We start from the raw sequence: 59,920 nt of genomic DNA, 5'->3' as shown, positions 1-59,920 counted from the left end.
ACATGAAAACCTAATCCTGATTTGAAGCCCTGCGTCTACTTCAAAACCCTCCTTTGAAACCCTGTCCACCATAAAAACCCTATTTAGGGTTAGGGTTTTCAAAATAGGTTAGATAGTAGGTTTTCTCTTTTAGGCGCATCATTTCAGTGTTATTTGATACTTGCATGAAAATGTTGGCGCTGTCTGTTTTGAACGAACATACTTTCCTGGAGTCGTCTTGTTTTGATATTCAACGGCAGATCTTTTTGAAAGGCCCCGCTCCTCCCCGCCCCCTCCCACTCCACTCCATTTCTTCAAACCACAAAAATGCAGTTGAATGCTTTTTCAAACTGATTACGTTTATCATCCAGTGTGGAAAGAAGTGTTCTCAAAGTGGAGTCGACAAAGGCATGCGCCTCCGCCCCAAAGAGAAAGACTCTGGCATGGCTCCTTGCAGGCAGCGCAGTTAAGGATTGGGTTGTATTTTTGGAATGGTGTGTGTGTGCGTGTGGGTGCGCGTGCGTCCATGTCGCCTTGTTAGGTGTGCTCAAATGTTTCCCAGAGCAAGGCGAGTCAGGAGACACACCGCTGGGTGGCAGGGACAGGGGGACAGGGGCTTTTCTCCGTGGCCAACTGGAAAGCCATGAAAGACCTCCAGCTTGTCGGGAAAGAACCACAAAATTCGCTCAGTACAATTCTGGATCAGCTCTAAATTGAAAACAGTTGAAGTGGAGAAGAACTTTCTTTCCGGATCTTCATGGACACGCGGAGAAATCCAGAAAGACGAAGAGGAGGCCCACTCAAGTTGACCGCCCTGAATATCGCCAAGCAGTTTTAATGTCAGGAGAAGGCCGAGGGGGTCCGAAGGGGGTTTTAATCTTCAGCCAGGCTACAGGCTCCAAAGCGTCCCTCTTCGGCGTGCGTGCGGGGCGACATGAGCGGAGGTCGCTTTGAGTTCGATGACGGCGGCGCATACTGCGGCGGCTGGGAGGGCGGCAAGGCGCACGGCCACGGCATCTGCACCGGCCCCAAAGGCCAGGGCGAGTTCTCGGGATCCTGGAATTACGGCTTCGAGGTGGTGGGGGTCTACACCTGGCCCAGCGGGAACACCTACGAAGGCTACTGGTCACAGGGCAAGCGTCACGGTCTGGGAGTCGAAACCAAAGGTCACTGGATTTACAGAGGGGAATGGACACATGGCTTCAAGGGAAGGTATGGCATCCGCATCAGTGTCGGCAGCGGGGCCAAATACGAGGGAACGTGGAGCAATGGGCTTCAGGACGGCTACGGAACTGAAACCTACGCTGATGGAGGTAAGAGGGGCAGACTGATCGCAACGTTCCAGCGGTTCTCTTGCAGCAAAAGAATCTAGATCAGTGGTTCTTAACCTTGTCAGAAGTACCGAACCCAACCAGTTCATATGCACATTCACCAAACCCTTCGTTAGTGAAAAATAAAAATATGATTTTTTATTTTTTTTACAAATTCAAGACATAACAAAACACATTTATTAAAAACAGAAAAAGTAAACGCAATTAGTATCAGTATAAAGTATACGTTTTTTAATTGTACACAAAATAAACCATCCAGTGATGGCCAAGCGGGCATGTCATCACTAATTGACATGTTGAGTCGGGTGTGTTTTACCCTCCATGGCAGAGGCTCCGTCGAACCCCTGAGACTGATTCACTGAACCCCTAGGGTTCGATCGAACCCACGTTAAGAACCACTCTCATCTAGATCAAGAGTTTCCAAACATGCTGTGGGGGCCACCCGCAGCACAGTGTCTGATTTATTTTACTTTTTTTTTGCGACATATTCAAAAACTACCCATGAACATGATCCATGGCTCTTACTAGTCCTACTAACCATAATAATGAATTAGTTTCATATTATTAACCGAATAGCATAACCGCCTTAGTCAAATTCAACATCAAGCAGAGTCCCATCGCATCGGTCAACCTTTACGTTTTACCACGAGCTGGATGAATTAGAATCGACACACGGAACGGAAACACACACACACACACACACACACACACACACACACACACACACACACACACGCACACCCCCCCCTGTCCACACACACACACACACACACACACATACAATTTGCAAGTTATTTTTATTGTTTTTGCTATAGGAAGCTAAAAATGACTGGGACATTTATGCTTTTAGGCTAACGATAGAGCTTTTCTAGATGTGAAAAACTGTGAAAGATAGTAAATATTAAAACAAAAATCATTTATGACATCATTTATGACACCGCTGTTGCTGTTCCACTTTCTGCTTAGTACAGTTTTCTTTGTTTAAATTGTGAATCTTCAGATGTGATTCCGCTGCGGATCAGTAAAAAATTGGATCTTCCCTTGTGGGCCACCACAAAATCCATAAAAGTCGTTGACTTTTTGTTTCATCACAAAGCTGTTTTTCATATAAGTAATGATACAGTATACAAGCAAAATATAGCAACATTGAACATATCTGTAGTTTCACTAATGGATGACTGTAGCATGGCAGCCAGTTGACGGTGTAGTCAGATGGGATCTCCTCGCTAACCTGAATAAGACTTCCCAAGAATGAATGGATGTACTGTATTCATATGACACGTGCGAAGTAAGCACAATGACACAATTGTCATGCCTTCATACGACCCAGTCTGATGAGATTTTACCGGTCAGATAATATATAATATTTCAAGGGTCTGTAATTCCTTTGAGTGGGTCTTCTTGTGTAACCTGGTAGATGTCAAAACAAAATTAGTATGGCATTGAAATTTTCTACGACACAAGGTTATTTGCCAATGACCGTGGTCGTGGAGGATAAACGGTTGCGACAATCAATGAATGGATGGATGGACAAGGTTCCCTCGTTTGTATTCTGTCTGGTAACTATTGTATCATTTCGCGATTAAGACCATTCAGGAAGTTCTCATTTCCATGACAAGATTTGCACTTAGACAGTCCGCGTCTGTGGGAAATAACAGAAACCAATCAAACAGCAGTGTTTTCCCTCCGTCCACAGCTGACTCATCAGCTGTGGGTGTTGGGGATGGAGAGCACCAAATGTGTGCGTGTAATAATAGCACAAAGCCCCCCCCCCCCCCCCCGCGTACCCTGCTGGCCTCCCAGCTGCCTTGCTATCACGATAATCCACCCATGTCCATTTTAGCATGAGAGCTAACAGCCAGTTGACTTCTCATGGGTTGTCGACAGAAATGAGCCAACATATTTCTACATTGTGAGGCTCAGACAGCTTGAAAAAAAATACAACCAAGGCAATATTGTCAGACGAGACACTTCCAATGGGCCAGAAGTTTAAGGATTGTTCCAGCATACCAATTTGCTGCTTAGAAAGAGAAGTCATCGCTAGCGGCAGCTAATTCACTTCCAGCAGTTGCTACCAGAAGCACAAGAGGCGATCAAAGTAGGCCAACCCGGGTTAGCCCAATGTTAATCGGAGGCTGGGGCTACAGTACTTACTGAGCCCCTTCTGATCAGCAAACATGTTAGAAAATCAATAGCTAACCGTTCAAATTCAGGTGCAAGGTACAGCAATCCCACCTTCATCGCGGGGCTTATATTACCCCTTCCAAAATGTTGTCTATATGAACTACACTTTATAACGTATACTCGAGTATAAGTGTACTTTTTCGCACTAAATTGGAACAAATTAGATTTTAAGTACCTGACTTTATACTTTTCAGTAAAAGCCAAGTATAATGAAGCATACTTCTGTGAAGTTCATAAAATATACTTCCGGTATTTAAAAAGTTCACTTCAAATGTATACTGCAGTCCTCCAATTTAGTGCAACAAATAGTTGACATGTGGTATACTTGAATGAACTACTTTTTGCAAAGGGTAACGGTATTTGTCACATTTAAGCCTACCCATGACATGGTGCCCACCTGGGGAGTGGATCCACATCTCGGGACTCCTGTAAACCAAACATACAATCTGTCTTGGGTTGTGAGAGAAAACCTCAACAGAGAAAGCCCGCACCGGCATAAAACCAACATGCAAACACCATAAAGAAAGGTCACAAACCAGAATCGAAGCAGAAGCATTCTAACTTTTACTCCCATCTGGTGAATGAGGGCTTTGTTTGTTTGTTCGAGCTCGGATGTAATCTCAAGCAACTCATTGTTTCCTGCAATTTATAATGAACAGTTTGAATCCTATGTTTTCAGGCACTTTCCAGGGTCAGTTCACGGGCGGCATGCGGCACGGCTACGGGGTCCGTCAGAGCGTCCCCTACGGCATGGCAGCTGTCATCCGTTCTCCTCTCCGGACTTCCCTGACCTCCTTACGCAGCGAGCACAGCAATGGCACCGTGCTGCAGCAAGACATCCCCATCATCACCACCACAAGTGTGTCCGGAGAAGAGACTCCTGTTGCCAGCCCTGCCCAACTGGGACCATCGCGGGGAGGCTTCGCCCTCACTCTCCAGGTGGACCTAGAGGCAGTGAAACCCAAGAAGAAAGGTCTGTTTCGCAGGAGCGCTCTGCTGGGCAAGTTGAAGAAATCCGACTCGAGCACTTCGCTGTCCAGCCAGAAGAGCAAGATCAGTTTCCTGAGGACGGAATCAGCTTTGAGCTCCAACATCAGCGACACTAACTCCACCATCAGCATGGGGGACGAGAGCCTGGCTGGCGCGGAAGACTTCCCGCCCGTCGAGGCAGACATCGACATCGACGCCACCACCACCGAAGTCTACATGGGCGAATGGAAGAACGACAAGCGCTCAGGATATGGAATAAGCGAAAGGTCCAGTGGCCTCAAGTATGAAGGCGAGTGGCTGAACAACCAAAGACACGGCTATGGTTGCACCACCTTCGCTGAGGGAGGCAGAGAAGAGGGCAAGTACATGAACAACATGCTGGTGAAGGCTGTGAAGAAGAGAATGATCCAACTGAAAGGAACCAAGATCAAGCAGAAGGTGGAGCGGGCCGTGGAGGGAGCTCAGCGGGCCGCTGCCATTGGCAAGCAGAAGGCGGAGATCGCCGCTTCCAGGTAGAAAACAAACCCCTCAAAAGCTATGGCTTTTTTAAGCTATGGAGAAAACATGAACCGGAAGCGAAAGGATGCTGGAGTATTAAAAATACCAATTATCAAGCTGTAATGTACACCTATGTTGTTTTTAATAGCCACTGAGTGGAACAAAAACATAAAAGGTGTGTCGGAAAGGTTCCGGGATTGGTGTCAGACAAGATACATTTCAAAGCCAAAAACAGGCCCTGCAGCGTTTTCTTTGAGGCAATTGCGGTAGCAGAACAACCGGTGGTTGCTTCACCAGGACAACGTGCCTGCTCACAATGCCGCGAGCAGCCGACGCTTCCTGGCCAGGGGAAAAAAAACACTGTGCCAGAGCAATTTGTAAAAAGACCCGTTTCGAATACGGAGACAAAATCCCTGACGAGGGAGCGGGGGAGGATCCCGGTGTGACTGAGGTTGTGGCTGAGAAGGCTGTGAAAGCATGTTAGACTCTAGGAAGATGACTTCCAAGGGGAAAACTTGTAGTTTGGATTCGAAATATACCTTTTGTGACTCCAGCCACGGAACATTTCTGACATACCTCGTGTTACTTATGATGCAGACTAATTTCCAGTCGGCCAAAACATTGCAAAGATCTTAAACAGTGGAAATTAATCACTCCAACGTACAGCAAGGATTAGTTTGCTACTAGCCAGGCCTGGTGGCATATTAAGGCCTTACAGAAAGAGTCCAAAAATATTTTCCAAAGTCGTGCTGATTTATTTTTTCTTATGAAGACTGTCCTTCCACCGAATAGTGCCTGCATACTTGTACTTGAAGTTTTGGTGGTCTCTCATCTCTCATTAGCAGCCCTACAGGGTGTTTAAACACATGAGGCAAACCCATCAATATCCCAACATATAATATCGAACCCATCAATAACCCAACATATCCGAAACATGTAGAGTGCATGTTGTTCACCAAAAGATAGTGTTTTTCAATAGGAGGCAGAGCTCCTTTTGGGACTACATCAGCCTTTGTGAAGAGGTGAAGGGACAATTTGTTAGTCGTGCCAAGTTATGTCCGGAAGGACTACTTGAAGTTTGCGTGGGAAAAAAAAGTGGGATTTCAACAAACGATTTCATGTTTCTTCTTAAAACCACATTCTTGTTGTCCGTAGTCCATCGGTGACCGTACAAGGTGTTCTTATCTTCTGCACCTGAAATGATGCTGTTGTTTACAGCAGCATGACTTCCACTGACAGACTGCAGACTACCGTCCCGGCACAGGGAACTCCAAATATTTCCCTTCAAGTATAAGCACTACACAAGAGTTATGGAAGAGTGTACAGTGGATTGTTGCTTTTAGAAGCCACTTCCAATGTCTGGACACTGCTGACTTAACACGTGAACCTCTTTCACTCCTGAACTAGTGCCAGTGCTGTTTTCGTTATATGGTGTGGCTGCCAGTGCTCAGTTTGGTTCCACGTGCAACTCCAAACACCCTGTTGTCGTCAGACTAGCAGAGCCAACCAAATGCTACATAATGTCACCAACATTACGCCCACACATCAGCACCTTTGTTTACAAACTTCACTTTCCTGGCCTCTGGTCGGAGAATGGCAGTTGACTGTTGGCGCCAGGATAGATACAGTATTTCGTGTTTTATAACAATACTTAACCATATTTATAATTTCATATGTAGCTGTGGGTGAAATAGCCAAGCGTGCAGTCTCTGTGACAAAAATGCACCTACGCGATGTACGTGGGCGCCAGGTACACTGAGTGAACGGGGCGAGGCAGCCTCTTAAAATAGCCCCACTCTCTGCTTTCTTCCCTCCTACTTCCTCTCTTTGTAGCAACCTGCTTATTCCTTGACCATCACACAATGTTTTTTTTTTTGGTTTAAAAAAAAAGAAATATCGATATGCATGTATTGTATGTGGCGTCTCAAAACCCCGTACAGTGTAAGTTGGGATACACAGTAAATCGAGTTGCAAATCAAATATTCACCTTCACACTTATTTTCACTGTATGATTGATAAATACATAAACTTCAATGTTTTGAATTCACTTTTATTCTACAAATGTAAATGTTCATGTTTAGGCCGGCCGGGCCACTATACTCAGCAAATTTCCTGTTCCTTGCATGTTGTGGATACGTACAGCAGAATTTATAGCTCTTTGAATTCGTCTCAGCCAGGCCTCCCGAAAACAGAATTTCCTGCCATTTTTTGCCATGGCCATTTGCTGACAAAACAAGCCTGACTTATTATCAGGTCTCCTCTTTTGTCTGCCACACTTGGTTTATTAGGAAGAATGTAAGCGCAGATACGACTTGGCCGTTGGTCATTGGTTCCAAGAGTTACACGTAACCCGTAGATGTGCGTGATAATCACAAGACCCGCCCGTTTTTACAAATCTGCCTCACAGTGCAGAGGTGTAAGTTTCAATTCCGGTTCCGGCCTTCCTGTGTGGAGTTTGCATGTTCTCCCCATGCTTGCGTGGGTTTTCCCAAGTGTGCGAGTGTGAAAGGTTGTTCGTCTTTGTGTGCCCTGCGATTGGCTAGCGACCAGTTCAGGGCGTACCCCGCCTAGTGCCCGAAGACAGCCGGGATAGGCTCCAGCACGCCCGTGGACCTTTTGGGGATAAGCGAATTAGAAAATGGTTGGATGGATGAAGGAGTGCTATTTTTTTCCTCCTAAAAGTCATTATCATTCATTTCAATAGGGAAAGGTGATTTGCAAGTGTACCTCAGAATCGTTCACTATTTTCTCAATTGTGTGAACCTACAAATGCTTTCGCATCAAAATATGTTGTTGTATAAAAGGGCGGGGGGGGGGGGGGGGGTCATGACACATGTGTTCCAGGTTTCCTCATTCTTTCCTCTAATCTGGTGTCAGTGGAGACGAGTTAAAAATACATGTCCAACATGCTCTCTGCATGGAGAGCCAGACTTGTCCTTCCCAGCTGCGCTACAGCGTCCCTAATGGTCAGACGATGCGCGGACATTGTTCTGTTGTATGTGCTGGCAGACGGCACGTCTGGAGGGGTCTTGTGTGTCAGGACGGGGTGTAAATGACGCACACTCGGGGGCCCTGTTGTTATGGAGGAACCCTGACTAAATAAGGACAGGCACACTCTTGCTGTATCACAATCAGAGGGGAATGCAACAGCTGATTATCCTCCACCCTATTTTGCTGCCTCGTCGCAGATACACACCCAAACTGTTTTCTTAAGCTCAATCGTAGTTGCCCGTTCTTTTTTAGCGCACAACTAAAGCGTCTTCGTGTCCTGGTGGGAAATTCAACTGGCATTTACCGTAGGCGCACAACACCATCTTATTTCATCAGGCGCTGCAAGCTTTGTCCGTTGCTAACAATTACAGGTCGCAGAAGTATGGCCATCTTGCGTCAGTTGTGGTGTCAAATGGTTCTAGGGATATAAATATGACACACCTCATAAGCAAGTGCTCAGGTGACAAATGAGTCGAGTATAAACATACCCCACACAGCCTTACTTGTGCAGCCTGGCTTATGGTGTACTGCTGATGGCTGCAATTTATGCTGGCCGACCATTAGCCCGTGTGAGCTGATTTGAAATTGTCAAAAGAATGCCTGTTTTGGGGAATTTGAATTGAGAATGTTGACACGGGGTAATTAGAGACATGGTAAGCAAACTCAAAGCAACTGTGGAATAATGACAGTTAAATTAACCCTGGATGCAACCACATTTAGTTAGGTTCACAAGCAGGAGAGGGCAATTCATATTGTAAACGAAAACGAAACGAAAAAAAAAGAAAAAAAAATGTAAAAGGGCCACATGAGAAACTGGAACAATTGCTGAGTGGCAAGCTAACATCCGAACCTCAACTTTGGGTATCCAGTGATCCCTCGCTATTTCGCGGTTCATTTGTCGTGGCTTCAGTGCATCACGGATTTTTTCAAACATAATCATAAAAAATAAAAATAAAAATCATATACATGTAGTACAGTACTGTATATGTTGCTCTATGTAACTCACTGTTGTTTTGCTGACATTCGCAGCTTCCTGTGGACTGTTTGCGGACGTTTTGCGGAATGTTTACTGTATTTTGTTATTCATAAACTAACCTAACTTATACATGTTTAAATCTATTAGTATACAGCATTAAGTCATGTTAATTACTTCAAAATTTACTTGCTAAATTTGCTACATGCATGTATACCATTAAATTTGGCCTTATACATATTTATGTACATTTACCTATATGGAGGGGGGGTGGGGGATCACTACTTCGCGGATTTTCGTTTATCGCGTGTGGTTTTGGTCAACATTAACCGCGATAAACGAGGGATTACTGTATTATGTTTTATTAATTTTAGAAAAAGCAATCATTTGCTACATGTGTGGATATAGAAGGTAGTGTTATGATTGGAGCATACACAATTTAAACAACATGTCTCATTTCATGTCGCAGTTATTAAATCATATTATCACACCCTAAAAATTACAACTATTTTGTGCGCCAACTGACAACTCATATTAGCCCTTCCAGGATTCCAAAATAGATAGACAAGTCGAAAATATGATGGTACTATTGACAGCGATGTATAATGATACAGTGACGACTCATGATACACCTAATATGCATAGTATAACTAGATTTGCGTACAGTATTATCAGGCCATTCTCTTGGCCCTCTTCATTACACTGTGCAGGAAATAAGAACGATGTTAACATTACGACAATGCCTCACAACCGTGTGTGCTCACACTGTGACCACTCCACTATGTGTGTTGCTTCGTTGGTCTGTGTGTTGCGATACACCAGCCGGCGAGAAGGCTTTGATGGTGACTGGGTTCTCTTCGGAGAATGTGAATGAGGTGCAGTGGAACTCAGATGCCTTTTGCCACAGGTAGAAAGTAAGCCGCGGGATCTTGAAGTTGTACACAAGAAGCAGAGCTAAAGTCAACTGGAATCTTCCAGTTGTTAGGCGGCAAAATAGTAACGCAATGATAAGAACAATCTAGAATGTTGAATTGGATCCATGAGAATGGGAGCGTTGTTCCCAGACTGTAATCTTTGGGACTTTTCTCATTTGTCATTGGCCTTACTTTGTCATTGCTGAATGTAGGCCTGGAACGATTGGGAGGTTGAATGCTGCGCGGGAGGAGGCCCTCTGTCGCCACCCTTTCTTGGCCGCCATCAAACTGGCAAGGCGCCAGCGCAGACCACTGGCTGTCATTTGGTCCGTTACTAAACACAATCTTCTGTTGGAGGACATCACGAACTAGATACAGTTGATAGAAGGCGGCCAATAAAACTCTGCATTGAGCGTGGCGAGCTTGAACCTGAAAATGTTCTAACATGTGAAACATGAAAGTGGATGTGATCCCCAGCCACTGTGAAACCTGTTTCAGTAACAAGAGATGTGGACACTTTTGACTGAAGTACATGTACATGAAAATATAAATCATTCAGGTTTATGCGATACATCCACTGCTGTTTTATTTTTTATTTTTTAATTGATATAGGAAAAAAATTATAGAATTCACTGTGACCCATAAAAAATGGTTTATTGATTAATGGCCCATTATATTTACTATTATATTTGTTGAACAACTTTCCTTGTGGGGGCCACAGTCAACAATGAAGTCAATGTAATACATACAATATGCGGTGCCTTTATTGTTAAAGTAGTGTTTTTATTTTATGTGCACACCAGTACAAGCAAGGTAGTGAGCAAGAGTTACTACGACTTGTGTCTGCAGTGTTGCAAACGTCGCGACATTTCGGGGCTTTTCAGACCCCTCTAAGCAACTATTCCAAAAAAGAGACAAGCGAAAATGCCAGCAACATTCTTATTTCCTACACGGTCAAGGGAAGAGGGCCAAGAAGTGTGGCCTGATAATAGTGTCGCGAAATCAACAGTTTCATGTTTTCTAGGTATTACATGTATTTTACTGTAAGTCATCACTGTATCAGATATACATATACATCCAGAATGATATCGTCGCTCCTGTGAAAACCACATTTTTGTCATTTATTTATTTATTTTTATGTCAATCATCAATATGATGCACTGTAACGCAGGGGTCACCAACACCAACACAACTGATTCAAATGGCCAGCTCATCAGCAAGCTCTGCAGGTGTGTTGGAGAAAGGCAAACATCAAAAACTTGCAGTTGATGACACCTGCTGTGAAGTATTGATATTGTTCATTGCAGTGCAAAAACACTGAATCACATTACAGTGGACATTTGTTCCAAGCGTTTTTCTTCTCTGTGTTGGATTCTGGATGTCAAAGCTACGAAATTGTCACTACAGTGGATAAATGTGTCATCCAATGCACTGTCACCCACGCGCCGGCTGTTGTACAGTAAATGCGAACCAAAGTCCTCAATTTCGCAGCCCAGCGCAGGGAAGGGAATATCTACTGTATGTTCCAAAACAACAACCAGTATGAATTGTAGTTCAAAAATAGCAAGATGGACATGATGTCCAATTTAGTGGACAATTGCCTCCCAAGGAATCATATGACTCGAAAGGCCTTCTCTTTTGGCCTAAACACTGCCACAAGTGCTGACCTACATTGACAACCCCAGTGCTGACATTTGTTCCATGAAATGGCATTCATTTCTACCCTGTTGTGTGTTCTCTTCATTTGGTCGCATTTCTCTTGGCTACACTGCTTCCAGTATGTGGAGGTTAGATGTATGGATGTATTTATTTATTTATTTTTGTCCTATCAGATTTCAGCCTCTCTGTGTTGCCATATCAATCCAATTGGCCCAGGCCTTTTTGAATGCTGGCCTATGTAACTTCAACTATGTAACTACGTTAGCAGTGGGACTGTTTTTTTCTTCTTTTTTTTCTAATTTGCCTCAAGCTTCAGCACTCTCTGATTGGTTGGACAAGCGTTTCGACGTCGCCAAAGCACATCTGCGCCATGAAACAGGTGTGGGGAGCATCCCCAACATTGATTGTTCATGTGGTGCCCCATCGATGTGGGTGGGGTGGGGCGGAATTTTAAAAAACACAGTAAAATGATTCAGAGCGTTTGATGCCAACTATTCACATATTTATGAATGAAATACATTGTGGAGACCAGGTGTGTACCTTCCGCCGTGACCTAAGGTGTATTCACACCTGCACTCTTTTGGTCGACTTTAAACGGACCAGCATTCATTTCTGACGCTGGTCCAGACCTTTTATGAAGGTGTGAATACACACAAATAAATCCTGGTACAGACCAAACAACAGGATCAAGACCCACTTTTTGAGGTTGTCTTGCTACACTTCCAAAATGACTCGGCGTGCTTCGCTACAGGTTGGCATACAAACCCATGCCGATCCGCACCAACAACAGGATACATGCAGCTTTTCGGGTTTAACAAGCCACTGTAGCCTAGAATTCTGTGAAATTTTAGCCTGTAGTGACTGTTGATCAGGGGTGGAGTGGCCATCACAAAGTTCATGAAAATATATCCATTTCCCCAAATGGCCAGGGTATTTCCGGGTCTGTCCTGGCCATCACAGACGTGAGCAGCCGTCTGCAATTTGTCTACAAATAATAAGCATCTCTGGAGAGTACAATGTGTTTTCTAAAAAAGTTTGATACTCTTCTGACATGTTATTAGATCATGATTGTGTGTTGGTGTGTTATACTGCAGTGAGGAGATATGGAGTTGTCACTGATAATGTAGTGGGACGTTCGCCTAACTTTGTTCATTGAAGGCAGTGTGGGTTCAGTTCTCGCTCAGTGATGGAGTGAAAGTGAGGGCCCTGCACTGACGAGCAACAAGCTCCGGACGTCGTCCTCCTTTCGCCAGAAGTCAGCTGCGATTGACTCCAGCATCTGTGACCCTGAACAGAAGAAGTTGTGCAGCGAATCGATGGATGGATGTTGTCATGGAAGATAAAGAGTTGAGCTATTTTTGTCACCAGGCACTATGGCTACTGATTTCTCAGAGTGACTTGCCACTCACCATTTTGACTAGACAGAATTTCTGATGCAATTCAAGCACTCTTGCCGGAAGGGGTTGCTTAGTGAAGGCCCGCCTCTGAAAGGCATGGCCCGCCACTGGGTTATGGTCATAGATAAGGGTGGCAGTGTTCTCAACATTGAGTCAAAAGAAGATATCCTGACTGCATGTGGACAGGTGGAACGCTCTTGTCTCACGGGGAACCTCAGGAGTGTTTCATTGTTCCAGTGGGAAGCACTAAGCAACCTGCAGCCCAGGAGGCTGCTTGCAGTTCAGAGTGTGATTACATTTTGTCAGCTGAGTCAATCATAACAAACCCCCAGGAGCCTCCAATGTTCACTATCCAGGTGTGAAGCGTCATTTACGTGGCATCGTGGAGCCTTCCTTTTTGTCTGTCTTAGTTCTCAGCAATGATGAACAGTGAATGTCTCTGATGAGTCTGCACTGTGAAATGTGCTTTATGTGTCCTCTTCAGGTCCACCCACGCCAAGGCCAAGTCAGACGGAGCCAACCAGGCTGCTCAAGCCTCCAACAGCGAGTCCAGCATCGCCAGGCTGGTGGCCAAAGAGCTTTCGCCTTCCTTCTACCAGCCAGGTCAGTCGACAGCATCATCGCGCCAACGCTGCTTTTGATGTTGTGGCCCCCATCTTGAAACACTAATTAAATATGGTAACTTTAGACTTGAAGTCATAATCTTGTCTTATACTGTAAAACCCAATTACTTCCATGGATGTTTTTCTATTTTTCAACTGGAGTCCCAGCATTTCCTGCCATCTATAATTAGAATTGCCAAGTACATCCCAAGCATGTCTGTGAAATCAAGTTTTGTGAACGACTGCAATGATTAACAGATGCCTGTAGATGGTGGTGTCGCATCACTTTGTATTTGTGTTCACCACAGCTTCCGAGTCGAAGAAAAAATAAGTGGTGAATCTCGGCCTGTCATGTCAATTATGATGGAAAGCAATGGCAGCATGTTGGAACTCAAAGTTTAGGCAGCTCAAACTCAGACAGGATAAGATAAGATAAGAAATCCTTTATTAGTCTCGCAATGAAGAAATTCCCAATTCACATCAGCAAAGTTATGAAAGGAAGGAGTAGAACAACAAAATATAAGAGCTGCTGGAAAGGCAGCCACTCTCGCGGCGCCATATTGAAGTCAAAATAACATAATAACACAACACAACACATAAGATACAGGATCGAAAGAGTGTGAAAAGTTGATGCAGACATGGAGTAAATGGCAAGCGCCATGTAAAAGTCAACGTTGGTCAGTCGCTTTGCTTTGTTTTTGTTGGCTTACAGTTTTGTGTTCTAGTTTTACGCAAAAGCAAAAAAGATTGCCGTCAAAGTCATTGTTCTGTTTGACACATTTTTTTAAAATTAGTAACGTGTTTTGGTAAAACACCAAACACTGCTTAATACTAAATACAATACATCTTTATTTATACTGCGCTTCCAAGAGAGCTGCAACAAAGCGCTTTACAGAACATTTAACAAAAAAATGGCAAAAAATACAAGGAACAGAAGAATCTAGACGCAAACTGTTTTTTTTTCTGGTGAAAGTAGAGTCTACTCTTTCTTTTGGTAGGTTTGGTGCTTATATTGTCACAGAGCAAAATATTCAGGGGGTCTTGATGAAAGATCACTCAAAATGCTCTAAAGCGGTTGGCAAGAAGGAAAACTCTGCTTTGAAAAACGGTGTCTAGTCAATGAGCTACAAACCATCACCCTACTTTAAAGCCCTCACTTGAAACCCTAACCCTTGAATGAAAGCTTAGCTTGGAACCCTGACCCTGCTTGACATTTTCCCTTTCTGTCCCACTTTGTGACCATATCAATAAATTGCAAAAGGAATGCAAATGTGAGCCCAAATAGGAGTTCATGTGTCATTTGCAGCTGAAAATTGAACTTCTCAGTGCTTTCGCAGCATGTCTCTGTGCTGCAGCTTGACATGGCAGATCCTCTGCTGAGGCTTGCTGCCGAGGTCATCACATTTGAATGTCTAAAAGAAGGAACAGCTTATTTGGACTGAGAGATCAAATCACTTTCACTGCCTGTATGGAAATGCATACAAGTACATCCATACAAAAGTAGCAGTGTCCTTTTTTTTTTGTAATCGGTGTTAGCATCTAACAACCAGCAATTATTTACACAGTATGTGTTTATACATAACATAGCAACTTCACAATAACTGACAGTCACCAGAGCTAGACTCAGTTAGCAACAGCACTATTAGTCATTTTTCAATCATTTAAAAATCAAATATACTGTATATAAAAATATAAATCACCTGTCTACATGTTTATGTGCTCAAACATCTGTAGCTTAAAACACGTAGCACTGCCACACATAGATGTGATTCAGTGGCATGTTGATGGCATCGTTTTAATTACCTACACAGCATGTAATTTTCTTAGTTTGAAGTTTGGTTTGACAGCAAACTGAGACTGGGCACAAACAGATTGACGCCTCTTTTTGGGAGATTTTTTCCCTATGTGTGTGTGGGTGTGTGTGTAAAGAGGCTTTATGGTGAGCCGCGATTATAAACTATTCGAAACACCTTTATCCAACTGCTCCTGCACAGGTCCGGAGTATCTGAAGAAGAGAGTGATGCCGGAAGTCGGGGAGGGAAGTGAGAACACAGATATCGTCATGCATGAGCCACTGTTGGCCGAGGAGGAGCCAGCGCCGACGCCGCCTGAAAGCCCGATAGTGAATGAAATAGACCGCCTCATGCCTGGCTCCTCCCCAGCCCGCACCCCCTCCCCCAGTCCAGGCATCTTCATCAAGGAGGACCCCAAACTCCCGGGTCCTGACAGCTCAAATGACAAAAAAGCTAGTAAAGGTAGCAGTAAACCCAACAGCAGGCCCACCACACCTTCACTCCCTCTTCCTGTTCCCACTGGACTCGAGGGCACCAGCGGTCGCAGCCTCTCTCGAACCCCAAGCCGCCACAGCACCAAGAACGAGCAGGGGTCTGATTTGGAGATCAAACCCTTGCGGAAGTTTGATGCAGAGGTGAATGCTCCAGACACTGCATCCGCACCCCAATCTGCAAGAAACAGCTTCCTCGCCCGGGAGGACGAGGAAAAGCTACGGCCCAGCCCCAAAGTGCCAGCTGCCACTCCAAATTCGAAAGCCAATGACCTCAAGCTCGAAAGAGTTCCGACAGTCCACGATCGAGAGCAGTCGTGGGAGGCGAGCAGGCCTTCCGTCAAGGCGGAAGCCAAACTGCCACCGAAACGACAACCGAGCCCCGCTCCAGCCCCAAAGCCTGCGGCCAACCAGGAACCGAAGACACCAGCCAAGCCTGTGGAAGCCAAAAGCAACAGTGTCAAACCTGCCGTGAAAGCGGATCCTAAAGCAGAAGCCCGACTGAAGGCGCCGATGTTGAATTCAAGTATTGGTGTGACTGCAGAGCCTTTGGAGCAGGAGGTAAGACAGTCCGTGCTCACATAGTTGATGGATCTAGACCTGTTTCACAGCCTTTGGCTTTTGTGATTTGCATCATTTTGGTGGTCAAATCAATTATCCTCAAGCTGGTTGCAGTCTCTCATTCGGCCTTCTTGAAGGCCAATGTCACTCACATACTACATGGCTAAGCCTAGTCCCTCCTGACAAAGTTTGTCTTGAGTTTCTCAGTCAAGTTCCATCACTGTAATATACTTCTTCACACTGATTACTACTTTCCTGTTAACCAGGGCTTCAGGGAATAGTAACAGACAGAAAAATGACTAAACTCTAAAAAGAACTTTAAGATAAGATAAGATAAGATAACCTTTATTCGTCCCACACTGGGGAAATTTGCAGTCTACAGCAGCAAGATGGGGGGTTAAAGTGTTTCATTGCACAAAAATGTTTCAGAAGAACTGTACACAGTTGAAAATAAGTGCAATATAAATAAAGCATTAGCAATATAATATAATTAAAAATACTGTATATATATATATATATATATATATCCATCCATCCATCCATTTTCCGAACCGCTTAATCCTCACTAGGGTCGCGGGGGGTGCTGGAGCCTATCCCAGCTGTCTTCGGGCAGTAGGCGGGGGACACCCTGAATCGGTTGCCAGCCAATCGCAGGGCACACAGAGACAAACAACCATCCACGCTCACATTCACACCTAGGGACAATTTTAGAGAGTTCAATCAGCCTGCCATGCATGTTTTTTGGAATGTGGGAGGAAACCGGAGTACCCGGAGAAAACCCACGCAGGCTCGGGGAGAACATGCAAACTCCACACAGGGAGGCCGGAGCTGGAATCGAACCCGGTACCTCTGCACTGTGAAGTCGACGTGCTAACCACTGGACTACCGGGCCGCCCTATATATATATATATATAAAAATAATAATAAATTCCTCGTCTCACCCCCCCTCGGGTGGTGTCCGTCCCTCATTCAGCTCGGGTCCTCTACCAGAGGCCAGGAAGCTTGAGGGTTCTGCGCAGTATCCTTGCTGTTCCCAGCACTGCACATTTCTGGATTGAGATGTCCGATGTTGTTCCCGGGATCTGTTGCAACCACTCATCTAGTTTGGGGGTCACTGCCCCAAGTGCTCCGACCACCACAGGCACGACTGTCACCTTTACCTTCCAGGCTCTCTCCAGCTCCTCTCTGAGCCCTTGGTATTTCTCGAGTTTCTCGAGACAGAGCGATGGACTGTGGGACTTCCAGATCCAGACTGACAAGATGGTAATGGCGAACCAACCAGATATCGTGATCATAGATAAAGGGCAGAGGAAAGCCGTTGTAGTGGATGTAGCGGTCCCAAGTGATGGAAACATCAGAAAGAAGGAACACGAGAAACTCGAGAAATACCAAGGGCTCAGAGAGGAGCTGGAGAGAGCCTGGAAGGTAAAGGTGACAGTCGTGCCTGTGGTGGTCGGAGCACTTGGGGCAGTGACCCCCAAACTAGATGAGTGGTTGCAACAGATCCTCTACATGGATGACCACTGATAGGACTTCTTGAGATCGGCCACTTCAGTTATGGTCCGGTGGTACATCCCGTGTAGGGGCTTGTCCTCCCATGATGGTCCCTCTTCCAACGCCTCATCTTCTGTTCCCCATTGTCTGAGACATTCTCTGAGTACGTCATCCGTTGGAGCCTTCTCCTTGATGTATTCATGGACAGTGGCTCTCACACTCACTAGTCCCCGGCCTCCTTCCTTTCGGCTTGCGTACAGTCTCAGGGTGCTGGATTTGGGATGGAAACCTCCATGCATGGTTAGGAGCTTTCGGGTCTTAACGTCCGTGGTCTGAATCTCTTCCTTTGGCCACCTTATTATTCCAGCAGGGTACCTGATCACTGGCAGGGCATAGCTGTTTATTGCCCGGGTCTTATTCTTGCCATTGAGCTGGCTTCTTAGGACTTGCCTCACTCGCTGGAGGTATTTGGCCGTAGCCGCTTTCCTTGTTGCCAGTTCGAGGTTGCCATTGGCTTGTGGTATACCGAGGTACTTGTAGCTGTCCTCAATGTCTGCTATTGTTCCTTCAGGGAGTGAGACCCCTTCAGTGCGGACTACCTTTCCTCTCTTAGTCACCATCCGACTACATTTCTCAAGCCCGAATGACATCCCGATGTCGCTGCTGTAGATCCTGATTGTGTGGATCAGGGAGTCTATGTCCCTTTCGCTCGTAGCATACAGCTTTATGTCATCCATGTAGAGGAGGTGACTGATTGTAGCTCCATTTCTGAGGCGGTATCCATAGCCTGTCTTGGTGATTACTTGGCTTAGGGGGTTCAGTCCTATGCAGAACAGCAGTGGGGAGAGTGCATCACCTTGGTATATGCCACATTTGATGGACACTTGGGTAAGTGGCTTGCCATTGGCTTCAAGTGTGCTCATGTATTGATCCATGTGTCCACTTATCTTAGCCGCAATGATGCCTGACATGAGCTTCCATGTTGTGGAGAGACAGGTTATTGGCCGATAGTTGGATGGGACTGCACCCTTTGAGGGATCCTTCATGATCAGGATCGTTCGCCCTTCGGTTAGCCATCCTGGGTGAGTCCCATCCCTCAGCAGCTGGTTCATTTGTGCTGCTAGGCGCTCATGGAGTGCTGTGAGTTTCTTTAGCCAGTAGGTGTGGACCATGTCCGGGCCTGGTGCTGTCCAGTTCTTCATATCTGAGACTCTTTCCTGTATGTCTGCCACTGTTATGGTAACTGGGTTCTGTTCAGGGAGGCTGCTGTGCTCCTCTCTCAGGGTCACCAGCCATTGTGCACTGCTGTTATGTGCAACCTCCTTCTCCCATATGCCTTTCCAGTACCTTTCAGTTTCCAGTCTTGGTGGGTCAGCTCTGTTGTTAGGACCCTGCCACTGAGCGTACACTTTCGCAGGTTGTGTTGCGAACAGCCTGTTTATTCGTCTGGCCTCATTCTCTTTCGTGTATCGCTTTAGGCGGCTGGACAAGGCTTGGAGCCTTTGTTTGGCAGTTTCGAGTGCTTCGGGTATGGTCATCTGGATGTACCTCTCGGGTATCGGCCTTTTCATCACACCTCTCTGGGCCTCAGTCAATTGACTCACATCTTTCCGAGCCGCCTTGATCTTAGCCTCCAACCGTCTTTTCCATGGTGGGTAACGTATCTCATGGCTTCCATGGTTGCTCTTATAGCCAAGCATGTCAAGGATCACTGATGCTGAGGCGTATATCAGCTCATTGGTTTCCGTGATCGTTATGGTAGGGATCGCCCTCAGTGCTGCATTCACACTTTCCATGAGACTTTCAGGTGGTACTTCACATAGCCGTTGTAATCGGTTTCTAGGTTGCCCAGCTTTCATTCTCGCCATGATCTTAGCTTTCAGGTCAGTAGCTGCCTCGCTCAGCATTGTTTGACCTCAGACCTTGTTTGGCCGGGCGACGTCTGAGCCGGCATGTCATTCATTTTATTGTCTCTCATCATTGTATGAGGTAGGCATTAGCGTGAAGGATCTTGCCCAAGGACCCACACTGGATGGTGTTATGTGCTCATTTTTTTGCCCCAAGCGGGATTCGAACCACTGTCTCCCGTATGCCAAACCGATGCCTTACCAACTGAGCTATCCAGCCGCCGCCGCCTCTCTCTCTCTCTCTCTCTCTCTCTCTCTCTCTCTCTCTCTCTCTCTCTCTCTCTCTCTCTCTCTCTCTCTCTCTCTCTCTCTCTCTCTCTCTCTATATATATATATATATATATATATATATATATATATATATAAATTTTTAAAAAATCATATCATTGAAGGTACTTTAAAGTTCCATAAAACTAGGAATGCATTGATGCCGCCAGTGCATACTGTATGTTTGTGAGTTCAACTAAACAAGAGAAGAAAGCCAGGCTTTCATTTCATGAGTGGCGTCCGCTGCATTCTGAGGTCCGGGGGATCCATTTGAATGTACATGTGTGCAGTCAAAGGTGAGTGAGAAATGATGTTCCATTCAAACAATGACTGTATGGCATTTGTGACTAAAACCTGTCTCTTCTGAAATGTCTGCTACATCACTTTTGTGCTGAGTAACAACAAACTCCCTTCTTTTGTAGCGACACAAATGCCCTCCTTTGTTTCCTGTACACTCTTTGGATGGCATCTTTAGGAAAAGAGTAAAAGCTAATCTTGCCCTTGTAGCTTCTCAAGCCGACGTAAAGTGACAGAGCAAAGCTCATTGAGGCCAATCAATGTTTTCGGGGACGATCCCTTTCACTCCATTTACCTGTTTGTTTGGCAGTTAAAGTGCTCGAGATTCTCAATCTGGTCACGTTCCCGGCTGTTTTGAAGGAAGCGGGCAGTGAACCGGAAACTAATTTGCCGCTCATTATCGAGCGTGGAAGCACATCACGGAGCTGTCACTTGTTTTGCAGAGAAGCATTTTGGAAATGTTCTACCAACGTCCCCGGACTCACATGTTCTTTCCTTCTCAAGAGCCCCAACACCATCTTGATCTGCATGGTCATCTTGCTCAACATCGGTCTGGCCATTCTCTTTGTGCACATTTTGTCATGAGGAGTTTGTCGCCGCCTCGGGTAAGCACGTTTCCAGGGAACTGCGAATGGAACAAATCGGGAAGGGCCAAAATATCACTTTTCTTGCCGCAGGTCACCATTGGCGCTATCGCGAGAGGGCCTGCCTCCACCGCAGTTTGGACCAGAGCTCAAAGAGATGTGAAAGGGGACTCAGAAGCCTCGTGTGACCTAGCAGCAGCTCGTCTTCTCGCGGTGTCTGTGTGAGCTTTTGTCAGGCTGCAGACGAGTGAGAAGACGAAAGACAACGAATGATGGAAATGGCTCAGTATGAAGTTTCTGTGCTAAAGTGGGGGAGGGTGGGATGCTTGAGTGTGCCGGTGCTTCCAAATGCACTGAACAAGTCTATATTCAATTTAGAATGCCCAAGTGTGTCACCATTTAACCCTGGAGAACCCAAGAACCTTTTTCTTCTTTGGAAAATGATGAATTATACATTAAATGACCGCTATATGTTCACTGAACACCAAAATATAGTTTTTTTCAAATATTCAATGCTTTAATCCTAATTTAGGATTAGGGCCAAATATGGCCCTTTGAGATTTAAGGGTATCCTTTGAGTAGCAGAATTTATAGGGGCCAAATTTGACCTCGTGGGTTCTCCAGGGTTAAAAAAAAAAAGCTTCAAATGAATACTTAACGACCACCTATGCTTGCTCTCACATCACTTCTGAAATCACATGTTTTGGTGTTTTTGTTTCTGAAGCAACATTACTTCTAATTTGAATATTGCTGTCATTGTATCGACCCACTCACATTTTCCCCTTGCCAAAATGGTCCTAAACAGCAGGTCGACATTTGACCCAACACTTCAGACTGTGATACTTTGCCGAGTACTTGTTCTAATTCGCGGATGCTGCCTTAACCAACACAAAAGAAATCAGTCTTAATGTTGAGAACATTTCAGTAAATCAGTGTTTGGTAAGGTTCGACCATGGCTTCAACAAGAGAAAAACAAGAATCTCAGTACCAGTGGGGTCAGTGTGGACTACAGGCGCATGGATTTTGTTTTATTTTTTTCCATTCACAGAAAAAAGGACGACGAGACTAAACGATTTACGGAAATGTGTTCAGCACTCCATCGCTTATCCTGGAAATTGGCACCTATCAGTAGAAATGCATCTGAATGGCCATTGCCCAAATTTAACTCGCGACCAACGTGACACGATTTGCCAAAATGCTGAGTTGGAATGGACAATTCAACCCGACTACACCGCAACAGAAATTTGGAACATCTGATGAATCAGTCTGCTTTCATGAAGGAATACAGAACTTCGAGAATATTTACGGTTGGGTGAATGAAATCAGAGGATTTGGACAGATCAGTTAACCCTTTCAGGGACAGCGGTTACGACAGTGGACATCTTATCATGTTATCAGGTTACAGGGTGCACGAAAGGGTGAAACAATGGATCCAAACAATTATCCAAAATCGTTGTCAATGGATTTGATGATCGATTAATTGTGACACCTGTACAATACTGACGATTCATGCTCGATTCCAGATTGTCTGTTACCAGTTGGTTGACCTGTTCTTTCTGCTGCATTTGACATCTGGGAATGAACCCGCGCTAGGACAAATGCGGCTCACGCATCGATGTTTTCGAGTAAATGCAATGACTGACACCGTTGTGGTCTGAGCCGTGCTCTGTGTTCCTGTATGTCTGTTTGAAAATAGACTCTTCCAAGTTGCATTTCAGCTTTGGTATTCTGGAAAAGCCGCGTTTTGGCTGTGGTGTTGAACACTGTGAAGTGTGATGTTTTCACTGCGTCTTTGTTGCCGGTCTGCCGCATCGAGAGAGGCTTTGTAAGGCAAACAGAGAATGCCAATAGCGAGCATATCATCAGTGTTTGTGCCCATTATGTTCAGTATGTGCCTGTGGAGTCATGGTCTTTTAGGAGGTTTAAACAGAGTTTTGGGGTGTCTTCCGTGGGAGACAAGAAAGCAGAAAATGGAAATTGCGAGCTGACTGACAACGACTACTGCTTTGCCTGTGGGTATGTAGCAGTCAGTTTCTTAAGTAAAGTACAAAAAAAAAAGGTTTTCCGCAGCAACTCCATCCAAGCGCCTGATGTGCCGTTTGAAGCCAAATGAGTTCATCTTTTGTAAGCATGAAGATACCGTGTGTATGTACCAGAGTGACACAGACTGCATCAGCATTCAGAATAGATCACCTGGTTATTGTGAGCTGAAGAATATTTTCTTCAACTCCGCGTCTTACAATGAGAGTATCTGCCCAGCTATTTAAATTATTATTTGACCCATGTTTATGTGGGATAGCAATGATTTTATTTGACTGTATGGTAAAACTATTCGTTTGTCAAAAGAGGCCAAGCCAAAGTGCTCCGTCATCTTTCAATTGGCACATTTTGTCGATGAGTTGCCAAGTTATACAACACACATCACAGTAGAAAAGATTAAACATGTAACACCAAATACCCAGAGGTCTTTGTATGTAGAAGCCAAATTCAAAGATGTGTAGTTTGTGGATTGAAATCTGGCACAAAACAACTTAACCTCAATGATTTAAAAAAAGTTAAACAATCAGGTGTCTTTTTTGTGTGTGCATTCTCACTTGTACCGGTCAGCGCAATTCCAATAAAGTTGGGACGTTGTGTTGAAAAAAAAAAATTACAGCTAATGATCAATCTGTGTTCAACAATATGAAATAGAAAAGTCAAGTGGAAACTAAATTATGAGGCCAAAAAAAAAAATCATCAAATACAATCATGTGAGAGTTTTGCCTACCTTAGGAAATTTGGATTTCAAAATGATGCTGAAAAAAATTGTCTCAACGATAACTATCTACCCATCCATCCATTTTCAACCCCGCCTATCCTGAACAGGGTCGCAGGGAATTGCCGGAGCCTAAACCAGGTAACTTCAGGCGGAAGGCAGACTCGACCCTAAACTGGTTGCCAGTCACTGGCAGGGCACATATAGAGACAAATGAACACTCACATCTACTTTCACACCGTCACTGAGTGGGAACTGAGCCCGTGCTGCCTGCACGTGTACCACGACACCATCAGTGACTGACTATAACCAGTCAACTTCAATCATTACATCAGCGTGTGCTTTCAATTTGAAACACCAATCATGGTTGAATACAGGTGACACCCCATTTCAACAACATATCAGTGTTAACGACACAGGCTATTTCATTAACAACTGGTGTTGATGCAAGACCGACATTCGGTTTTTAATACTGTCCCCAAACTTTCAGCACTGGTATATTTGCAGTGCAGTGTACTGCAATTGATGGCCCATTCAGTCAAATCATAACTAAAAAGTATAAGTATATATGACACAAAACCCATCCATCCACCCATTTTCTGAACATTTTATGTCAATACTTCCCAATTCTCAACATTGCTTTATACTTACTTTTGTTCTTGCATGCATTATGAAGGTGTTGGGCAAGATTGCTACATGGGTGCAATTTTATTTCATGAACCCATGACTGTGGATGGACTTCGCAGTCATGTTGTCTCCTAATAAAGTAGCAATTTTGATTGACATTGACTCTAAGAATCTAATATTCCTCACAAAAGACAGATTTTTTTAAAGGGGTTGCATTCAGATCAATTGTTAACTTGTTCTATAAATATACCGGTACATGGAATATAAACGAATTGTGGCAGAGTATCAAGAGATTTAATAATACCGCATCCTTGTGAAAATGGCAGGAAAGTCAAGGGCATCAATTTTTTCCCCCGACATGTGGGGTGAAGAGTGACCAGCGGAACATCAGTTCTACAGTACAGTACTGACAGGAGTATTTTTAAGCAGCACCTGTTTGAGGCAACCTCCATAACGTTACCTGTGGGCCACTCACCACCATATCCACTTTAAACTGGATCACTCAAACTTCACTTCTTCGAATATTTAAGAAAATAAGGCGTGAACATCTTTCACATCCCCAAAGGTGAACATGCTATTTCTGCATACATCCATCAAGTTGCTCGGCGGCTCAACTCTTGGAAGTGCGAAGCAGGCTCGGCACTGCCCCTATGTGGCGAAAGCCGACTCCATCCATCCATCCATTTTCCGAACCGCTTGATCCTCACCAGGGTCGCGGGGGCCGCTGGAGCCTACCCCAGCCGTCTCCGGGCAGTAGGCGGGGGACACCCTGAACCGGTTGCCAGCCAATCGCAGGAAAGCCGACTCCGTTACTTTCAATATCCAGTGTAAATCAAGTACAAACACGAACAAAGTGGCAAAAGTACTCACACTGCACAGAATCCGGTTTCCCGTGGCATGAACGAATCACCCCCGTCTCCCCTCTATGGTGCTTTATTAATTAGCACATGCACAACATCTGTGCAAGGCGGTCATAAAGTGGTCGGTGGGAGAAACGCTGCTCGGGTTGGTGGAACTGCCTGAGCACCGTCTGAGATGGTTGGCTGCAGCGTACCAGTTACACACTAGTTTGTGTTTCTTGTCCGGATTGGAAGATCTCGGAGGCCTTTGCTAATTTGCAACCCTTGTGACGATGAAGCAGATCAGAAAATGGAGAGAGAGAGAGAGAGAGAGAGAGAGAGAGAGAGAGAGAGAGAGAGAGATCTCCTTTCTGCCAAACCTACTTGTACCATTAAAAGAAGAAGGGGAAAAGCAAAGGGGCCCTTGTCTCCACTTGGTTACAAAAGACTGATTGACAAACACGATGCAACGGATTCCGGGAAGCAAGCTACAGTATTCCCCTTCCATGGCCTTGTTGAAGAGACTTTTTCGACAACAGGGACGATTTGAGGCATCTTGTGCCACACTAAAACCCAGAAACATCTGGTGTACAACAATTTGGATCTGAAAAAGCACATGCGGGTAATATCTATCTACTTGTGGCCAGTATTTATTTTTATTCTGCTTTTAGTTATTAAGTAAAGGGGTTGAATCAGTATTTTTTAATGCAATTGCTGTAACCTAACCAAATGTTAGCAAACACTTCCCCACACCCACAAGGAGCGTCTTCGTCTCGTTCTCTTGGAGTTTGATCACGGTTCGCAAGTAGTGTTTCAGTCAGTGCCAACCTCTGGTATGGAGTGTGTAGACCTGGTCATACAAACCTATTTCAGCCCACCAGTCACAATATTGAGTGGAAACAAATGACCATCGTTTGAATGAAATTTTCTTACACCCCCACATTTTTACCACTGGAATTTAATATGCAATTCCTTTATTCAAGACTTTCTGTATTATGTATTTTTGCAAAAACAAGCAATAAATCTGGACGACAATCGATGTGGTATGTTTTTATTTCTGATACACAAATGTTTTGGTATTTTGTGTACAAATAAAGAGAGTCATGAATTCATATGAAATGCAGTTTATTTACCTACTTCAGTTAGTTAACAACTCTGTGGGCTTTTGAATGAAGCCCTCCCTTTGAGATTTGTTTGTGATGTAGTAGTGTACAAAAAAAAAAAAAAAAGACCAAACACTTTGACTTACACTTCTGCTTACAGTATGGCAAAAGAGGAGCAAGCAAAGGCGAATACAAAGTGACAAATTCATAGTCCGCATCCTCCAAAGGTCGAATTTGAAGGCCAGAAGACGTAACTTCCGGTGCGCCTCGACATCACGCCAGTGTCCACATTCACGCAGCCTTTGAATCGAGTCTTTAAATCTTGCCTCCATTTCTATGGACACAGGCCCTGAGGGAAGAATGCTTCAGAAGAGCACTTTCATAGCCAACGTTGCTCAGCTCTTTGTTTTATACCGTTCCGAGTCTACATCCAGCCGAGAGCATAACTGCCATTTTCCGTCAAATGAGAGTCACTATGCCTGCCCAAATTTGTCATGGTTTAAAGTGGTCACCTGAGGCTAGATAAGATGACGCCTTCAAAGGGCCTAGCCTGAGGAAGGTCCTCCATGAAGCAGCCTAGGAATTTGGACGACTGACTTGGAAATGATCGGACTAACAACTGAACCCAACAACTGAAGCCAAAGGTCAGCCATCTTATTTGATGAAATGCTTTGAAGATAAGACGTTCGTTTCTTTATATAACATGATTATTCTAACATAATATTGCGACAGAAAGCTGAACGTGAACGATCACAAGTGAAAACTTGTGATCATTGTGATTTGCTAATTTTGTGTGTAGGCGGCAAGCATTCCCGGCCTGATCTCATCTGCATGCACCAACATGCTGCTCTGTAAACGAATGTTCTTTCCTGCTTTTTTTTTTTCACGCCCACCTTCTAATCTGTTAATTAATGTTCCTCCATGTGATGTCATGTATCTATTGTCATGGAAAACATGGAATGACCTCCCACTGAACATTCGGCAAGCCTCCTCGCTCCCCATCTTCAAAACCCTCCTCAAAACTCACTTGTATTCTTTGGCATTTGACTCAGCAGGACTTAGATTTGTTCTTGGTTTTGCTGTTCGGTGCTTTCTACCGTCTTTATTACCAATTTGCTTTACTGTTTGTTGTATATGTTAAATTGCTCCATGTACAGCACTTTGTATGCAGCGATGGCTGTTTGAAAGTGCTCTATAAATACAGTTGACTTGAGTTGAGTATAATTTTGTAGGATTATGCCTTTTTTCCTCTTGAAAATGCACAACTCTAATCGCGTAAGATTTGTTCTTTTTACTTGAAAGTACAATTAACGTTTTCATTTTATGAATTCTCAACATATTTCACTTGGTTTTCTAAATAAACATGTGACAATAGTCTCAAAATTACCAATCTTTTCCCCATAATGTATGACAACACAAATTGTATGACTATTTTTCTTCAAAATGTATATTTTCAGTTGAAAAAAAAGCATGACTCATCCTCTTAGAAATACATTTTCTTCAAAAATAAACAACTATATCTGCAGAAAATAAAACATGACAATAACACTCTTAGATGTCAACATTCATTCATTCATTTTCCGCTTTATCCTCACAAGTGTGGCGCGGGTGCTGGAGCCTATCCCAGCTGTCTTCGGGCAGTAGGCGGGGGACACCCTGAACTGGTTGCCAGCCTATCGCAGGGGCACACAGAGATGAACAACCATCTGCGCTCACAATTACACCTAGGGACAATTTAGAGTGTTCAATCAGCCTGCCATGCGTGGTTTTTTTTGGAATGTGGGAGGAAACAGGAGTACCCGGAGAAAACCCACGCAGGCCCGAGGAGAACATGCATACCCCGCACAGGGAGGTTGGAGCTGGAATTGAACCTGATACCTCTGCACTGTGAGGTCGGCACGCGAACCACTGGAGCACCGGGCCAGCCAGATGTCAACATTTTTCTCAAAACAATAGACTTCTTGTAAAACTATAACCTTTCTCTCATAAATAAATGTAGATGACAATATGCTGGACAGATTCACTTGTTCCCCCAAAATATATGATATCTCACAGAGTTACAAGTTTTTTTCCGCCAAATGTAATCTTGTAAGGTTATGAACTTTCTCAAAAAAATATCACCAAAATATTTTCAGACCGCAACTTTTCTCTTCTCAAAATACAGTATGAAGGTCGTTCAATAAATGAGGTGAATTTTTCGGTATACGGTCTTCTAATACACATAGAAGCTTCCATACTCCCTCGCTCACAACACTTTTAACTTCATCGTCACTTTCAAACTTTGTGCAAACTCTTGTGAACTGCTGAGGCAGGTCAAGAAAGACATAAAGGGGTCATCGGTCAGAGGGGTCATCTTGTATCATGCTCCCGCATCCCCCTTACAGCCCAGACCTTGCCCCTTTGGACTTTCACCTGTTTGGTCCCCTCAAAGCATTCATGAGAGGCACCGATTTTGAAAGTGATGATGAAGTCAAATGCGGTGTTAGACATCAGTCCAAAGATTGTGATGCTGAGGGAATATGGAAGCTTGTGCACAGATGAGTAAAGTGTGTGACAGTGCTGGGAGACCACGTTGCAAAAAAAAAAAAAAAAAAAGTAAGCTTCTATCTGTATTTGAAGTCCTTATTCCGAAAAATTCACCTTTTTTATTGAATGACTTTCGTATATGACTATTTTCTCATAAAATTAAAAACATTTTCCTCTTAAATGTGCATCAATATTCTTGTAGGATTGCCAGTGTTTTCCATATGACATCGAATGATATTTTTACAAGAATATGACCTTTTCCTGAAAATATATGACTGTATTCTTGTGAAAGAGAAACTTTTCTCAAAAATACAACAACATTGTCCCAAGATTAATACTTTTTCCTCCACAGATTCAACTATAATCTCGTGTGTGTCTGTTACATTTCGTTGCTCCTTGTGGAACAATGACAAAAAAAGTTAGTTTGATCCTGATTCTGAAGATTACAAATGTTTTCCGTGAAAATATGTCACGACTGTATATATCGTAATGTGCACCTTTTCTCCAAATTTATGACTTTATTCTCTTCAGATGATGATTTTTGTGGAAAAAAAAAGATTATGGTAAAAATACAACACAAAATTACCTCCTCAATATATGACTGACTTGTATGATTATATTTTTTCCCCTCCAAATTTAGGATGAAATTCTAGGATTAAGATTTTAATAATAAAAATAAGACTATATTTTGATTAGATTATCTATTCTTGAAAGGCGCTTATAAATAAAATGTATTATTATTATTATTATTATTATTATTATTATTATTATCCATCCATCCATTTTCTAATCTGTGTATCCTCATGAGGGCCGTGAGTATGTTGGAGCCTATCCCAGCTGTCTTCAGGCAGTAGGCGGGGGGACACCCCGAACTGGTTGCCAGCCAATCACAGGGCACTATTCACGCTCACAATCACACCTCGGGGCAATTTCGAGTGTTACATTCACCTGCCAAGCATGTTTTTGGAATGGGGGAGGAAACTCTTACAGGCACGGGGAGAACATGCAAGCTCCGCATTGGAAGGCCGGAGCCGGAATTGAACCCCGCACTTCTGCTCCTGTACCACCCTTAATAAATACGTACAGTCACAATAACAATAATGATTATTATTTATATTATCTACACCAATTATCCTCACAAGTTTGGAATGTTGGGATTGTGAAATTTCAGGATCAACCGATATAAAATCCGCGAATAATTGACACCATTATAAATGCCCCCCCACCCCCCAAAAAATTATTGAATAAGCAGAGCTATACTGCCATAAATTAACGTCTCCCACAAATAACGGGTCGAGATCATTATTGTTATCATTTCAAAACTCCTGAATACTAATGTGTTTGCTTTTTTGTGCGGTGTAAATATCGTGGGTAAACAGGCCCCTCTGATCATGGGTTTATGCTGATGCCCCTCCTTTTCTTCTGCTATTCAGATGCCAGAGAATAAAGACAACCAAATATAGTGCTACAGAGAAAACCATACAGTACGCTTTCGATTTCCTGTTTTTTTCTTCTTCTTTTAACTATCTGTGGCGTCAAGAGACACAGTGTGGGTGTGTGGGTGTCTTCCTGCTCTAAATATAGAATCTTCATCACTATCACGCTTTCATCATCACTGTGTGTGCGTGAACGAGTGTGTGCTGCGTGTGCCTGGGATAATGCTGCGGTTGTTCTATGCGCGCGTCAACGGAATCCCGTAGTGCGTCATTTGCACGTCAGGTCGACAAAAAATGCTCTGTGATTGGCCCGAGGCCAGACGTCCCGCCCACCGTTCTGCCAAGAATGGAAACGTGCCTCTGACGTCACGGTTACTCGCGTGTTCCCCCGGAATAAAACCTGCCAGGGTGAGTTGAGGGGTTATTCTTCAGGGGAAGACGCGGACGAAAACATAGAGTTGTTGGTGCTGCTGTTGCGGTTCCGGTAAGTGATCTTTTTAAATTGTTTATCAGCACAGTTGGCAATGTACCCGCATTAGCTACCGAAGCGGATGTACATGCACCTAGTCTACTTAAAGAGACTCCAGTAAAAGTAGCGATTCGACCGTTTTCAGTAAAAATAAAAAGTACATTCTCTGAAACTTGCTTCCAAGTAAAAAGTTCAAATGAATTGTTACCGTCATTACATACAAAATCCGTTCTGCTAACTTGACAATAGAAAGAGTCGGAACTCAACAGTTTCCCTGTTTTATTAAGTTGCGTGGTGCTCTATTGACAAGATGCATTTTATTTATTTAGTTGTGCTCTAACACTCACACACACACACACACACACAAACAGATTAGACTGACAATATTTGCGAATCTGAATCTGGTTCAAACATTGTAACATTGTGAACTCACCCCACCATAAATGCTAAATTAGCGATTTTTTTTCCACGAGTCTGACAATTAGCACCCCTCCCCTCCACCGCCTTTTCACTCTGTTGGTTGCTCATATTTGTGAATACTGATGCTGTGACACTCTGATTTTTAATTAATAATCAAAATATCTAAAAAATAATGAATGAACAAAAAAGTACATCTTCTGTTTGTAGGTTTTTGGTTTGTTTTTTTTTACACCTGAAGCTGTGTTTTTTTAGGCTAACACACGCAACAACATATGCGGCACCAATTCTGGATGGGGAATATCTTGCTCTCCAAGTCTGTTGTATTGTCATCATTAATGCTTGCTGGTTCACTTGCACCTCTGTGCCACTCTTTTGTTTGTTTTCTCCCACCTTACTTTACCTCTATTGACTAGTCGTTCTTAGTTTTTAGTTATTAGTGTTCTACCGTACTACTTGAAGTGCTCCTCCTAGAGGCAAGAAAGAAGACCAATGAACGATTCTGTATTTGCATAAGGAGAAAACAATGTAAACCTGCCTTGAATGGAAACGCGCGTGAGTGAAAGTAGCTCATTTCGAACTGCGTTGCCAAAGAGAGTGCCTTGATGATAACAATAATCATAACATGATAATGATGATGATGCTGGATCAATTTCACTGAGGGGGCCGGGCTGGGGCCAGGGGTTTTGATGGGGGGGCACATTCAACCCAGGGCTAAAAAGACAGATTCGAAATCTTATTTGACTTTTTATTTCTTCAGACTTTGAAATTGTAGTCATAACATTACAGTGATGAGAAAAAAACAGTATTAGGAGGGCTAAAATGTCTGCAAGCGTAACAATACGTCTGTTGAGAATATTCAAGCCAGGGGATGATATGGTACCAGCCTGCCGGGGACAAAAATTGCAAATACACTGAAGCTAGATGTTTTACATGCATATAATTATCCAAATTTTAAAAGGCAATGTCTTATATATTGATCCTGTTAAATAAAAATTAAAATAAAAAGGGAGACTAAAAAAGTTACACACACGCGCGTGCACACACACGCACACTCACACACAACCGCACGCACACTCACACACACACACACACACAAACACGCGCACACACACACACACACACTCACACACACACATACACGCGCGCGCACACACGCACACACACACACATGCAAATAGCACTCGTGTCGTGGTAATTTCCTTCTCTGCGGACTGCTTCTCATTTTCCCGCTCATTTTTAAATGGCGCAGCGCACTAAAGGGTCCGACTAGAATGTTAAATCACGCACTTTGGTTCCACCTTTCGCGTCGGCGACTCGGCACGACTGCGTAATCTGCGCTCGGAGGGGGGGCCACAGGGGGGGCCAGAATCGGTGCTACAGGGGCACTGGCCCCCGTTGCCCCCCCCCCCAGAACCGCCACTGGATGTAGCATTATTATGTATTTAAACATGTGATGAATTGTTATTAGCAATATCATTATTATAATTGTCATGAACTGGCCCATGGGGTATGGTGAGCGACTGGTCTGATCAGCCAAGACCGTCTCCATGAGATGACCTTGACGTAGCAGCTAAGGCTCTCACACCCACACACAACCAGACGATAACACGCGTGTAAGTTGAGGGGTTCGTAGGTTTTAGATGGATTGCTCTACGTTTAGAATGGGCAAAAAGGAGAGGACGACTTCGTTTGAACACAGCTCTTTCTTTTTTCTTTATTTTCCAACGGCTGCCTCCTAACTCTCGAACGAACACTCCCCCCTCCGGTAATGACCCACCTTCCTGCTTTTCTTCCCCAATCACATGTAAGCGACATAAGAATATTTCAGGACGTATTAAACAGAGTATAATTAAGGTAACTAACATAAAAGAATATAATGCTTAAATATAAAATGATAATAATTAACAATTTAACAAAAGCTTACACGCGCATACACTCCCTTGTATCACTGCCCTCATTGTTCATGTCTTGTGACCTGTTGTAATTGTCATATGCTTCTGCAGGAGTTTTTTTGCCTAACTCAAACTATCCTCAAAATGACGATAGTTTGTGCGGGGGTTTTTTTCTCCCCCTCTCCCTCCCTTGTGGTTTCTTCCGACTTTCGGGGTTGAGTGAACGCTGCCGCGTCTGGCTGCCGCTGCTCAACCTGTTCTGTGTTTTATTGTTTTTGTCTGATTGTAAAGTGTCCTTGGGTGTCTTGAAAGGCGCTTGTAAATAAAATGTATTATACATATATATATTAATATGTTTGAAAAAATCTGTGATGCACTGACGGTTTCCTAACAGTTGTCTTTGTCCTTTGCCAGTTTTGCAGCCATGACTTGCATCCACCCCCTGCAGCACGGTTCCCAGCCCTACGACAACAACCTGGGCAGCTTGGAGCCTCACAGCCCGGACTTGTACTCCAGGCTGTTGGTGGATCCAGCCGCCCCGTGGAACCACCCATGCACCCCGTGCCTGCCCAGCGTCGGCACTCAGGCGGGCACATTTGATGCCTACACGTGCCCGACGAGCGCAGGCCAGGAGAGCCCGTTCAGGCTGGATGAGCTCCAGGTTTACGGCTGCTACCCTGGCGCCCTCATGTTCACTTTCCCGGATGAGACCGTCTCGTCTTGTGGCTCAAATGATTTCGCTGAATCCATCCCCAGCTTCCAAAATCAGCATACGCCCGCCTGGAACTCTTACTCACCTAGTCCAGGATACTGGGCGGCTGAGGACATCCCAGCACCGCATGTGCCGTCCATCTTCACGTTTGCTGCGGGGACTGCAGACGATGTATCTCCTCTGAGGCAACCCCACCTAGACGCTCTCACTGAAGCGTCCTCACTCGCCTTCCCTGCACTGCCCATGGAGCGGACGTGCGGCCCGGATGAAGCTGACCACTCGGAAGGGAGTTTGCCGCTGAAACTAAAAAGCCTGCGAGGCAACGAGGGCTGCTGCGCCGTCTGCGGGGACAGCGCCTCCTGCCAACACTACGGCGTTCGCACCTGTGAGGGATGCAAAGGCTTTTTCAAGGTAATCATATATGCACCGGGTCTCATAAAGCCGATGGGCCAATGTTAGACTTTTGAGGGTCATTTTTAGATACAACCATTCCATGGTGGCAGCAAACTCAACTCACTTCAAAATAAGCAGCAGTTTGGCAAATAGCAAACAATTGATCAAAAAGAGGCTTCAACCTCCGCCACTAGCTTAATGCGAAAAATTAATGGGAAATTCATTGACTCGCTAACGAATACCATTGCAAGCCTTTAAGCAACAGGTATTTGAACAGACAGTGGGGCAACATATGTCGAAGTAAAATATATCAGTACTCACTGGCATACATTTTTTATCCTCTGCCTAAAAACACTACTCTCATCCATCCATCCATTGTCTGATACGCTTCTCCTCACTAGGGTCACGGGCATCCTGGAGCCTTTCCCAGCTGTCTTCGGGCGGTGTGCCATGACATTTTGCTAAGATAAAATATGTGCTTCGGCTCAATAAAAGTCGGGAAACATGGCACAAGAATGGGGTGGCTTGGTGGTCGACTGGTTAGCGCGTCGACCTCACAGTGCAGAGGTGCAGGGTTTATGTGAAGTTTGCATGTTCTCCCGTGCCTGCGTGGGTTTACTCCGGTTTCCTCCCGCATTCCAAAAACGTGCATGGCAGGTTCATGGAACACTCGAAATTGTCCCTTGGTGTGAGTGTGAGCGCGGATGGTTGTTCGTCTCTGTGTGCCATACGATTGGCTGGCAACTCGTTCAGGGTGTTCCTCGCCCACTGCCCGAAGACGGCTGGGATAGGCTCGAGCACGCCCGCAGCCACTGTGAGGACACTGTAAGTGGATTAGAAAATGGATGTATGGGTAGCATGAGAAAGACGTGTGTCACTAAGTTGTGAACATTTTTAGTTTTCGTTACTGCACACCTGCAGTCAGAAACTGCCAGAGAGTAGCAGCCCGTTGATCGCTGCTCACTTTAACGAGACAAATGTTTCTTTTGATTGGCTAGCGGACGGTACAAAAGAATTCCAAGTATGTTTGCCTGGCCAACAAGGACTGTCCCGTGGACAAGAGGAGGAGGAACCGCTGCCAGTTCTGCCGATTCCAAAAGTGTCTGGCTGTAGGAATGGTCAAGGAAGGTGAGTTCGGACCTCAGGACAGGAAGTGCGCTAAACTTGAGAGTAAAAATCTTTAACGCAATACGTTTGTTGACAGAGAAACCCCTGCCCTCACTCATACATTCAAGTTGGCGATCTTAAACTCAAGCACTTTGCTTTACTTTCAAATACATTCCAGAACAGTGGAAACTCTCAAATATCACTGGCCAAAAGTAAACAGGCTGGCACTTTCATCGTGCCATTTCTGCCATGTAAACATTTGAGAGAGAGACAGAGAGAGCGAGCGAGCAGTTTTGCGAGGTCTAAAGAAAGTGTAGCTTTTTGTGAAAACAATCTAGTTAGAGAAAAACACAATCAGCGACGCTGGACTGTAGAAATTCCGTTTTTCCTCCAAGTCGGCAAACCATTTTCTGTATCTGTTTTCATCATGGTCTTGGGCCTAAATATTAAATATTCATCAAAGCTTTATTCTCTAACTCTTGCAGGGACCTTTCTGTGCTGTTTGAAAACATAAGGCACCCAGGTGCTTCCAGATGGCACAAACTGAACTGAAAAGGAGTTCAATGAGTCGTGTTTCGGGTTGCAGCGCCAGATTGCGACAATTTTATACAATAACTAAACAATTGGCGACGGGCGATTTCAAGTGGTGGAACTCCAGTGATGCCCGCAACATGTTCTTTCATAATGTATTCCTCGAATATTACCAAGGAGGATTGTAAATTGAGTGTATTTTTTTAAAAAGGTGCACACAGAAGAAGGCAAAACATACTAGCCACTTCCACGGGGCCAGACCGGCAACCAAATCTGTGTCGGTCTTTTCTCACACATATGTTGGAAACGTTTGCTCGGTTCATCTTTGACTACCTCATGGTTAGCCTTCAAGTACACTGCAGCGTGCCATCCATTTCAGTGTCAAAAGAGCGTGTCAATTTACTAGCCGAACCCGCAGTAATCAAGTTACTGCGTCTGAGTTTCCACCACGTCTATTTTTAAATCACTTTACCTGTCGCCCTCATTTAAAATCTTCTGCTCGACTGACCCCTCCATGAGTCGTCACCTTACCGTGGTGGAGGGGTTTGTGTGTCCCAATGATCCTAGGAGCTAAGTTGTCTGGGGCTTTATGCCCCTGGCAGGGTCACCCATGGCAAACAGGTTCTAGGTGAGGGGCCAGACAAAGCACGGCTCAAAGACCCCTTATGATGACAAAAATATATGGACCAAGGTTTCCCTTGCCCGGACGCGGGTCACCGGGGCCCCCCTCTGGAGCCAGGCCTGGAGGTGGGGCTCGTTGGCAAGCGCCTGGTGGCCGGGCCTACACCCATGGGGCCCGGCCGGGCACAGCCCGAAGAGGCAACGTGGGTCCCCCTTCCCATGGGCTCACCACCCATGAGAGGGGCCAAAGGGGTCGGGTGCAATGTGAGCTGGGCGGCAGCCAAAGGCGGGGACCCTGGCGGTCCGATCCTCGGCTGCAGAAGCTAGCTCTTGGGACATGGAATGTCACCTCTCTGGCAGGGAAGGAGCCCGAGCTGGTGTGTGAGGCAGAGAATTTCCGACTGGATATAGTCGGACTTGCCTCCACACACAGCCTGGGTTCTGGTACCAGTTCTCTCGAGAGGGGTTGGACTCTCTTCCACTCTGGAGTTGCTCAAGGTGAGAGGCGCAGAGCAGGTGTGGGCATACTCATTGCCCCCCGGCTCAGTGCCTGTACATTGGGGTTCACACCGGTAGACGAGAGGGTTGCCTCCCTCCGCCTTCGGGTGGGTGGACGGGTCCTGACTGTTTTTTGTGCATATGCACCAAACAGCAGCTCAGCATACCCACCCTTTTTGGAGTCCTTGGAGGGTGTGCAGGAGAGTACTCCTGCTGGGGACTCCCTTGTTCTGCTGGGGGACTTCAATGCTCACGTGGGCAATGACAGTGAGACCTGGAGGGGCGTGATTGGGAGGAACGGCCCCCCCGATCAGAACTCGAGTGGTGTTTTGTTATTGGACTTCTGTGCTCGCCACGGATTGTCCATAACGAACACCTTGTTCAAGCATAAGGGTGTCCATATGTGCACTTGGCACCAGGACACCCTAGGCCGCAGTTGGATGATCGACTTTGTAGTTGTATCATCGGATTTGCGGCCGCATGTTCTGGACACTCGGGTGAAGAGAGGGGCGGAGCTGTCAACTGATCACCACCTGGTGGTGAGTGGGCTCCGATGGTGGGGGAAGATGCCGGTCCGTCCTGGCAGACCCAAACGTATTGTGAGGGTTTGTTGGGAGCGTCTGGCGGAATCCCCTGTCAGAAGGAGTTTCAACTCCCACCTCCGACAGAGCTTTTCCCATGTTCCGGGGGAGGCGGGGGACATTGAGCCCGAGTGGACCATGTTCCGTGCCTCTATTGTTGAGGCGGCCAATCTGAGTTGTGGCCGTAAGGTGGTTGGTGCCTGTCGTGGCGGCAACCCCCGTACTCGCTGGTGGACACCAGCAGTAAGGGATGCCGTCAAGCTGAAGAAGGAGTCCTATCGAGCCTTTATGGCCTGTGGGACCCCAGAGGCAGCTGACGGGTATCGACTGGCCAAGCGGAAGGCGGCTTCGGCGGTCGCCGAGGCAAAAACCCAAGCGTGGGAAGAGTTCGGTGAGGCCATGGAAGCCGACTTCCGGACGGCTTCGAGGAAATTCTGGTCCACCATCCGACGTCTCAGGAGGGGGAAGCAGTGCACCACTAACACTGTGTACAGTGGGGATGGGGCGCTGCTGACTTCGACTCGGGACGTTGTGAATCGGTGGGCAGAGTACTTCGAAGACCTCCTCAACTCCACCAACACGCCTTCCTTGGAGGAAGCAGAGCCTGGGGACTCTGAGGTGGGCTCTCCTATCTCTGTGGTTGAAGTCACCGATGTGGTTAAAAAGCTCCTCGGTGGCAAGGCCCCGGGGGTGGATCAGATCCGCCCGGAGTTCCTCAAGGCTCTGGATGTTGTGGGGCTGTCCTGGTTGACACGCCTCTGCAACATCGCGTGGTCAACAGGGAGAGTGCCTCTGGATTGGCAGACCGGGGTGGTAGTCCCTCTTTTTAAAAAGGGGGACCGGAGGGTGTGTTCCAACTACAGAGGGATCACACTCCTCAGCCTCTCTGGTAAGGTCTATTCAGGGGTGCTGGAGAGGAGGGTCCGTCAGGAAGTCGAGCCTCAGAGTGAGGAGGAGCAGTGTGGTTTTCGTCTCGGCCGTGGAACAGTGGACCAGCTCTACACCCTTAGCAGGGTCCTCGAGGGTATGTGGGAATTCGCCCAACCAGTCTACATGTGTTTTGTGGACTTGGAGAAGGCGTTTGACCGTGTCCCTCGGGGAGTTCTGTGGGGGGTGCTTCGTGGGTATGGGGTACCGAACCCCCTGATACGGGCTGTTCGGTCACTATACCACCGATGTCAGAGTTTGGTTCGCATTGCCGGCAGTAAGTCGGAATCGTTTGCAGTGGGGGTAGGACTCTGCCAAGGCTGCCCTTTGTCGCCGATTCTGTTCATAACCTTTATGGACAGAATTTCTAGGCGCAGCCGAAGCATTGAGGGAGTCCGTTTTGGGGGCCTCAGTATTGCATCCCTGCTTTTTGCAGATGATGTGGTGCTGTTGGCTCCTTCAAACAGGGCTCTCCAACTCTCACTGGAGCGTTTCGCAGCCGAGTGTGAAGCGGTTGGGATGAAGATCAGCACCTCCAAATCTGAAACCATGGTCCTCAGTCGGAAAAGGGTGGAGTGTCCCCTCCGGGTCGGGGAGGACATCTTGCCCCAAGTGGAGGAGTTCAAGTATCTTGGGGTCTTGTTCACGAGTGGGGGCAGGAGGGAGCGGGAGATCGACAGGCGGATCGGTGCAGCGTCTGCTGTGATGCGGACGTTGTATCGGTCTGTCGTGGTGAAGAAGGAGCTGAATTTACCGGTCGATCTACGTTCCAACTCTCATCTATGGTCACGAGCTATGGGTCGTGACCGAAAGAACAAGATCCCGGTTACAAGCGGCCGAAATGAGTTTTCTCCGCAGGGTGTGCGGGCTCTCCCTTAGAGATAAGATGAGAAGCTCGGTCATCCGGGAGGGGCTCAGAGTCGAGCCGCTTCTCCTCCACATCGAGAGGAGCCAGATGAGGTGGCTTGGGCATCTGATTCGGATGCCCCCTGAGCGCCTCCCTGGTGAGGTGTTCCGGGCATGTCCCACCGGGAGGAGACCCCGAGGAAGACCCAGGACACGCTGGAGAGACTATGTCACCCAGCTGGCCTGGGAACGTCTCGGGATCCCCCGGGGAGAGCTGGAAGAAGTAGCTAGGGAGAGGGAAGTCTGGGCTTCCCTGCTAAAGCTGTTGCCCCCGCGACCCGGCCCCGGATAAGCGGTAGATGATGGATGGATGGATGGATGGATGCTCGACTGAGACTTTCCGCTTCCAAGCTACGACAGTAGAGAAGAAGGCTGAAATGATCATTCTAGCCATTTCGCATGTTTTCTCAATGGCTCGGCCATGTCAAATGGGACGTTTGCTCACAATTAGAAGCATTCCTCTTTTGCCATCAGCAAGTGCGCGTGACGTCATGCTGAAAAAGTCTGTTGGATCGAGATTACTTTGTGATGGGGTGCCTCATGTTTTAACACGAAACATTTTCCTCCTATTTCCAGTTGTGAGGACCGACAGCCTGAAGGGTCGCAGAGGTCGCCTGCCCTCCAAGCCAAAAGTAGTCCAGGAAGCGTCGCCCGCAGTGTCTCCAGTCAGCATCATCGCGTCTCTCGTGAGGGCTCAGATCGATTCCAATCCCAACGCAGAACACCTGAATTATTCCAAAGTAATAAAACAATGTTTGCTTTCTTCCACTCGCACGGGTGACCCATCTTTTTAAACATATCCATCATGTATTATTCTAGTCCGAAGCAATAGACATTGGCGCAAACCAGAAAGAGGAGGCGAGTGACGTCAAAGAGTTCTACGACCTGCTGACAGGCTCCATGGAGGTGATCAGGAAGTGGGCCAAGAGCATTCCGGGTTTCTCGGATTTCTGCTCGCCAGATCAAGAGCTGCTCCTGGAGTCAGCCTTTGTTGAACTCTTCATCCTTCGTCTCGCGTACCGGTGAGCCGTCCACCTTCTGATTCTGTTAAGTGAATTCAGAGATCCGTTTCTAAATACATCCGACATGTTTGAAGATAATTGCCGAAAACATGCAAAGACTGAGAACATTGTGGTACTTTTTCGCTGAAATCAAACTTACATTTGATGAACATTGACGATGACACTTCTCGTACTTCACTGTCGGTCACTATGGTGGTACATAATGCGGAGAGCCAAATCTATTTCCAGGTGCTACTTGGTGGGAAAACCACTGTTTGACACACCGAAATGTTTTTTCCAAGGTCAAACCCCGAAACGAACAAGTTGGTCTTCTGCAACGGCAAAGTGCTTCACAAAACGCAGTGCGTCAGAGGCTTCGGTGACTGGATTGACTCCATCTTGGAGTTTTCCCGAGGCCTCCATCGCATGAAACTTGACATCTCCTCCTTCTCGTGCCTCACGGCACTGGTCATCATCACAGGTAGGCGCTTCTAACACACTGAAAACTTTTTGCAATGGTTTTTATGAGGTCTCGGGTTTCACCAACAGGACAGTTATGCAACACGAGGATTGACACAACAGATGCGTGACAAAATTGAACACGAGCTCATTCAGAGCACACACTAGACGTGCAAACATTCGCTTTTGACGCCGGACTAAACCCAACCACAAAGGAGGTTTACTTTTTGTAAGAACCTTTCTGTCATGGGTTACTTGTTCAAACGAGGATATGGCCAAACCGTGAATAGGCCAAAATCTAATCGATGCTCACTATACTATACTGTACTGTTTTTCTCGAATAATAGGCCCCCTAACCCCTCCTCACCCCCCACCCAAAAAGAATCGGTGAATAAGAGAATCCACGAATGCCAAACCACAAATACGTTGGAGTCCACTGTACTATGAAATGCAATTTGGGGGGATGATTTCTAAAGCTGTCTTATGCTAGCTACCTGAGTCTCAGTCAATGCAGGAACCTCGAGCTTGTCATTCCATACACGCCTTCCTAAGTGCAGAAAGGTCTCAAGCCAAGGTAACAGAAGGTCACAAGATAGTACAGTTCACTCCATTTCTATTCTTGTTGTTATCCTCTGATAACGTCAAATGATTGGCAGCCCCAAACGCTCCTGAAAAAGTTTTTTTTTTTTTTAAACAACAAAATCAGCCGTTAAAATATTACTGATGGCGCATTTTGTCCAATTTCGTCATTGGAATTTCCTCCATTCATCCCATCAATACTTGGAAATGATAAAAAAAATTCTCCAACTTCTAAGCTACATGAAAACTTGAGCGCCTTCTTTCATATCAGCAGTTGCAATGTGCAGTTAGCTAGCGGGCTATGCTTACACCTCAAAAGTACATCCTCCGTTTGGATAGTCCGCACGGAGTGCGCGCATGTCATGCAGAGAAAGGCAAATGAGCACGGTCAAATATATTTTTTAAAGTCTGATGTGACAGCCAGCACTTGGGCCACTTTAGAGTGCCTCATTGTCACAATGTGGACAAGCTCTGTGACAACGCAGTGGGAGATATTGCATACATCAAAGGCTTTCCTGCAACCTGTAAACTGTTAACATGCTAAGCTGTCCACTGTTGTGACCACTGTCCCTGAAAGGGTTAAATGGAGAGATTTTCATGGCTTAAACAGTGTAGCTATGTGTCGGCGTAAGAAAGATGCATGAATCCAATCATCAAGGTTGTAGAAGTGGGATTTAATTTTGTATAATTCAAATTTGGCAGGGTTATTAACAACACTCAAAAAGAACATGACATATTTATGTTCACCTCACCGGGACTCATATAGATGTTTTTGGGTTTGTTTGTTTTGTTTTTTTGGCAGAGCGACATGGTCTCAAGGAACCAAAACGCGTGGAGGACTTGCAGAATCAGCTGGTTAACAGTCTTAAAGATCACGTGTCGGACTGCCCGTCGTCGCGGCCTAACTATTTGTCCAGACTGCTCGGGAAGCTGCCTGAACTCAGGACGCTGTGCACTGAAGGCCTCCAGCGCATCTTCTACCTTAAATTGGAAGGTCTGTTCCCGCCGCCACCTATTGTGGACACCATTCTGATGGATTCCTTCCCATTTTAAATGGAAGGACTGAGACAGCACATGTGGAGTCAAAGACAAAGTGCGACCCTAATTTGAGGGTTCTTTCTGAATCATGTTATGTGATGAGGGACAATAAACAAAGCAGCTCACAGACCAAAGTGCTGACAGTTTTCCACTCAAGGTGCAATGAATGGAATATCTGATGGAGGCAAGATGGAAGGATTGTCCGAACACTGACAAACCACACATTGGGTTGCAAAAATTCTGTGAATTTTTCTAGTGGGAAACGTTCTATGGAAACAAACAGGAATTTATGAGGAAAATGGGAACAAAGCAGGAATGAAAACAAATTGAAGGATAGTTCTCAATGGGGAATTTAATTAGAGTTGGGGAAAATATCTTCTGAGTATAATCCTATTTTAGGCCCGGTTCGCACATAAAGATCATTTCTGTTAGATGTGTGATTTTCTCCGGTTAATTTGGTCCGAAAGGGGTCTGACCAACAATCTTAAATATAAAACGTGTTCAATATTTACGACCAAAAACCTTCACGTGTGTGCGGAACATCGGCAAGCATAGCACCTTGCTGGATGAACAAGCAAGTGGCAAAATAAAATTTATAAATTATAAATAAAACAAAATATGTCCTACCCATGTAGGCAACAAGAATTTTCCAAAGCAAGATCTTTGTTGATGACCGCACCTTTTTTTTCAATGCTCCCGCCTACCGTCCTTTTAGCAAAAAACTTGGGGAACATCGGTGCATCAGCAGAACTGTCTGTTCTTTTTCATTTTTGTAAGATAACATGTGATCACACAAGATTTCTGCCTCCGCCTGCTCGGAGTTTAGATTATTGGAACACAAATACGACCCTAATTGTTAAATGTCCGATTTTTTTTTTTTTTTAACCTTCATGTGATCTTTTAAGATTTGAAAAATCCTTCTGTGACGACCAGGCCTAAAAAACCCCCAACAGATTTCATGCTGATGGCACCCTGATTTATGAGTGCCCCAATTCTTGAGTATTTCCAGTTGCTTTCTTGAATTTGTGCTTTGTGTTGTGAGCCAAAATTTGAGGTATGATTGTGCTTGGGAACTAAATTGGAGCGGTGAAGGTACTACAATGCCCTCGCATGTGGGCAAGGAGAGCTTGCTCTGTTTTGCATGAGTGTCTGCTTTTGATAAAATGTTTCCGCCCCCAAACCAAAACAACAACGGCACGTTTGTTGAACATTGACAATCAAATCGCATTCAAAGACAGCGGGCCTTTTTCAATTCTTTACATTGGTCAATAATTTGTCAATTAAATAAATAAATAAACAGTTAATAAAAAAGAGTTAAGACACTGAGGAGTTACCAATGGTATAGATTTTTGAACAAATATGAAATTTGCCAAATTTGGACATGGGAGATTTTCGGCTCATCACCCTCAATTCCTAGTTACTTCCCATAATTTCCACAGAAAGTTTCCACTATTGCCAAAAATCCTTACATTAAGTTCTCATGAATATGTACTGAAAATGTGCTGGAAATTTTCCAGCCCTCTGCAACCTTGTGTTGACCTGTTTTTATTTTATTTTTTTTATGTAGCTTTTGTTGTTGGGACAAGTGACGTAACCACTGGCAATTGTTTGACGTCAACTCACATCATAAGGCATCAATCAGTCTTGGTGAGGTCCAAGTGGTCCCCGCCATAATTATTCATATCATTCATGTATCATGAATGGACTTGGAGCAGCTAACATATTGTATCTTATGCATTATTTTGCAAATGTTTCTGTAATTTTCTGGACTTCAGCTTGGAATAAAATGTTCCATTTTCTAATCAAGATTCTTTGTTGATTTCAAATGAAATATTTTGAATTACATTAGTCGCCTTCCGGGTGAAATTTGCGGATTAACCTTAAATGTTCTAGAGCAGTGATTCTCAACTAGTGGGCCGACATGCAAAAGTGGGTCGTGGGCAGCTAGTAAAAAAATGACATGCATTCTTATTTAGATTTTTCTGTTACAGTACAGGACCAAGTTCCCACATCACTTTTTGTAATTGTACAAGTATTGTACATGTACTCAGTGGTCGGCATGTGTTATATCCTCCTGAGTAAGCGAATTGTCTCTTCTTCTGTGGTTGCTTGGAGACGCTGAATCCCACTACCCAGCCTGTAAATTCACCTTTCAGCACATCAGAAAACAGAACTGAAAAAATTGGAGCTCTATCCGTCTCCCTGCCAGTTATGTACTGCTCTCTTTTTAGAGGCAGATGAAATTCCCCACAGGGTATCAAGTGACCCACGATACCAGACTGTCATGCAGGAGCGTGTCCATGTGTCACAACATCATCATCTTTGCAACCAAAAAAGAGTGGATGAAGTTCATAATTATTAATGAATTATCAATTATTAACTTGGATGAGATAACAATTGGAAACACGTACGGTGGCACCTTGAGATACGGGAGACCAACTGACAATTTTTGGGGCGATACGACCTGTCATCCAGACCATTTTTGCTTTTGACTTGAATGTTAAAAAAAAGGGGCCAATTAACCGAGCTCAACTCACTTCAACAGTGAGCAGCAATTTGGCAGATGGCGAAAAATTCATGAAAAAAAAACAGGCTTCAACATGAAACTAACTGTTAGGGATTTGAAACAAACACACAACTTTGTCTTCCGCTTAATGCTAACACACGATGTTAACGGCATTGGCAGGCCAACAAAATGCATTAAGGACCATGGTGCTATTATAACCCTTTAAGCAACAGGTATTTGAACACAAATGGTGCGTCAACACATGTAGAGAGCCAATACAACACAATTCACAAGCGTGTTTTCTACTCGGTGAAAACCAACTCATATTACTGCAGCTTACTGAGTCACACTGATGTGAAAATCTATGATTGTGTCTTCATGAATCTATTGTAATGCCTCCCGGTGGCCGGGTCGCACGTACCAGAAAACCTAAAACCGGAGAAAGAAATAATCCAATCAGACATGGCCAAGGTCGTCATGAAAATATAGCACAATAATGAAACATGTTAATTAAATAATCAGCATCTCTTATGAATATGATGTATTTATCCATCCATCCATCCATTTTCCGAACCGCTTGATCCTCACTAGGGTCGCGGGGGGTGCTGGAGCCTATCCCAGCCGTCTTCGGGCAGTAGGCGGGGGACACCCTGAATCAGTTGCCAGCCAATCGCAGGGCACACAGAGACGAACAACCATCCACGCCCACACTCACACCTAGGGACAATTTAGAGCGTCCAATCAGCCTGCCATGCATGTTTTTGGAATGTGGGAGGAAACCGGAGCACCCGGAGAAAACCCACGCAGGCCCGGGGAGAACATGCAAACTCCACACAGGGAGGCCGAAGCTGGAATCGAACCCGGTACCTCTGCACTGTGAAGCCGACGTGCTAACCACTGGACCACCGGGCCGCCCATGATGTATTTAGTTGAAGTGTTTTATGTTTTTTTGACATTATTACTTTGGTCGTGCAGTCAAGTCAGCGTTTATATTTTGCAAGGTGTTTGTTATCAGAAATAACTGCTGAGATGGGCAGTCACAACCACAAACGTAAATCTATTATGGCATGAATACTTCTCAAATAGTGTCAGTCAGCACGGAACGTTATTACCTTGAATTGAATTTCATTATCATGTGCAAGTGGTCAAAATGTTGTTATGTATATTTAATACTGACACTGACAGTGAGAGGTGGCAAAATGACTCACACCCTGTGATACAAGGACTCTGGTGAAGGAAAAAAGAACTGATTCTACTATTGCACTGTTAAAGTAAAAGGTACCCATTCTGAAATGTACTGAAGCTTCAAAGGAAAAATGAATGTTGACTGTCAATTGTACACAATAGGCTTAACATATTTCAGTAGAAAACAAAATAGAGTTGAACCTCGTTGCAGCGTACCTCGAGGGACACAACAACTCTGTTCGTTATAACGGTAGTTCGTCGTAACCATTTCCAATAAAATGGCAGCCAACTACAATGTATAACACAGTATGAACATTGATAGAAGTTAAAAACATGAACATGTAATGCAGTATGAACATGTCAATTACAAATACATGTATTCAAGAAGAAAACATGATTTTAGAAGACATGATACAAACAACTGTCGTGTTCCTACTCAATCTCTCAAAACATTCAGTCAGCAAATGTTACCCGCCATAGGCAACTGCCCGTACTGCCGATGTATGGGAGGCTCCCTTTCGAAAGGGAGAGACCATTTCAGCCTTCACAGACAGTGAGATTTGCTTCCGTTGACCAGACATGTTTCCAGACAATGTTCTCAGGACCGCGCCGTGCCTCCGCAAGTTACGGCAAGAAGGACAACGGTGTACCGAATCGATCAGTCACGTTGCTAAGCAACGGAGGGGAATCTCGCGCTGCACATTGTGTTCATAAGCAAGGTCGCGGCGGCAGTTAGCTTCTCGTGGTTCGTCGTAACAAAGGCCTTTTCAATATTTTCTGATCACTACAATGAAGTTTACGTTATGAAGGTGTTCGTCGTCAGCAAAATCGGCAAATGGAAAATGAATTATGTGAAATCGCGACTTTGAAATCTGAACATTGCAGGGGTGAAAACGTTGTAAATGGGGTACGTTGAAATGAGGTTTGACTGTATTTGTAATTTGTGACTTCACATCCATCCATTTTTTAAATCGCTTATCCTCACAAGGGTCACGGGCGTGCTGGAGCCTATCCCAGCTGTCTTCGGGCAGGAGGCGGGGCACACCCTGAACTAGTTGCCAGCCAATCGCAGGTCACACAGAGACACAACAATCATTCGCCCTCACAGTCACACCTAGGGACAATTTGGAGTACCCAATCAACCTGCCGTGTATGTTTTTGGAATGTGGGGCGGGGGGAACCGAAGTACCCGGAGAAAACCCACACAGCCATGAGGAGGAGGAAGTGTGAAGAGGCTGCAGGGAGAAGAGATAGCAAGGGTGGAGGACTTGAAGTTCTTTGGGTCAGCAGTTAAGAGCAATGGTGAGCATGATAAGGCGGTGAAGAAATGTATCCTGGTGCCTTTCAGGTTTGAATGGGTAAAGGAACGTGCCCGGTGTGTTATGTGATAGAAAAGTCTCTGCTAGGAGGAAGGGAAAAGTTTCAGGTATCAGACAGTAGTGAGGTCTGCCATGATGTACGGATTGGCGACAGTGGCACTGAAGAGAAAAGCAGAACAAGAGAGGCGGAAATGTAGATGTTGAGGTTTTCTTGCTCGAGGTTGAAAGAGATCAGAAATTAGCTCATCCGAGGGACAGATCAGTTTAGACGTTGAAGAGAGAAATTTACAGAGAGCAGATTTGGATGGTTTGGACACATCCAGGGGGCAGACAGTGAGTCAATTAGTAGAAGGGTTTTGAGGCTGGATCTGCCAGGAAAGAGTGCAAGAGGAAGACCAAAGAAGATCCTGAAAGATGTCATGAGGGCAGTTGTTATTAGAACAAACGATCCAGAAGATATAGACTTAGATGGAAAAGGATGTGGTGGCCGCTCACGGGACAAACCCAAAGAGGAAAAAAAAAGAAGAAGATCAAATGGAAGGGCCCATTTCTTGGATGGCTTGAATGTGAGCTCACAAACACCTCGAGCCACAGCTGCGTACGCTGCAACGCAGACTCACCAGTCGCTGTCGTCAAAATTCCTGGAGCTTCCTTGCACTTGACTCGCCTGTCCCAATTCCCATCCAAGGTCATTTTTCGAACAGACCTTTGGGAGGTGCAAGTCCATCTCAATTTTCCAAAGCAGCAACAGTTGATCTCCTACCTCGCTTGAGTTTCACATGCTGGTGTTGTATGGTGACCTAGCAAGTCTGAGAACTTGATAACCCGGCCAACGTCGGACTCGCCCAACAAGTAGATAAAGTTGACTTTTCGGGAACAGAAATGACATTATAAATCTGTCATGATGTGCCCATGATCGGGATTTGACTTGATTGAAGACCGGAGGGCTTTCATAAGCCTGGCACCGATACCCCAAACTTGTTTGTGATGAATTTCATCAAGGTCACATTTGGCCAGCCATAAATTTAAGGCACGACAACTAAAGACTCCCATATGATATAAATCAGCAGGGCTCCAAGTAATTGAAGCCTAAATGTGAGAGCGGACGTTTGAATTATTTCACTATCAGCTGAAACGAATATGAGAGGCAAAAATCTTTTGGTTCCATCTAATTGAATTATGCACGACACAGTCTGTCTTTTTTCTGGCTCATGCTTTTGTGGAGTGGGCGGGGCTGCCACTGCCACATCTCACGCAATCGATGGAGAAATGTTTCTCTTTTAATGTCTGTACTCGGTCAGCTTTAGATAAAAGCTTGAGCATGCCCGCTCAGTTTAGAACTCAAGCTACCGACCCTATTTTGATAACATTTTATATTGCTGGCGGGCAAGGATGCAAATAGGAACAGCGGCGCCTCCTCAGTTGAACAAAATCCGCTCCATTATGCTGGTTCAATTCCAAATTGTTGTCATTTCAAAACAAATTTCTCCCCCATGTCAAATCATGTGAATGTGTTTGTCCCTGGCTGGCGACCAGTCCAGGGCAAAGACCTCTTCAATCATTTTTTCCATTTCTTGAGGCAATGAATTGGTGTTGTTTTTGGGGGGGCTCTGATCATCACATTTAACTCGTTCACTCTGTGGTTAGTGAATCTGCAAGATTCGTGTTTTGAATTTAAAAACGGATTTTTTTTTTCCAGCCACAGTTGAGTGATGCAAAAATGTTTCTCGATGTGCATTGTGTGTATTGTTGATAGAGAGCGCGCCAAAATTCACTCTTGTTTCTATTTTGTCAGGTGTGATTGAGACAGATGTGAGGCCGTCAGCATTTGACATCTTAGACTTTGCACTTTTTGGTAAGCATATCATCAATGCGCGCGTGGCTCGTCAACTGAGCAGCATCTCAAAGTTGCCACCCGGCAAGACGTTGTTCTGCCCCTGAATGCATTTCCAGCGCCAGTTTGAGAAGCCTTATAGCCATCATACTGCTATCACACAGAGTACAAATGACCCAAACCATGTCATGCTACTCGAAAACTGATTTGCTCTTGACAAACCGATGTAGTGGTTGGCCTGTTACTACCACCATTGATCCAAAATATGAACTCCGAGAGCAGACGTTCATGCAAAGCCAGTGGAAAAAAATCTATCCAGAGGGACTGATCGGGGAATGAGCAGCAGATGGGAGACAAAAAATAAATAAATAAATAAACATCTTGCCAGGTGGTGCTCCAATGTCATTGGGCAAAAAAGACACAGTTACATGAGTTATAAGTCTAAACTGTCAAATGCTGATGGGGTCACGTCTGTCCGGATGATACCTGAAAAGAAAAAAAAAAGGAAGTATATCACAACTTTTGGGACAACCTGATTATTTGTTTTGCACATGAAAGCGTTAGCTTGTGTCACATCAGGAGCCTCGGTCCTTCCAGTCTACCGAGTGAGGCAAGGCCAAGGAGGGGGTTCGGTTTCACTCAGAGTAACACTGCACTCTCTTACGAGGAGTCGGAGCTCATCGTGACACAGCAGCCCTCCTTCTGACTGAACACTCCCAGTAATAGACGGGACAAAAATAGATGGTCAGCATATGAAATCGATAATGTCAATTACATGTGACAAAGGGGGCCGGCGGGCTGCCCTCGCTCGCTCACAGATTACACAAGTCATCAGCACTGGAATTCGCATCTCTGCAAGAGAAAGGCGTGCTCATGTTGCAGGCAACATTTTGAACAGGAGGAGAGATTCTAGGTTCAAGTGCATCACTAAAACACGGCCAAATTGAAGCAACGCCAATTTAAATGGAGTAAGGAAGGTCGTGCTCATTTGGGTCCTCTTCCATTTATGGATTTTTGCACCTCGTGCTTCATTTTGCATTTGAGTCAACGTACAGAAGGATGTAGGGGCCTCCAACTAAATGCAGCACAGACTCAGTGCCCTCGTTGACCTGATGGAACGTCACTTCTTAGTGCCATCTAGTGGACATTTAACGACACAGAAAACGCGGAGAGTTGATTTCCTTCAGTGACCCATACTCAGTGTTCATTCAGTGACAAATGTTTGTCTTTTTCTTTTAAAGAGGCCAACAGCACAATCCCTTTTCTTTCCACCAACCATACCTACCAATTTGTTTACTTAATTTAAAATAAAGTGACATCACAAATACCAAAATCCAACTCACGCATTTGCTTTTTATCAATGGTGGGCGGTGCATTTGTCACCTGCAATTTACCCAACTTAATTCATCTCCTAATACCAAAACTATCACGTCACATTTAGAAAAAACGGATCAACACCAGATGTACTATAGTCGATCAAATGCAAAATAACAACCCACAAATATGCCATGTACATCAACTGAAGCAGTTTACAATCCGTATTTTGCCGGGGAGGGGGGGGGGGGGGGGGGGGCAAAAAGAGAAACGTGAATTCAATACATTATACTCACAAGAGATGCCGCTTATTAAAAGTATTTATGTGTGCAGGTGTGTTTTGCTGTTCGAAATTGGCTTGCTCTCACCAATCCAAAAATAAAAAAATTGTGACGTGATGGGATTAAAAATGTGGTCTTTTGAGGCAAATTTGATTTTGATTGGATTAAGAAACAGTCAATGCTTTCCAATTTCAATTCAAATTCAAAGAGAAAAAAAATACCACTTGAATGTAGCTCCAAATTTTGTTGTCATTTGTGGGAGTGCTGTACTTCCTTGTCTTCAATAAGATGGTCCCATCTTGGCATAGTCTTTGTTTTTGTTCAAAAACTTTGAAAGCCTTGTCTTTTAATGCCGTGTGCCAAAGGATTGTTGGTGCATTTGTGAGCCTTCAAGTAAGTACAAAGAAGCTCTCCAAACACTTGTGCTTTCTTTTTTTGTTTTTGCATTTTTGCTTGCTTGTGGGCTTACTTTTCCCCATATCACGAGTCTGTGATGAGAGTTTTGACAGAGCTACAGGCAGATGCACCTGATTTTTAAAATAAAACTCTGACCTCTCACCATCATAAAAAAATTGAAGTGAGGGGGGAAAAAAATGGACGGAATGTGTATGCAAGTCCCTGCATAGTGAAAGCACGCTGAATGCCCGTGTTGCTTGCTGCAAGTCTGTTTCGTACATTCTTCATTGTGAGCCCACTTACAGGACTGTCAAATTAAAAACACAACAAAAAGAATTACACACCTTGCATATACAAATACAACACAACGTGACGTGAACCGATCTGCGGAGCGCTCGAATGGACTGAGCAGCTGGTCGGACGGGCCGCGTCGCGTTCCCCCCTTCCCATCCGTCCGCCCCCTCATTACATGTGATGTCTTGTGACTTGTTGTAACCGTCATACGTTTGTTTACGTGCTGGGGTCTTTTTTCTCCTAGACTTAAATTATCCTCAGAAGAGGATAGTTCGAGCATGTTTTATTTTTTTCCCCCTCTCCCTTCCTAGTGGTTTCCTTTCTGAACTAAGATCTCGGGGCGCTTCACACAGCGAGTACCGACAGGCCCTTTGCACTGTATCCCATGTTCGTCATTGTTTTTCATGTTTCTTGTGCAGAGCGTGCCTGTTAAGTGAAATTTCGTTGCGCGAATGTGTAATGACAATAAAGGCAATTCAATTCAACATACTTTGTTTTAGCGATATGGCCAACTTATCGCTAGCAGTCAATGGGAAACTATTGACGGGCGAGTATGAATTTTCATCAGAACTCACTGCAGGCATTTACCTCAATAACGAAGATTCACACACAAAGCATGTAGTACAGAATTGAGGTTTTAAATACAGGTCAGTGCTTCTGATCAAGTTTAAGCCAGCAGAGATGGTTGCTTGCTGGTGCTAATGCCCCCTTGTCAAATATTTTTGAAAGGGCCACTTTCTCGTCATTGACTGCTTTAAAACCCACCGAGCAATAATATGCCCATATCGAACAAATTTTGTCATGTATTTCTTTGATAGGCATTCCAATGTCTGTTTTGCCAGCAAGGGCTCCATCTTGTTGAAAAGGATTAGTATGCGTTTAAATGTTTTCCGTCTAGTGTGAAACATAAATCACTGGCCTTTATTTTTTCTCCCGTGCTCGCCGTCACTGTGGTTTCACTGTTGCATGTCAACAGATTGCACCTCATCCATCTGCTCCCTCTGACCAAGATCTACCATCTGTTAACGGCAAAGGTGGACGATTGCCTTCAATGTCTCCTGAAACCTCAGTCTCATTTAGCCTTTGTACTTGGTGAACGGCTCGTCAAAGCAGTCGCCCCATACAGTAGATGCTAATCATCAAAGGGGAACTCGGGGAAAAAATGTTCAATGTGCCCCCACTTGTCCAAACATGTCAACTCGTCTTCTGATCAATATTGCGTTTGTGGCCTAAGAACCAGATGAATCCATAACTTTTCATCATTCTCACAGTGCTGCCATTTTCTCCTATCTACTGAAAGTGTCGTCAAAGTGCCCTCGGGCTCGCATTATGAACACCCATTTCTGGGTTTGGTCACGTGAAGTGGCTTAAGAACAATAGTGCTTCTTTGTACCATGGCTGTCATTTGAAGATGGCTGATCTTCACCCAGTCTTTCTGCCAAGTCATGCAATCTGAGTGGGGACGGTTCAGATGTAAATGAAGCACAATGATCCGCAGAGGTGGACATTCCGTCAGTACCGATCAAAGTTTTCGCTGGCCATCGCTGACGGACTCCCGTTTTGCTGGTGAACGACAAACGACAGAAACTTTGAAACACTTTGAAACTAATCATTACTAACCCCAGTGGTGGGCATTCAGTACCAATGCAAGGTCTGTCAGGGACGGACTTCCATTTCGATGATAACTGATGGAAACACGCGCCGCGTATCTTGGGTGTGTTTGTTCGCGGGGTGACTACTCCGTGGTTGCTTCAAGCAGAGGAGAGGCTCCCCATCCTGAAACATTAAAAGAAAAATTCAAATCCACTAGTCAATGTGGTGACCTGTGGTTTTGTTGTTTGCTAAATTTTGGGTACCATTCTCCAAGGCTGCTCCTTTTTTAGGTTGTCCCGGCCAGTTATGGAGGTTGGCTATATTGTCTACCTTTTGGTCCCGCAGGCCGCAATGACATCATGCCACATTGTTTTTATTTCACTAATTACCACACTTTGTGCGTGTGTGTGTGTGTGTGTGTGTTTTATTTTATTACAACTTTATTTGGCAGGATGTTTGCTTGTGCGGCGTCTGGGTGTGACCGAGTACGTGCATTCTTGACGCCAATTGGCTGTGACTGCCACGGCGTCACCAAATGTTCACTTCACGGACTGATGGACTGGGCTGAAATAATGAGAGATGATTAATGACAGACTGACCCCTGATGGAGGACAAATGACGGACCGGTGAAATTTACTGACACGTCCGTTACTGCTGTTATCTTTGTAAAATAAATACATAAATAAATAAATACAATTCTGATGGTCCTAAAATAACAGTGAAGAACTGTAAATTAGCAGTGACAGAAGGCTGGTTAAAATGACAATGATGGAGTGATGGCTGACGGACTTGGTGGGCTTGAAATAATGACAGATTGACAATGAGTTACGGGTGGGCCGGCCGCTGGCGAATGACGAATGACGGACTTTATTCTCAAAATTCCTGGAAAAAATACAACTATTGTTTTCTAAAATGGCTCAAGTACACATTTTGGAAGTGATAGATGTTTTTTCAGTGGCTTCGAGGTCTAAACAATTCTGTTCCTTCCATTCTCTGAGGGGAACATTTTCCTGACAGCACAGAGCAGGAGCCTTTCAGGGAGTCTGGCAGCATTAAAGTTACATTGGTGCTTTTAGCTAGCGGCCTCGAGAGAGCATTCCGCTTTTCTTGATGTGCAAATAGACAACAACATGCATGTGAGGCTCATGTGTCTCTCTGAAGCTGTGGTGTCATAACAGCACACTCATCGTTTAATCGGACAAAGCTCCCCAGATGACATATATGACACTATCAAGGTGACGAAATCGGAACTGCACCAATGTTAATCTTTAGTAACCGTTTACACGGCCCTTTTATATGTGCAATAGATATTAAAGTTCAACTAAATCTACTTAAACTCCGGTCCAACTAGTCCAAATGATGATTTCTGGCAAATGTATTATGTGCGGGCGCACAAGGTGCCACAAAATGCATTTAGGGGGTGCACAGGATTCTAGCACGGACCGCCATTGCTAATCATTTGTTTTGCCAACACACAGGCGAATGACTGGTCACGGTGTGGAGTAGTCGTTCAAAAGCCACCCCAGACAGTAACAACAAAAATCTTATTGTGACCACCCTCAGGGGTAGATGTGGACGGTAACTCGGGCTGCACAATTAATTGAATATTTATCATGATCACTATTTTTGCCACCACGAATAAATCAACCGGATAGATGGCAATAGTCCCATATAACATTCAGGCTCTTCTGCATATCGAATCAAGCACTTTTTCAACCAGGAGTCAGCCAACCACCAGGGGGCAAAGACATGGCTGTGGCCTCCTTAAGATGCCTAAATAACAAGTGAGAGCACCCCAAAGAGAGAGCCTAAAGTCACTTGGTAGACTGATATGAACAGGCATGTCAAAAGAGCAGAGCACAGCAAAAAATGGAGATGGGGAGCATCACGGTGAGGAGCGAGCTGCTTCAAAAAAGAATCAACATCTGTTGTCTGGACATTGTTTCAGATTAAAGTGGCGTTAAACAAATTAATAGCATATTTATTTAGTTAGCCCAGGGTGCATTTTAAATTCTTGGGTGTATGTCATTTTTTTCATCATTTAGCATCCATTCTTATTTCAAGTTGTACTATACATTGAAAAACGGTATACTGTAAAAATAAAAATAATAATAATAAAAATACCGATTTTAAATCACGTACATGATGAATAATTGCGATTAATAATCATTTTCATTATTGATCAAAATAATCATGAATACAATGTATTCCAAAAGCATCGACTAAAATTGAGATCAACGTGACCTCTAGCTTGTATTGTGAACGTCACGGCTCACCTCTTTTGTTGGTTTGGTCACGTGACGTTCACAATGCAAACCCTAGGGCACTTTGTCACACACAGATGTGCCTCCACGTGCCCACTTCACCAGGCCAACTTTACGTAATACGCAAGTGGCAATCGTCTTGCAGTTCCTTATAAACATACTTTGTGCGTGTCAGTGTCCACTGGCAAATCAACTGTGTTCATTCCCACACCGGCGCAAATGCCCATCTTTAACTGCGCTCATCTACAAAAATACCAAATAAACAAAAATCCACCCCATTGCACAGTTAGTCTACACTTACGCTATGAACGAAAATAGGGCTCTGTCTCTCAACATTTCCGTACGAAATCGTTCTCCGTGTTTGTACACGGTTTCAGCACTTATATTCAATAATGTTTCATATATTTATCTTACAATGTAATCTGTCTTTCAGACAGTTCAGATACTTTGCCCCAAAAATCCGCGAATATGCCACTGGTGAATAGGCAGGTATGAGCTGGGTGTGTGGCCACAGCAGCCAGCTCATCCGTTCGCTTCCCCTCCCCCTCCCCTCCTGGTCTCTCCGATCTCCGAATAGAACCGAGTGATTCCGCAAATGTCCGAGCCGCGTCTGAGCGAGCAGCCATAATTGGGATTATTCAGGAATAATTCGCCCAATCTAGCTGCTTTTTCCTCTTCCTCTTCTTCTTCTCCTACACCCCCCCCCCCCGACCAATGTTTTTTATTTGTTTGTTTTTTTTGCCCCCACCGGCAAGCTTCGTCATTTCGACATCGCCGGCGCTGTGAATCTGGTTGCTTTTGACGGTGTCATGGAGGATTTTCTTTTTTATTCCAATCGGACTCTTCCCTCGCAGCCGTCCACCTTCGCTGGACAGCAAGACAAAGGCTGCATTTGAACTGTTGCGAGGAAACCCATCGTTCTTTTTTTCCCCCTTCATCCCCCACTGAAAGATGGAGAAAGAGATTTATGGAGGCGCTCGAATGTGTGGACTGATTGTTAAAGTGCCAGTCGCCGAAATCCACGTCGAGACCATTCCGAGGGGCCCCGCGGCCGTTTTCCGCCTTCTGTGGGTGGCTTTTTTATCCTAAGCATTGAAAATCTGACATCATTTGGACAAATGAACGCAACAAGATCTTTTTTTTCCCCCTCCCGGTTCGTCCTCTGGAGAGCCACCTTCGACGTGATGCAGCACGGACTCTGTTTACACGACTGATGCTCAAAACCAAACGCGTGGATATACTGTATGTCTGGTTTTTATTTTTATTTTTGGGTTTGTTTTTGTTCTTTGCCATCGCGTTAAATGAGGGCTCAGCATCTTCATCATCTTCGGCTTGTCTGATCAGATGCTCAGTCTTCCGTTGGGTGGAGTGGAGTGTCTCGTGTTGATCATATGTTCCCCGATTGTCCCTTTGGATGGATTTATGCATAACAGGTGTTGTGCACAACACGATCATGAGGCTTCATTGTGTGCTCTTCTTTTTCTCTCCGTACAAGCGACGGTGAGACAAAGCGACGGCTTGTTTTTTTTTCTCCAGGTTTTTTTTTGTTTGTTTTTCAAAAGGAAGTAATGAAAGGTAGGTTGGAATTGATTGATTCCGCGCGCGCGCACACACACACACACACACACGCACACACACACAGAGGGGACTGTGACACCTGTTTGTGTGTTTTCGAGCCCATCCACAGGGCCTGGGCAGGCCTTCCGCTCCTGTAATATATTAGTCAAGGTGGGCTGTTTGTGTGATCAACATGAGTTTACTGCTTGTGTGCGTGGCCTAAATTGACAAGGAAGGCCCACCATGGCCCTCAGGACATTTGATGAAAATGTCTCCCCGCTGTGATGATTCCACTCAATGTGCACATTTACGTGTGGTGCAGGAAGGGGTGCGGTGGTGGTGGTGGGGGGTGTCCTCCACTGACACACAAAGCATACAGTTTGGTTTGTTGGACATGCCCAGTCTCTTCTAGACCAACCCCACCCCCCCCCCCCCCGACCCCCATCACACACACACCCGTGCATTCACTCAAACACCCACACTTGTATGCGAGCTGTTGTATCTTAGCAACGGGATAGGTAATTACTGAGAGAGCCGAGGAGCTGGCATGCTGTCGAGCCGCTGATCTGATCCCAGCCTTAAGAGGAACGGGGAAGATTTCCATGGCGGTCCGTCTCTTGCCGAGGGAGGAGGAAGGGGCTGGGGGGGATGGGGAAGGAGCGCAGGCAGCCCTTCATGAAAATGTGCATCTGCGTGTTCACAGGTGGCGATCTTGTGGACAAACGAGGCGGGATGACGTGTAGAAAAGGCCGCTCCTTGTAAAGCAGACGACGGCTGGAAGAGGATCAGTGGAGCTTATAGGCAGGCAGGCAGGAAGGCACGCCCGTGCGCAGGCAGGAGGCCCACAGAATGGCCAACCAGAGCTTCGCCATGGACGGGCCCGGCCGCTTGCTGGCCGGGCTGGCCTCGCAAAGTGGCCTGGCCCGAGGCGGGAGCAGCAGCGCAGGCGGCGGCGGCGGCGCCGGAGGAGGAGCACTGTCGGCCGCAGACGTGTCGGCGTACTTCAAGCTGGTCTTCTTGGGCTTGATCATCTGCATCAGTCTGGCGGGCAACCTCTTGGTGTCTCTGCTGGTCCTCCGAGACCGGACGCTTCACAAGGCGCCGTACTTCTTCTTGCTGGATCTGTGCCTGGCCGACGCAGTGCGCTCGGCCGCCTGCTTCCCCTTCGTGCTGGTGTCGGTGCACAACAGCTCGGCGTGGACTTACAGCGCCTTGAGCTGCAAAGTGGTGGCGTTCATGGCCGTGCTCTTTTGTTTCCACGCTGCCTTCATGCTCTTCTGCGTGGCCGTCACCCGCTACCTTGCCATCGCCCACCATAGGTTCTACGCCAAGCGCATGACGATCTGGACCTGCGCCGCCATCATTTGCATGGTGTGGACCTTGGCGGTGGCCATGGCCTTCCCGCCCGTCTTCGACGTGGGCACCTACAAGTTCATCCGGGACGAGGATCAATGCATTTTTGAACACCGCTACCTGAAGACCAACGACACCCTGGGCTTCATGCTCATGCTGGCCGTGGTGGTCTTGGCCACGCACGGCTTCTACGCCAAATTGCTGCTGTTCGAGTACAGGCACCGCAAGATGAAGCCGGTCCAGCTGGTGCCAGCCATCAGCCAGAACTGGACCTTTCACGGTCCCGGCGCCACCGGTCAAGCGGCGGCGAACTGGATCGCGGGCTTTGGCCGGGGCCCCATGCCGCCCACTCTGCTGGGAATCAGGCAAAATCTCCACAATCAACACCGGCGGCTGCTGGGGATGGACGAGGTGAGGTCTGAGAGGAGGCTCGGTCGCATGTTCTACACCATCACCTTGCTCTTCCTGGTGCTTTGGGCTCCCTACATTGTCGCGTGCTTCTGGAGGGTGTTCGTCAAGTCGTGCAGCATCCCTCACAAGTACCTCTCCGTCACCGTGTGGATGAGCTTCGCCCAGGCCGGAGTCAACCCCATCTTCTGTCTGCTGCTCAACGAAGATCTGAGAAAAGTGCTGCGGGCCCATCTGCCCACCTACTGGAGGACTAAACAACACCTGCCCCAGGATGAGGCCTACTGCATCATGTGAGAGGAGGCTTGAGAGGGACCCTCGCCTGGAGAGCCAACCAGTGCGGGCGCAGTGCCATTTCAAAAAAGAATGTCGGTATTTATGCCAGAGGTTTTTGGATGAGCGCGAGAAACCAGCTCACCCACACTCGAATGGTTTGTATTCCTCGTGATGGATTCATAGGTAAACTCGGCCCGGAAAAGTGAGACGGGTGCCATTTCTTTTAAGATCATGTTGCCTTATATCAGAGCGACACACATCAGCGTCTGTGCCGCTCGAGGCACAAAACTGAGCATTAGAATGACACGATAAAATGTTATGATCGGAAAGTTACAGACTTGAAAGGCATCAGAAAGAAGTGGACGAGTTTGAAGGATGGAGCGACCACCCGGGACTCCGTTTCGTGCTCATCGAAGGAGACTATTTGATATTGAAGAGACCCTTTTCATAGCGGTGAAGAACCCGAACATGCTCGAATTATTTGGACTTCATTTAGGGTACGTTACGTTTCTTTATATCATCGGGGGGGGGGGGGGGGCCTGTTTTTCTTTATTTGTAAACAAGACATGTTAAGCAGATGAGCCTATTTTGAAATATGACTTGATTTCATATAGTATAGACTGCACAGGAACGCGAATTCCTGCTTGTGTGTGTTTTTTATATCGCATTTGTGCGTAGGTGTGTGAGGGTCAGCCTGCTCTGTTGCTATGTTGGTACTCTCCCTGTGTCATACTTTGGACCGGTACACACATAAAGATTTGTTTTTTTACTCTTGAGAGATTGTTTGTGACAGAAACATAGCAACAACCAGGAAACAAAAGACACACAATGGAAATGCACACATGAAGGGGGGGGGGGGGGGATGATGGTGGTCTTGGGCCTATTTTTCATGGAAAAAAAAACAATGAACTTAGAAAAAAAGAAAAGACTGTGGAAATCAGCTGTCGTGTCATGAAACACAAATAAGACAAGTTGTTCTTTTACTTAGGCAAACGTCCTTGTTGCTTT

At 45.4% G+C, this 59,920-nt stretch overlaps 3 protein-coding genes across 5 annotated transcripts; all 3 read left to right on the top strand.

Moving 5' to 3' along the window:
• The first annotated feature begins 307 nt into the window (after positions 1-307).
• jph2 (junctophilin 2) lies at positions 308-26,168 on the top strand. Of its 2 annotated transcripts, none has more exons than XM_086123854.1 (6): positions 308-1,292; positions 4,174-4,996; positions 13,401-13,519; positions 15,513-16,363; positions 20,772-20,933; positions 21,006-26,168. In XM_086123854.1, the coding sequence occupies exons 1-6, from the start codon at positions 914-916 to the stop codon at positions 21,135-21,137; spliced, it is 2,466 nt and encodes an 821-aa protein (XP_085979980.1). In that variant the 5' UTR covers positions 308-913; the 3' UTR covers positions 21,138-26,168. The 2 variants fall into 2 exon arrangements, with proteins under 2 accessions (XP_085979980.1, XP_085979974.1); XM_086123848.1 differs by having other exon boundaries at positions 20,833-20,933; positions 21,006-21,144.
• Positions 26,169-30,639: 4,471 nt separating this feature from the next.
• On the top strand, positions 30,640-44,119 carry LOC147211222 (putative nuclear hormone receptor HR38). The gene is made up of 7 exons (XM_086123836.1): positions 30,640-30,682; positions 33,394-34,102; positions 35,083-35,212; positions 39,832-39,995; positions 40,075-40,277; positions 40,559-40,737; positions 42,097-44,119. Exons 2-7 carry the CDS (start codon positions 33,404-33,406, stop codon positions 42,345-42,347), a joined length of 1,626 nt encoding a protein of 541 aa, XP_085979962.1. The 5' UTR covers positions 30,640-30,682; positions 33,394-33,403; the 3' UTR covers positions 42,348-44,119.
• Positions 44,120-55,915: 11,796 nt separating this feature from the next.
• On the top strand, positions 55,916-59,437 carry gpr173 (G protein-coupled receptor 173). Of its 2 annotated transcripts, none has more exons than XM_086123823.1 (2): positions 55,916-56,560; positions 57,579-59,437. In XM_086123823.1, exon 2 carries the CDS (start codon positions 57,725-57,727, stop codon positions 58,931-58,933), a length of 1,209 nt encoding a protein of 402 aa, XP_085979949.1. In that variant the 5' UTR covers positions 55,916-56,560; positions 57,579-57,724; the 3' UTR covers positions 58,934-59,437. The 2 variants fall into 2 exon arrangements, with proteins under 2 accessions (XP_085979949.1, XP_085979941.1); XM_086123815.1 differs by having other exon boundaries at positions 55,916-56,893.
• The last annotated feature ends 483 nt before the right edge of the window (positions 59,438-59,920 follow it).

The sequence above is a fragment of the Hippocampus guttulatus genome, chromosome 1, assembly GCF_054856545.1.
Source record: "Hippocampus guttulatus isolate MCC_2025c chromosome 1, RoL_Hgut_1.0, whole genome shotgun sequence".
Taxonomy (NCBI): domain Eukaryota; kingdom Metazoa; phylum Chordata; class Actinopteri; order Syngnathiformes; family Syngnathidae; genus Hippocampus; species Hippocampus guttulatus.
Note: the sequence above shows the minus strand (reverse complement) of the source record. Positions and strands in the feature narration are given on the sequence as shown.

What these genes read in the sequence shown, in the direction of transcription:
- jph2 (XM_086123854.1), top strand. Translation starts at nt 914, where the DNA reads ATGAGCGGAGGTCGCTTTGAGTTCGATGACGGCGGCGCATACTGCGGC. An exon ending in GCGGAGATCGCCGCTTCCAG is followed by an intron (nt 4,997 to 13,400) that starts GTAGAAAACAAA and finishes TGTCCTCTTCAG; the next exon opens with GTCCACCCACGCCAAGGCCA. An exon ending in GGAGTTTGTCGCCGCCTCGG is followed by an intron (nt 20,934 to 21,005) that starts GTAAGCACGTTT and finishes TTCTTGCCGCAG; the next exon opens with GTCACCATTGGCGCTATCGC.
- LOC147211222 (XM_086123836.1), top strand. Translation starts at nt 33,404, where the DNA reads ATGACTTGCATCCACCCCCTGCAGCACGGTTCCCAGCCCTACGACAAC. An exon ending in ATCCTTCGTCTCGCGTACCG is followed by an intron (nt 40,278 to 40,558) that starts GTGAGCCGTCCA and finishes GTTTTTTCCAAG; the next exon opens with GTCAAACCCCGAAACGAACA. An exon ending in GGCACTGGTCATCATCACAG is followed by an intron (nt 40,738 to 42,096) that starts GTAGGCGCTTCT and finishes TTTTTTTGGCAG; the next exon opens with AGCGACATGGTCTCAAGGAA.
- gpr173 (XM_086123823.1), top strand. Translation starts at nt 57,725, where the DNA reads ATGGCCAACCAGAGCTTCGCCATGGACGGGCCCGGCCGCTTGCTGGCC.